The sequence below is a fragment of the Equus przewalskii genome, chromosome 30 (assembly GCF_037783145.1).
Source record: "Equus przewalskii isolate Varuska chromosome 30, EquPr2, whole genome shotgun sequence".
Lineage (NCBI taxonomy): Eukaryota > Metazoa > Chordata > Mammalia > Perissodactyla > Equidae > Equus > Equus przewalskii.
In genome coordinates, this window is record NC_091860.1 from 1,376,574 (window position 1) to 1,448,662 (window position 72,089).

General features: G+C 41.1%; 1 pseudogene; it reads right to left on the reverse strand.

Annotated features, from left to right (window-relative positions):
* Nucleotides 1-12,229: 12,229 nt before the first annotated feature.
* Nucleotides 12,230-36,780, reverse strand: LOC139080423 (olfactory receptor 2AG2-like; annotated as a pseudogene).
* Nucleotides 36,781-72,089: the final 35,309 nt, after the last annotated feature.

Genomic DNA, 72,089 nt, shown 5'->3' on the forward strand with positions numbered 1-72,089 from the left:
AACTTTCCCCAGTCTCATCATAGTAAAACTGCAAGACGTGAAGAATAAAAAGGAAATGTTTACTGATACCAGAGAGAACAGACAGATTATCTACAAAGGAACTGCAGTTAAAATGACAGTGGAACTTCTTATCTGCAACAGTAGATGACAGAAGACAATGGAATTATATCTTCAACTTAATGAGAAAAATCAGTAACTCTCAACTTCAAATTTCATACACAGAGAAACTATAAATCAAGACCCAACGGGTAAAATATATGTTCAGACATAGAAAAATTAAGAGGTAAGTACCCATATGGGGCTGACACAATAGTGGCATAGCAGTTAAGTTCATGCACTCTGCTTTGTCTTGCCCAGAGTTCATAAATTCGGATCATGAGCATGCACCTACACACTGCTCATCAAGCCATGCTGTGGCAGCACCCCACATAGAAGAACTAGAAGGACTCACAACTAGGATATATAACTATGTACTGGGACTTTGGGGAGCAAAAAACAAGAGGAAGATTGGCAACAGATGTTGTCTCAGGGCCAATCTTCCTCACACACACACAAAAGATGAGGCAAGTACCCACAGATCCTCACTTGAAAAAATATTAAAGGATTACCTCAGGAAAAAGTAAAAAAAGAACTCAGAGAATATATACAGGATTTCAAGTAGAAACAAAGATAAGATGGATAGAACATTCTGTGGATGGTTGATGTATTTAAGGTCCATGTCACCTTCAGAGGCAGGATAGATATACTGTGTTAGAAAAGTTTACAACTAAAGTTACTGGTTTAAAAGTGAAGAATGACTAAAGAATGGCAATGTCATGTGTAGCTTCCAAATCACTAAAGACGTAAAAGGTGGAATCTAGGAAACTTTATCAATTCAGTAAAGAGTAGAAAAGGGAAAAAGAGCTGATGAGGATGGTATAAAGAAAATTAAAAACAGTTTGGTAGAAATATATTAGTAATTATAATAAACATAAAAGGATTCACCCATCTATTAAAAGATTATCTGATTTGCTTTAAAAAAGTAATTCCTGCCACATTTTTTTAGATGCAAGAGATCACCTAAAAAAAGATGCTACAAGGTTAAAAATAAAAGAATAAGTAATATGGTATGCAAATATATTACCTAAAAACAAACTTATTACAGCAATTTTAATACCAGGGAAAAAAATGAACTAATAAAAAATGACTGAGGAGGAATAGAAGAGAGATAGAAAGGAATAGAACTATAAATACTACAAAACGACAGAAAATAATTAACAAAACGGCAAAAGTAAGTCATCACCTATCAATAATTACATAATAAGTGGATTAAATTCTCTAAAAGACATAGAATGCTGAATGGATTTAAAAAACAGGATCCAACAATACACTGCCGATAAGAGACTCGCTTTAGCTTTAAGGACACACAGACTCAGAGGGAAGGGATGGAAAAAGACATTCCTAGCAAATGATAACCAAAAACAACAGCAAGAGTAGCTATATTCATATCTGACAAAATAGACTATAAAAGTGGTAAAAAGAGACAAAGAAGGTCACTATAGAATGTTAAAGTGGTCAATATACCAAAAAGACAAAACAATTGTAACCAATTATGCACCCAACTTTGGAGCACCTAAATATATAACGCAGAAACTAATAGAGCAAAAGGAGAAATAAACAGCAATATGATAACAGTTAGGGATTGTAATATTCTGCTCTCAACAATGGTTAGATCATCCAGACAGGGAATGAATAAAGAAACAGCAGATTTAAACAGCACTATAGACCAAATGAACCTAACACACAGGTACAGAACATTCTGTCCAACAACAGCAGAATCACGTTTTTCTTAAGTCTATGGAAGATTTTCTAGGATAAGTCATATGTTAGGCCACAAAACAACTCTTAGCAAATTCAAGAAGATAGAAATCAAGTATCTTCTCTGACCACAATGGGATGAAATTAGAAATCAATAACAAGAGAAAAACTGGAAAATTTAAGAACACATGGAAATTAAACAACACTCTCCTGAACAACCAATGGATCAAAGAAGAAATTAAAGAGGAAATAGAAAATTTTCTTGAGACAAAACAAAAGCAGTTCTCAGAGGGAAGTTCAAAGCAATAAACGCCTACCTTAAGAAGCAAGAAAGATCCCAAATAAACAATCTAACTGAAAAAAGAATAATAAGCTGAGCCCAAAGTTAGCAGAAGAAAGTAAATAGTAAAGATTAGAGCAGAAATAAATGAATCAGAGAACATAAAGACAAACAAAATTGACAAACTCTTAGCTAGACTAACCAAGGAAAAAAGAGAAGGACCCAAATCAACAAAATTATAAATTAAAAAGGACACATTACAACTGATACCACAGACATTCAAAGGATCATTGAGGCTACTGTGAACAACTATACACCAACAAACTGGACAACCTAAAAGAGAAGAAAAGTTCTTAGAAACAAACAACTTACCAAGACTGAGTCAGAAAGGAATAGAAGGTCTGAATAGACCATTTACTAGTAAGGAGATTGAATCAGTAATCAAAAATTTCCCAAAAAAGAAAAGCCCAAGATCAGATGGCTTCACTGGTGAATTTTACCAAACATTTAAAGAATAATTAATACTAATTCTTCTCAAACTCTTCAAAAAAATTGAAGAGGAAGGAATACTCCCAAATTCATTTTATGAGGCCAGCATTATCTTGATACCAAAACTAGAAAAGAACAATACTAAAAAAGAAAACTACAGGCTGATCTTCTTGATGAATATGGATGCAAAATTCTCAGTAAAATATCAGCAAACCAAATTCAGGAGCACATTAAAAGGAATATACACCATGATCAAGCGGGATTTATCCTGTGATGCAAAGATGTTTTAACATATGCAAATCAGTCAATGGTATACACCACATTAATAGAATGAAAGGAAAGAATCATATGATCATCTAAAGAGACACACAAAAAGCATTTAACAAATTTCAACATCCATTCACGGTAAAAACTCTTAACGATTTAGGCATAGAAGGTACATGTCTCAACATAATAAAGGCCATATATGCTAAGCCCACAGCTAACATCATACTCAATGGTAAAAGATTGAAAGCTTTCTATATAAGATCAGGAGCAAGACAAGGGTGTCCACTCTCACCACTCCTATTCAACATAGTACTAGAAGTCCTAGCCAGAGCAATAAGGCAAGAAAAAGAAATAAAAGGCAGCAGAATTGGAAAGGAAGAAGTAAAATTGTTTCTATTTGCAGATAACTTGATTTTATACATAGAAAATTCTAGACTCAACCAAAAAACTGTTAGATCTAATAAATGAAATCAGTAAAGTTGCAGGATACAAAATTAACATATAAAAATCAGTAGCATTTCTATACACTAACAATAAGTTTTCTGAAAAAGAAATAAATCAAGCCCATTTACAACATCAAAAACAATAAAATACTTAGGAATAAATTTAAGTAAGGAGGTGAAAGATCTCTGAAAACTACAAGACATTAATGAAAGAAATACAAGAAGACACAAATAAATGGTCATGAAATGGAAGAATTAATATTGCTAAAACGTCAACATAGCCAAAAGCCATGTATAGATTCAATGCAATCCCTATCAAGATTCCAAAGGGATTTTTTACAGAACTAGAAAAAACACTCCTAAAATCTATAGAGAACCACAAAAGACTCCAAATATCCAAAGAAATCCTGAGAAAGAAAAACAAAGCAGGAGGCATTTTACTTCCGATTTTAAGCTATACTTTACAATATAAAAGGGTATAGTCATCAAAAGAGTATGATAGTGGCATAAAAACAGACAAATAGACCAATGGAGGGGAATTGAGAGCCCAGAAATAAACCCAAGCATATACAGTTAACTAATGTTTGATAAAGGAGCCAAGAATACTCAATGGAGAAAAGACAGTCTTTTTAATAAGTGGTGCTGGGGTAATTGGATATTCACATGTAAAAGAATGAAACTGGACCTACATCTTACACCACTCATGGAAATTAATTCAAAATGGGTTAAAGACTTAAATGTAAGATGTGAAATCATGAAACTCTCAGAAGAAAATATGAGAACAAATCTCCTTGACATGGGTCTTGGTAATCATTTTTTGGATATGACATCTAAAGCACAAGCAACAAAATAAAAAATTTTAAACATGAGACTACATCAAACTAAAAAGCTTCTGCACAGCAAAAGAAACTGTCAACAAAATGAAAAGACAATCTATGGAATGGGAAAACATATTTGCAAGCCATATATCTGATAAGGGGGTAATATTCAAAGCATATAAAAACTCATAAAACTCAATAACAAAAAAACAAATAATCCAACTGAAAAATGGGCAAAGGACCTGAATAGACATTTCCCCAAAGAAGATATCTGAAAGACCAAGAGGTGCATGAAGAGCTAACAAATACCAGTGAGGATGTGGAGAAAAGGAAACCCTTGTGCCACTGTGGAAAAGAGTATGGAAGTCCCACAAAAAATTAAAAATAGAACGACCATTCATCCAACAATTCCACTTCTAGGAATATATCCAAAGGAAATGAAAACACTAACTCTGCACCCGCATGTTCACAGGAGCATTATTTATAATAGCCAAGATGTGCAAATAACTTAAGTGTCCATCGATGGATGAATGGATAAAGAAGTTGTGGTGTATACACAATAGAACATTATTCAGCCACAGAAGAACACACAAGGAAATCTTACCATTTGCAACAACATGGATGAACCTGATGGTGTTATGCTAAGTGAAATAAGTCAGACAGAGAAAGACAAATACTGTGTGATCTCACCTATGCGTGGAATCCAAAACAAACAAACAAACTCGTAGAAAAAGAGATCAGACTTGTGGTTACCAGAGGCAGAGAGTGGGGGGAAGGGAAATTGGAGGAAGGTGGTCAAAAGGTATAAACTTCCAGTTATAAGATAACTAAGTGAGTACTAGAGCTGTAATATACAGCATGATGACTGTAGCTAACACTGCAAGATGATATATATGAAAGCTGTTAAGAGAGTAAATCGTATGAGTTCTCATTACAGGGAGAATTTTTTTCCTTTTTTTTCCTTTCTTTCCTTTTTATTGTATGTATGTAAGAAGATGGATGTTAGCTGAACTCATTGCAGGAATCATATCACAATATATGTAAATCAAATCATTATGCTGTACGCCTTAAATTTATAGTGAGGTATGTCAACTATTTCTCAATAAAGTTGGGGAAAAAAGAATTGTATATAATTCTGCACCCAAAGAACCAGCAGTATATATTCTTTTTACATCAACTATTTTCTAATGATGAACATTTTAGATCACTAAGGAAGTCTCAATGAAAATCAAAGATTTAGTAGCATATAAACCACATTTTCTGACCAAAATGCGATTAAATTTTGTATAAACATAAAAAGATAGCACCCAAAAAAAAGTGTGATTAGAAACTTTAAAGTGCACACAAAAACAACTCATAGGTAAAACAAGAATTCCCAATAAAACTCAGCAATGTTTAGTACTGAACAATAATAAATTAGCCACATAAAAAACTGAGATAAAGCTGTAAGAGTATTTAATTATAAAATTATAATGTTAAATGTATTAATTTTAAAAACAAGTAAGATAAATAGAGGAGTTAAGCATTCAATTTAGATGCTTGGTGGGGAAGAACGCATTCTACAAAAGAAAAAGGAGAGAAATATGTTTAAATATGTCTAATGAAATAGAAAACAAAGAAATAACAGATAAAGTAACCAAAAGGTGGCTTCTTTGAAAAAGATAATGAAATAGACAAATCACTTGTAAGACTGGTTAAGGAAAAAGAGAAAACACAAAATAATAATATTAAGAATAAATGGGTGCCTGGTCCGGTGGCCTAGTGGTTAAGTTCAGTGCACTCTGCCTCGGCGGCCCAAGTTTGGTTCCCTGATACTATGTCACTCATACCTACATCACTCGTCAGCAGCCATGCTGTGGTGGTGACCTACATACAAAATAGAGGAAAATTGGCACAGATGTTAGCTCAGGGTGAATCTTCCTCAAAATAAAAAAAAGGAAGACTGGCAACAGATGTTAGTACAGGACAAATCTTCCTCAGAAAAAAAAAGAAGAAGAAAAGGAAGCCAAGATTATAGGCATAGAAATATGTTTAATTGGGAGAATTCAATAAACAATTTTATCAAAATAAAATCGAAACCTTAGATAAAATAACTTTTAGAAAATAAAAATTACCAATATTGACTACAGAAGAAATAGATAACTGAACAAACTAATAATCCATTTAAAAATTAAATTAATAATCAAATTTCCATCTCCAAAAGTCTTCAGACCCAGAGTATTTTGGAGGAGAGTTTTAACAAACTTTCATGGCACAATTTCTCTTTTACTAACTGTTTCAGAGTTAGATGAGTAGAAAAAGGTACCCGTTTGGAGATATTGGTCAATATAAGTCCTGTCAAAAGAGACAGGATCTATGTCATAAATGTAAATTATAGTTAAGTATAGTTAAATATCATGTACGTAAAAATATCATACGTGCAAAAATCCTGAAAACTTAGTGTTTAAAAAGCAAGTCAAATTTAAATGTAGATGAAAATAATATACCATATAATAAGTATGAACAAGACCAGATAGACATACAAGGATTTAAAAGATATTTCAACATCAGAAAAATGTATTGATATAATAGAGAATAATCAGAAATTAAAAGGAAAAAGACAACATTGTTAACTCAATAAATTTTTATAGACTATTTGACAAAATTCAACACCTTTTCATTATTAAAATATATTTGAGAACTAGAAAGAATTAGGAGAACTATTAAACTAAATAACTTACCAAAAACTGCATAAAATATTACACTTAATGGTAAAAATTTCTAAAGCATTTATTCGTCATGAATTTTTTTTAAATTTCCAGTTATCACCAATTGCATTCAAGTGAATGTCAACAAGACAGGAAAAATAATTAGTAAGTATGAAAATTAGAAATGAGAAGACAAAATTTTCCTTTATTTGTAGATACTACGATTGTTCACAAAGGAAATTTAAGAGACCAGAGTTAGTATTGTAGCTCTTAATACATAACAGAAATTCCGCAGTGACATAGATACATTTCCTACCCTCCCTAGCTTTGATGCTGTGGTGTTCGTATGTATCTATATATATTTGTAAACAGCACAAGACAGTGTCATAATTTATGCCTTAAACAAGAATGTGTACTTTAAAGAAATTAAGAGGAAAATATAGTCTTTTAAATGTATTTATTTTTATCCATTTCTGGTATTCTTCACTCCTTCCTAAAGATTTAGCATCATTTTCTTTAAGCATGACAAACTTTCTTTAGCATTTCCTGTAACTGAAGAATTTCTTGTAATTTAACATTGCCAGTTTTGCTAACAATAAACTTCCTTAGCTTTCTTTCACCTGAAAATATTTTTTGTATATTATTATCATTACTGTTTCAGAATATTTTGTCTGGATGTATAATTCTGAGGTGACGGGATTTTTTTCCCTCTTCAGCTTAAATAAGTTATTTCATTGATTTCTGGATTCTATTGTTTGTTGAGAAGTAAACAGTCATTTCAATGATTACTTCCTAATATATAATGTATTGTTTTCGTCTGTCTGTTTTCAAGACTCTCCCTTCATCTTTGCTTTTCCACTTTGACTGTGGTGTCCTTAAGCATGTTTTTCTATTTATCCTGCTTGGGATTTACGAACGTCTTGAATCTGTAAATTTGTTTTTCACCAAATCTGGAAAATTTTCTGCCATTATTTCTTCAAGTAGTTTTTTCTGCCCATTATCTCTCTCCTATACTTCTGGGTCTCCAGTTATACATATGTTAGATCTCTGATATTATTGCACAGTTTTCTGAGGCTTTGTTCATATTTTCCAGTCTTTTTTCTCTCTGTTCTTCATATTGGATAAGTTATATTGTCAATTTTAAGCTAACTATAATTTCCTCTATCATCTGCATCCAATTGTTAAGCTTATTCAGTGAGTTATTTTATATATTTTATTTCTCAGTTCTAGAATTTCCATATTTCATGGTTCTTATTCTTCTGCGGAGATGTTTCTCTCTTTTTATTGCTATGAGTATATTTTTCTTTACATCATTAAGCATTGTTATAATTTCTGCTTTATAAATCTTGCCTGATAATTCTAACATCTGGGGATTGTTTTTTATTAATTTTCTTTCCCTAGAGAATGGGCCACATTTTCCTACGTCTTCAGAACTTGAGGAATATTGGTTGTATTGGACATTGTGAATATGATTTTATAAAGACTCTGGATTCTGTTACAGACCTCCAAAGAGTGTAGATTCTTTTTATATGTTTACAAGGCAATTAACAAGATTGGACCGAAGCTGAAAATTCCATTTTGGATGGCAGCTCAGATCTCAGTTCGCTTCTTCTATCTTTAGCTCAGCTCCTCAGAGTCAGCCTCATATACATTTGATTCAAGACTCAGCAAAGATTTGAACAGAATCTGTGCAGAGAATCTGAGGCACTCTCCTTTCTGAGATTTCTCCTTAACTTTCCAGAGACTGTAGTTGCCTGAATTTGTTATCTGGTCCTTCATTCCAGAAATACGATAGGTTTTCTTAGAATTTTGGCAGGCTCACATGGTAGAAAATCCCCTCAAGTTGCCTAAAAATGAGGTAGTCACGTAGGGTTATTGCCTTCTCCCAAGTGCCAGCTCTCTTCCAAAATATTCCTGCTTTGGTTCACCTTCCAGGGCCTTCAAGTGTTGTTTTTGTTTTCTTTTCTTCTCTTTACCTTTTTATTTGTTTGTCCAATGCATGTAGTCATTGCATGCAGAAAGCTCAGTCTGATAGGAGCTTACTAAGGCTATTACCAGAAGTGGAACCAATTTTTAAAAACTTACAAACTGTTTGAACTTATGCAAGAGTACAGCAAGTTGCTAAATACAAGGTCAACAAGTCTTTACTTAAAATATAGTAGGAAATAAAACTTTTTAAATCCCCACAAAAAATTCCTATCAAAATTATAAGTACTTGGTATCAATCTTAACAAAAACCATGTAAGAACTTTGTAAAATTGATTGTGAATGGATATATAAGGAGTTTGTTGAGAGAGCAACCATACTTATGTATGGAAAAACAGCAGAGTAAAAATATCCATTTTTCAAAAATTAAATCAAAGCAATTCTGATCAAATGTCCAAGAGGAAAAAAACCCAAAAAACAAAAAAACACTCATAGATGCAGAGAACAGATTAGTGGTTGCCAAGGGGAAGGGGGCGGAGATTCGAGAAATGGGTGAAGGAAGTCAAAAGGAAAAGACGACTTGAGATCAGAGTTGTTTTTTTTTTTATTAAGATTATGATAGTTTACAACCTTGTGAAATTTCCATTGTACATTATTGTTAGTCATGTTGTAGGTGCACCACTTCACCCTTTGTGCCCTCCCCCCACTCCCCCCCACCCTTTCCCCTGGTAACCACCGATCAGTTCTCCTTGTCTATATGTTAACTTCTACCTATGAGTGGAGTCATACAGAGTTCGTCTTTCTCTGTCTAGCTTATTTCACTTAACATAATACCCTCAAGGTCCATCCATGTTGTTGTGAATGGGACGACTTTGTCCTTTTTTATGGCTGAGTAGTATTCCATTGTGTATATATACCATATCTTCTTTATCCAATCATCAGTTGCTGGGCATTTAGGTTAGTTCCACGTCTTGGCTATTGTAAATAATGCTGCGATGAACATAGGGGTGCATGGGACTCTTGGAATTGCTGATTTCAGGTTCTTAGGATAGACACCCAGTAGTGGGATGGCTGGGTCATAAAGTATTTCTATTTTTAGCTTTTTGAGAAACTGAGATCAGAGTTTTTAATTAAGGAAGCTAGACACTGAAGCAACATAGAGGTTACAGCTGACTCAAACTCTCAGTGGAACATGGACCTAACAGCCATGGAGCTGACTCAGTGATGGAAGCCACAAAAATCAATCGACTTATATTTCATGAATTCAAAACGATATTCCCCAAACTAGAAGCAGTCCTTTAATTTTGCAGTCATGGATATCAATGAAAACATTTGAAATTTCCTTTTTCTTATTTCAAGATGGTCACATTATGCAATTCCACATGGTTCACCCTAAACATGTATAGCTTTACAGGATTTCACCTGCAGCCACTCAAGTAAACGAGAAGAAAAATATCCCCTTTTTTAAGCGTACTGATGTATGAAACTGTTATTCACAAAATAGACCACAAATAAATGCACAAATGAAAGGAAAAGGTGCAGGGCGAGATTTAGTTACTGTTACGTAACTTCTTTTTATTACAATGAAGAAAACACCAGCAGATTTACAAAATGGGAGAATGTCAGAGTTCATTCATAAATTATTTTTAGGTTAACGGGCCAAAGTTATCCATACAGAAAGTATTACTCGGTATAGATTAAACAACACAGCTAGAAAACAAAACTGAGCTTTAGTTACAAGCCTATCATGGACTCTATAGCAAATAATCATTTGCTTTTTGTTCTTTTGTTTTTTAAGTTCTTGCATCTATTTAAAAAACAAAGAAAAAATATACAGTGTATCTGTGATATTAAAATTTCAAGGGGAGGGCAATTAGGAAAAAAAATTATATCTTCTTTCAAATATACATGTAACATTTGCAAGTATTGTTACAAACATGATCTCAATAAATGTCAACAAATAGAATACAAACGGGATATGCGTACATGTAGGGAACCAACAGGGAGTGGAAATTAATAGGCTGGCAAGGACGGAAATACCAGCTGGACTTCTCTGACTGGACGCTCTTTCACTGTCTATCTTACAGATACATTACGCATTAAAAGAAGGTGACATTACCTAGCTCCTGTGTGGGCAATGGCATTAGGAATCCCAGTTAGTAATCTGCCATAGTAAATGGTCAGGGCAGAGATGATGGTAATTTGGACCATGCTGGAATATTTCAGTGTTGAAAACTGGCATAATCTGGGGTATATTCAGGAGAAAAAAATTTAAAAATAAAAAGAGAACTTCCTGCTAGATTAGATATTATGTGTGAGAGAAAGGAAGAGCTATGATGATTCCTAGGATTTTGGCCTGGTTCAGAATTTAATATTACTTTCCTTCAGGAGCATTAATTTAAATATCTGTTCTACCTTTTGGTTGTTTCTTGATTCTTATCCAAAGGAAATATTAGTTCATTTTTGTGTGTGTGGAAAGGTACCTTCTTATCTGTTTCCTTATGAGTCAGCTCCAAACATTGCAGAGCCCCTGAAGGTTTTCAAGGGACTCAAAGCAAAGAGGAGTCTCGATTCAAATGGGAATTCAGGGAACCTTGAGAGGACCCGAGGCAGGAAGGAGTCATCAAGAAAACCTGGGCCCTGGGCAAAGTGTACATGGTGAAGATGCAGATACAGGAGAGGCCCATGGGGAAGATTTGGGGAGGCCATTTCCATTTCAGATGTCAAATTTGACCGTCCGCCCGCACGCAGCAGTGTAAGTTGGGCTCAGGCTCAAAAGGAGCGTTCCCGGCAGAGAGCTCTCGCATTATGAGCCTCCCTACCAGGTGTCCTGGCTGCTTTCACACAATTTCTTTAAGGCATTAATATTTTGTATTAATATTTTTGTAATGAACCTTGTTTGTAAATAATGTGACACAGAAAGTGCTTGTGTGCTAATGCAATATGCGCAGCTTAAGGAGTTGATGCTAGAATCCAAAACACAAGTGTCTGATAGGAACTTTTTACAGAGTCTGGAACTCGGATACAAACCTGGGAAGCTGCCCATAGTAAAGCATCTAATATTATATGACTACAAATTCACACTAATGAGGAGGTAAGAGTTGAGAAATATTGTCGCTATCAACTAGTAAAGTCTAACATTTTTATCTTCATGCAATATCTTCCTTTTCTTCTTTATTTCCTGCTTTAAATAGAACTATCAAAAAATTCTGGCTAATTTCCTGTGTGATTTGGTATAGGATTGTTGTAGAGGAGGAAAAGAAAAACATGAAGTGAGAACAGAATAGAAGGGGAATTTCAGCCAGATCCTGGGATGTTTGTTGATCAGGGAAATGAATCATCCTTTGCTATTGAAACATAGACCTGATGGAGACAGAATTGTGTCTCTAAGGCAAATGAGGACTTCTCTCCAGTATGTCAGATTTTCAGAATTTTCAAAATGTGGAGGGAGATAGCTCAAGACCAAGAGCAGATCTGAAGTCCCAGCTGGAAACTATGAGGGCTTCCGTGTGACATTGGCATCTACCCTCTCTGGGCAGAAGTGAATCTCCCCAGTACTCTCTTGAGGGTCCCTATTACTTCCTTGTTTCTCAGACTATAGATAAGACGGTTCAGTATCAGAGTAATGATAGTATGAAATACAGACAGGATATTGTCCTGTTGGGGACAATGGTAGGGACCGGGCTGGATGTACGTAAACGTGGTAGCTCCATAGTACATTCCTACCACAGTCAGGTGAGAAGAGCATGTGACGAGGGCTTTCTGCCTTCTCTCACCTGAGGACGTGTGGGGGACAGAAACTAGGACAAGTGCATAGAAAGCAAGGATATCAGCAAGGGTGGACGTGACAAAGGTCACATCTGTCACATGCACCACTTGCGCATGTCTGGAATGAGTTGAAGTTCCAACAGGCAACTTCAGCCAGGCTGGGATGTGGCGGAGAAGGCACCTGGCTTCCCAGGGCGCTCAGAAAGGAAAGTGCATAGTACAGAGGTGAGCATCACCGAATTCAGGAGTGCCAGGATCCGAGATGTGGCCTTCATATGCCAGCAGATCCTTGGCCTCATGAGGACGACATAGTTCAGAGGATGACAAATAACCACATACCTGTCACGGGCCATGAACACCAGTGGAGGTCTCCTGCATCTCCCAAGTTGAGCACCACTAGCATCTGAAAGGCCCGGCCCCCAAAGGAGAAGGTGTTCCTGCCGTGCAGATAACCACAAGTGTTTTGGGAGTAACTATAGATGCAAACATAAAAAAATAAATAAATTTCTTTTAAAAGTCCAAGAGGGATTTCATGGACAAGCTGGTCCTTAAATTCATATAGAGAACAACTTTAAAGAACTAGAATTATGACATACCGTGTAAGATACCAAGACTTTTTATAACGTTATGTTATACGGTATATTGTACAGCAGTGGGTTCCACAAGTAGACCAATGGAACAGAAGAGAGAGTGCACAAGGGGGAACACAAGTACGAAAACTCGATGCATGGCAAAAGTGATGATGCAAATCCATGGAGAAAAGGATGAAAAGCTCAAATGGTGCTAGAACAATTGATTACTCACAGGGGAATAGAGTAAAATTGCATCCATACACAAAAATAAATTCCATCTGGATTAGGTGTAAATGTGAAGAATCAGACTTTTAAACATTTAGAAAATAATGCAGAAAAATAACTTACATCATCTTGAGGAATTATTTCCTAAACTAGACAATGAAAAGTACAAACCATAAATGAAAATATGGAACATTTTAACTAATTAAAATTACTGTGTATCAAAAACCATCATGAACAAGAATGAACAAGTCAAAGAACAAGATCCTACAAAAGATTAGAATCAATAGGGACGGAAAACTCAGTGAGAATAAGGCACACGCCACAGTAAGAAGCATGGCGACGGACAGGAAAGGGCAAATCATTGAGAAGCTGATCTTTCAATTCACATGGCAGACAAATTTAGAGAACTAGAAGAAGCACTTGCCATATAGGATACTAAGACATTATTAAACTGTAGTATACATTATAGCAATGAGATTGACAGACAATGGAAAGTAATTTTTTGAAAGTTGTGCATATCGTTCAATCCAACAATTCTACTTCTAGGAATATTTCCTAGAAGAACTCTTGCTTATTTACATCATGAGCCATGTAGAACAATGTTCTTAGCAGCATTGTCTGGATCGCAAAAAAAGTCAGGAAAATTCCTAAATGTCTATTAAGGGGAAGACGCATAAATAAATGGTAGTATATTGATGGTATAGTCACACACTAAAATATTATACAGCAGTTAAAAATAAATAACTTGATATGTCAATACATATAAATCTCAAAAACATAAAGTTCTATGGAAAAAAGCAATTTGCAAAATTATAGAGCATAATGTTAATTATATAAGGTTTTAAACCTTGCAAAACTATATTGCATATTATTTATAGCTACATGAAGTTTTAGTGGGAATATAAAGCCTGGATGTGAAGGGTGGATGCAGATGCTATAGAGTGATTATCTCTGGGGGGAGAGAGAGAGAGAGAGAAATCAGGAAGGTATGCACAAAGGCTTCACGTGTATCTGCAGGGTTATATTCCTCCAAAAAGAGGAAATTAGGGCAAAATGCCCAAATTTAATGAAGTTGAGTGGTCAACACAGAGATCTTTGTTTATTACCTTCTATAACTTTCCATATATTTGAAATACTATTTTCAACACCAACAATGTGAAGATCACTCAATTGCTGTTCACTCCTCTTAGAATAAAACTAAAAATCCCTAGCTTGACCTACGTCAGCCACTCTCTTCTTGGCTCGCTTCTTTCTAGGCTCTTTCAGTTTCCCGCTGCCCCCAACTCTCCTGCCTCACGGCCTTCATGTAGCATGTGCTGTGCCCTTTAAGAACTCTCCCCTCCCATCCCTCCCCTTTCTCTTAGCTAACTCCTCTTCCACCATCAAGCTCCAACGTCATGCTGCCAGACCTACTGCTCTTGCCCATCCACCATCCGGTTACAAGCTCTCACACACTGTGAACTTCTCTTTCCTTGCCCTTACAAACATAAAATTAATTATTTTATTTATATAACTTTTTAAATGTCTGCTCTGTAAGTTCTATGGGAGCAAAGAAAATGTCTGTTCTATTCACCACTTAATTCAAGTCTGGTACTCAGTGAATTTTCAATTGATGCGTTGGAAGAAAGTGAATGGAGAAAAGGGAAAGAGGGGAGGGAGGAACGAAGGAGGCGGGGAAGGAAAGAAGGAAGAAAGGAAGGAAAGGAGAAAGGAAGAAAGGAAGGAAGGAAGGAGGGGAGGAAGGAGGGAAGGGAGGAAGGAAGGCAGGCACCACAAACTAAGCACCATTTCTATATAAAGTTGTAAGCATTTGAAAAATGCCACAGGCCAGACACATTGTTTTTCAGGAACTGTAGAGGATATCGAGTGACCAAATTCTTGATTTTAATCTGAAGAAATTGAGATTCCCAAGAGTTGACAGTAAGTAAGCACCCTGCCCCTGGTCACGCAGTCCTAGGATGCAGGTCCCCAGCGCTGAGCCCCACACTGTTTGCATTCTACCAAGCTGCCAATTAGCACTTTAGCGTCCGAACAAGTTTGGACCCTGCGTTCGTTTTCAGTTTATTAGATGATGCATTCACACAGCAACGCTTCTGTATATACAGTAAGCAAACGTTTCTATTTTGACATGAGTGCTTAATATTGTGCTCCTTGACAAACCTCACATTTCATTTCTTTTAATTATCACAAAAAATATAGGGAAAGGAATCATATGATTATGACCCTGTAAAAAAAGAAAGACTGTGTGTGATTTTGTTGTAACTTGTCCTCCAGCAAACGCCCTCCCAAAGCACCTGACACTGGATGTTGCGTGTTAATTCCGACCAGAAAGGAGAAAGTAGTTCTTCGTTTACTGAGCAACCTGGCCGTTGTGAATTGCTGACTGGGGACAGCGAGGTCAAGAGAAGTGGAGAGACAAAGAGATAGCTGGATGATGCCTAAGGTAACTCCCATTTCTTAAAACCTATATTGAAAAGAGCTGGGGGGCTGGTTTCCATCATCCTGCGCTCCGTTTTCCGGTGTTCATTTATCCACAATTACTGATCTGTAATTATGCATCTCCAGCAGGGGCCCAGTGGCAGGAAGCCATGATTAAGGGTTCTTGCTAAATTGGCCCTTTGTGTATTAGCCATTATTTTAACATTCACTGTAACAACATATTCAATAGTATATCTGTATATTTAAAAGGGAGAAAAGGAATTACTCTATGTTAACAACGGGCATTAGTTCAGTAAATGAAACAATGACTTTAAGTGAAGTCTGATAAGACCAAATAGAGTTTTCAACACGTGGCTCTACTAACACACACAGACTCACACTCACAACACTCTCATGTACTAACACTCAGGCTCACACTCATACACTCACTGCTTAATTTGTTACTGATGCATTAAATATTTATTAGAAGATAAATTTAAAGAAAAAAACTATTCCTGAAGGATTTCAAAGCTCTTGTGTATTTTGAAATAAGCTGACAAAGGTGTTGATGATGATCACGATGATGATGTTGGTGGTGAACACTGACAGAAGCGTGACTAATATTTCATTTAATGACGTAAACATGCGTGTTTGCTGTGTACCAGAAATTAGACTAAGGACTTTACATACATTCATTATCTTACTTAATCCTTGTATGACCTCATGAAATAGGTAATTTTATTACTCATTTTACTGTTGACATGCGTTATCTTCATTTTCACAAGTATACAGTGGAAACTGGATGTAAAAACCTTCATTAAAATGTTTGAAAAGAAAAGCTTACCAAGTAAAAGCAGATCTACATACTGAATTCCCCAGGTTCTGGAGTCTCAGCTTCTTTGGCTATAAATAAGAGCATTACTCCCTACCTTGTAACACATGAAAGCACCTAGGGCAGCGGTGGATAGACACACAGTGCACTGCCACCAACAAAGAGGAGCTCGTGTGACTTGAATCATGTGACTTGAGCAGGGATTTTTAGATTACCACAAAGAACATCATCATGGAATCAATTTTAGAATCACAAAGAAACTTACAGATCATTCTAGTACAACCCCTTCATTTTAAGGAAGGGGAAACTGAGATTCTTACTATCCCCTAAAATCTTTTAATATTTCCTAGGAGCACAGACTCAAAATGATAACTAATAAATAAGCTGGATCTAAAAGATGGTTCTGACACACGGTAAAGTCCCCAATGGATGGGACAAAGAGAGGGCTCGCTAAACGTCTAGTGGAAGAATGACTTCATAGAAGCCTTTGCCAATACAAATCTTATAATTCCCAGTTTCTCAGGAGAACTCAAGGTCAGCCCATTGTTTTTAACTAAGGCGTCTGGCCACTTGGCTTCCACTTAACTGGCACTGAAATAGGGGTATTTTTTTCCAGTGGCTTGCTTCCAATCCTTACCGTCAGAGCCCCAGTTATTGCAACTATGTAAAAAAAATGACATTTATTCTCATTACTAAATCTTAGTCGTTTTAAATTGGTTCTATCCCTGAGAAGTTAAGGAGCAGAGCACAAAGAGGAACAATTGCCATACAATTTCCTTCATAGACGAGGCGTGCAGTTAACTACAGAATCATAGAATCTATCAGTTGGACTTTATTGCAACCTCCCAGTCGTTGAGGGAATCCCACCTAAAACGTGCATGACCTATTTTCTCGTCTCAGAATGCATCTGCATTCAGGCGTTCCCTGTCTGACAAAGACCGCTCTTCCACTTTTAGATGGCTCTATTTCGTAGAATGATTGCTTTTCTCCCTAAAGTCTGCCTCCATCAAACTTCCTCCCATGGTTTCTGGTACTTCCCCTGGAGCTGAAACTTGCACTCTCATGTATTAATCATAGTTTTGATTTTCCATATTTAATGATGTTTTGACATCTATGGGGACTAGCGGGCTGGGGAGAAATTGCCCCTCTCAGGGATAACAAATTCCTAAGATAATAAAAAAGCATGCCTGAGAACACACCTTTCATATAAAAACCAACCAACCTCAAGTCCATACCCTCACAATCTCCTTTATCTAACTCTCACACACCAAGCCAATGTTTCCTCTGCCCTATGTCACCCCAGGGCCAGGTACCAGATCACTAGGGACATCCCCTTGGCCCCAAGGCCTGCTGGAATCTTTCAGACCAGCAACTCCTAAGCTGTTCCTCTGCTTTGCCTTCCTTTCCCATGGGAAACACAACGAAGGCTGCGGTCTATGCTTTCCCCTGCTCTTTTCTGCCTCCTGATCCACACGGGTGCTTCCCCATGTAGCCCCGTGTAGCATGCCACGCCCTTCCTCTTGGGAACTGTAAGTAATGAACATCTTCTTTCACTGGCATTAGCCTCCCTGTGTTTCACTTGGTCACCTCAATAAATTACAATCCCATGGGTGCAATCATTGAGCTATCTGACAACCCATTTAAGGCTATGACCCTCTTCCTTCCAAATTTTCTCTGTATGTGCTCAACAAACATCACTCATCACATTGTTCAAGACGTCACAGTCCTTCGCATGCAGTCTGACTATTTTAGAGTGCTAAAGGACTTTTAATTTCTTTGACTTGGACAAAATGCTTTTATCAATTCAGTCATTCTCTTTTTCAGTACTAACTTACACTGCTGGCTAAAATAAAATTTTATTGCTAACGAAAACTTTCAACTCTGTTTCACTTGAATATCTGTTAAACCAAATATCCTCAATCCTTACTTGCATGATTGATTATTAACTAAGTGTTAAAATTCATTATTATCTCCATTAAATTCGCAGTTACCTACCAGGACAAGATACCTTTACCATAGCATTTATATATACTATAAATAATACATGTTATATAATTATAGTTAATTATATGATAATTTTATATGATTTCTATATTATGTTATTATATTATTCTTAATAATAAATAAATATCATGATAGTGATAATAGGGGCTGAAATGCATCGGGTGCCACTATGCTAAGTGTTTGGCATGCACTATGATCTTAAGTCCTTGCAAAAGCACAGTGGAGTAGATGCTATTACCCCATTTTATGGATAAGAAGGTCAAGACTTTTAGAAAGTGTCACCTGCCCAAGATTACACAAATTAGTATTAGATCAGGGATTCAATTCAGACTTAAGCACTGTATTATCCGATCTTATTTTAGTTGTTTATGTTTTTATCTCCCAGTTAAATTGTAAGAATCCCCAATATGCTTATCTTCACACACTCACACCCTAGGATGTGAATGCTCAGATATTTGTTTTGATTGGTTCTATGTTAAATCTTGATCATTTCATCAATCTTATTGTCCAGTCTTCCTGGATTTGCACAGACATCTTCTTTGCTTTCATGCATCCATTGAACAATATACGGAACCCCATGAGATTCCATAACTCCCCCGAGACCCTCTTCTTTTTTAGACGATGTTGGTGATCTCAGTGTATGGGTGCTCACAAGCTATGGAGCTCTCCAACAAGATTAGTCCTTCCAACATTTCTCCCTCATATGCCAAGTGCTTCCTGAGGGTCAGCTATCTTTATTGTGATTATTTCTACCTGAACACCTACATTCTAGAGTGAAAGAATTTCTCAATGATTTTTTAAATGATGATTACATCAAGCTTACAGTAATGCACTACTCTAACAGTAATCACTTTATGAAAAGAAAAGGAAATGAGTTTGCTTCCTTTTCTTTGTGTACCAACGCAGGCTCACCCATTTCTCTTCTGAGCACTCTTTACTACATTTAATAATGTATTCTAGCTTCATTGAAGCAGATTGTGATGAAATTCACCAGAATAACTTTTCCATCATTCTAATCCCTTATACTCCAAAGTGCTTTGCAATTTACCAAGCTGATATAAAAATTCCACGAAATGTGAGGATGTAGTGAACCTCCTGCTTGAAGAGGTCAACAACGGAAAGCACAGCAAATGGAATTGCTGATCTTAAACTAGGTCTCCTGTCTCTGTGCCCAGAGCCCCTTGCACTGTACCACGGCAGAGTGGGAACAGGACAATAGTCCAGGCTCTGTGGTTTCTCAGAAGCCTACAGAAGGCATCACCCAGAAATAGAGACAGGCCCATTTGAAGTCTGGGAGGTTCCTGCAACCTCACCCCTCTTGTGTTTCAATCCCCTCCTTGTGAGACTTATTCTCTACATCCAGGTGAAGAAGTCACCCACCGACCCTGTCACAAAGAACAATAAAATAGATATTTACACGCACAAATTTTACATTCTTTTCAATATTCTTCTACCTGCAACTTTTGACCAGAAAAATCTCTCCCAAAGAAGACTTCAAGCTGTCGCATTCAACCTGGAAAATGCTGCAGTCAGCCTTCAGAGAGCTATAAAGGTAGGATCCGTAACACTTGCTGGTGGGGAGGGCCGTGTGTGCTCTGAGCTAGAGCCGTGCATAGCTCTCTGGGCTTTTTCTCACGGGGCACAGTTTCAAAGCCCTTCCTTCCTCTGTGCCCCAAACCTGTTTACAACAGCCTGTCTCCTCCACGGTACTTGCCACAGGTAGTTAAGTGTGAATAATGACAACCAGAAAAGAAAGAAAACTAAATTCCCGTTACTAAAGAAAAACTCAAGTTAGCCCTCTGGGGGAGACGCTCACAAGGATTAATTATATTGTAGGGGTTGATATCTTTCTTCATTTCCCTTTCCAGAAGTTTTGCAAATACATTTTTCCACATTTTTAAAGAAATGTAAGAACTGCCAAGTTCCACAGCCAGAAAATCCTGACAGTCTCTGGCAGCTGAGCGATGGATGGAGCTCCACGGTCTGCTCAGCAGGGGGAGGACAAAGCGATCGAGGGCTCAAGATGAAGTGGAGCAGTCTGACATCGTCTTGTGCTGGACAATAGTGAGAAGAATCCCCTGGCTTCTTTTCTTTTTTTGTTCGTGTACAAAATGTAGATGGAAACAACAGTTCAGTATGAGGTTGATTATCATTTCAAGACTGTACCTAAGAGTTAATCCCCAATTCTAGTCTGTGTCAGTGGGATTACTTCCTTCACGAGGGCATGAGATCTGGAACTCAGACTGCTAAGTATTTCCGTCCCCACAATCTAGGATATCCTATTGCACTGTCACTCGAGAGACCTTCCTTAAGATATTGCATAATTTTCCCAGCTGGAAAATGCCTCCAATGTTACCACGTACCTGTTTATTGGAAAACTGAGTAAAACATTAAGTTCTAATTAGAAAAGCTTAAGGTTTTCTTTTCAATAAAGTTCAGAATTTCATTGCTGATTAATTCCCATTCCTGTAGTCCTTTGTAGGGCCAACCATCCCAAGTCAGTGGAGTTGAAGGCTGTCAGGGTGTTTGTCTTCTGAGAGAACACTCCCCATAAAATCCCCCACAATGCCTGTCACAAATACCTAAAATTCCACCATTAGAGATTCACTCTTTTGGTTCTGGAGGCATTTTAATCCCTGGGGGCTCTATTAAAATGCAAAAAACTCTGAGAAGAAGAACAGCATTGAAAGCTATTATTAACTGACAGCAAGGAGGCCCTTGGGAATCGGACACAGGCTAGAGCCTGAGGAATGACTGCAGGAATCAGGACACAGGGAGAGGGAAGGGAAGAGGGTAGCAAAAATAAACTTTACCTCTTCACAATTTTTCAGGGGCGAGGCAGCCCTGCCTGCATGCACTGCACTAGGGGAATTCCACCAAGGTGCGACGATGGGCACAGAACAAGCAATTTATCTTCAGCTGTGCTGAAGGAGAAAATCAGCAATGACACACAATAGTACATACGCGGAACTCTGACTTCAGTTGAGTGTGTTTAATCAGGATGTTGCCCCTGGACTTTCTCCTCCAGTGCCTTGAAGTGGTCACTCGGGCTTGTCAATAGGGATTGTATCTAAATCATATGATTATATGCTTGCGTTCTTCTATTCTCTCATTCTTCTGGGAAAACACAGGAATCAATACTACCATGGTGGAATTAGCAAGATGGATAGAATATTTCTTTGTCTTTGGAGACAGCAATATGAGAACTTTTCTTTTTCATTTGTTTTTAAAATTGTATATTTTACATACACGAGGAGTGTTTCTTCAGAAAACATGGAAATGACTTAAACCAATACCATCTCCAGAAGGGAGGGACTTGGAACTGACCTTCTGAATTTTGGGAACACCTGTCTCCATCCAACAAGCTGCTGATTGGCATCAGCAGGAAATGGTCCTGCAGCCCAGTCTTTGCACCCTTCAGAGATGCTTCCTTCCTTGCAAGAGTAATCTGCACCTTAAAAGTTTAAAAAATGCCAGAAAAGATAGAAATTTTATGTTATTAATGTGTACTGGAGTGTGTTTGTTTAAAGATATCAATGCACAGCAGAAAAATTGCACTGGGAGATGAAATTTTCCCCAGAAAGATAAGGTATTTGAAGGTGTTATGCCTGTAGGGGGAAGAGAATAGGTTAAAGTAATAAGTTTTTATACTTTTCTCATATTCCCAGAATAAAAGGTTATTATTGATGGTCATATTATTATTTTAACACGGGGTTATTCTTTTATAGAGAAAACCTAATCACGGTGCCTGTGCTGCTCCTGTCAGTTATCTGAGCCTGATGTCAGATTGTCCACTGACCTGCACTACGCCCGCCGTAACTGGCACCCGTCAAACAGGATGTGCTCCATTTCTGACACCCCAGAAGGAAAACAAAGTCAAACGCATCTGAAAAAAATCCAGGAAAATCCGAGGCCTAGTATAAAGGTTTGGAAGCCAACATACCACAACAAAACCGCAAAATTAACATCCCTCTGGCCATGGTTCAGTAGCCTTTATATATGTGAAAAGCAGCTCGTTGTACAGAACGCAGCTCGCTGTCCTCTGAGCAGCGTGCAGTGGCTTCCCCCACACCCTGCTCTTTCCAGTAGAAAGGAGAAGGAAGGCCCCCGAATCTCCTGAAGTCACCCACAATATTCTCTTCTGAAAGGAGTGCTAATGAACCAGCATCCGGGGAGTGTCCATATTTTCATCACAGACATGGAGGTATGTGAGTGTGCACACACATGCTGTGTTTTATGACTAAAAAAGGAGTTTCACCTGTTGCTGACAACCTTCACAACCATTCATTCAATGAACAAACATTGAGTACCTACTGGGTGCCAAGGTATGTGCTAAATGCTAGGAAGAAAAATACGGATAAGAGGGAATGTCTACCGTCTAATCTAGGTTAGGAAACTGCTCAATAATATAACTACAGTGCAAAGTATTCACTGTCTAATAGATGTTTGTATGAAGTGCTATGAGCTTTGAAAGCTGTCACTGTAAGAATGATGACTATATATTGTGATTTATTTTTTAACTAATATATGAATAATTACTGCGTAATGAGCAGTCACATACACATAATATCTCTTTTACTCTCTACAGCACCCCCTGAGATAAGTACTCTAATCCAGCTAAGGAAACTGAAGCTTGCAGGCTTAGCTGATTTTTCAGAATCACACAGCTATGGTAGAGCTGATATCTAAAACCCAGCTCAGGCCTGGCAGTGGTCATGATCCTAACCACTAAGCCATACTAGTTCCCAATTCTAAAATATGTCCTGTCCTCTTTATCTCGGTCGGCACTGCTGTCCATTGCTCCGAAGACTTCTGAACCTCGTCTTTGAAAATCACCCCAGTGTCTGTAGCAGAGTGTTGAACCTGTTTGTCCCGGGTACCGTTGATCCCCTAAGAGATGCCCCTGGTACCTAAGGAATGAAATGATCTCAGGCAACTAAAAAAAAGTCAACAAACTTCAACAACTTATCCCAGTGAGAGCCATGTGCAGAGAGCTATTTTAAGGTCATATAGGAGACAGTAATCTTTGTTTGGGGGCCAAAACACACTTCCCTAGTGAGGCTGCAGGATACACATAAATAATCCAGCCTGGAGAAAGGTCGCCTCCGGGGCTAGAGCCAGGGTTAGCAGCAACAGCTTGCAAACCAATTGCTCTAAAATTCTTCAGCAAGTCTGGCTACGTACCACAGGGAGAGTGCTGCTGAAAGCAGATAAGTCTTAACTCCTCTGCAGGAGCAGCCAACCTTGAACCCTATTGTTGCTCAGTAGACCTTATTAGGCATCACACTGCATTCCCTGCCGCGAGGGGAACCACGGAGCAGACAAGTGTGCTCCTCGAGGGGCAGGAGACACAGGCCACAGGCGTTCAGGGAGGTCACAGGACCACAGGGCAGCAGGCAGGGATCAATAGCACTGAGCAGAGTCCAGAGGGATCAATGACCCTAGACTGTGGCAGTTTAACAAACTTGATTAATAATGCACGTGGGGTTCACCCAGGGCTGTGCAAGCAGTCACAGATACCAATTTTTAGAGAATGAGAGGAATAAAACTGAACTGCGCCGTGAAACAGATCTGTCGACATATTTCCTAAGCAGGATATCTGGCAAAGGCAGACCATTTGGTCACTTGGGTATGATCTGAGGGGCCCAGGAAAATGTTCATCCCTGGTAAATCTGGTTCTGAAATTATCCATTCTCTGGGTTAAATTGTTTTCCCTTTCTCTGTTATGCTATTTTTAACTGTTTACTATGAGAAATTTCACACACATACAAAAGCAGAGAGACTGGTATAATAAACGCCCACATACACATCACCCATCTTCGACGTTTGCTAACTCATGGCCAAACTTGTTCTTCCCCATCCACCCCAGCCCCTCACCAACCACGCACACTCTCCTGGATTAGCGTGGAGCAAATTCTAGACGTAATAATATGATTTTATCTGTAAGTACTTCTGTTTGAAACTCTAAAAGAGCTTCTTTTGTAAACACACCACACTATTATCAAACCAAAAATAAATTGACCTCAGTATCACCAATGATCCAAATACTGCTCAAATTTCCTCGATTGTCTCAAATGATTTTTTTACAGTTTGCTTTTTTTAATTAGAACTTAAATAAGGACCATACATTACAAATGATTTATATACCTCAAGTCATTTTTAGATCCATATAGCTCCCTCTTCCCCTCACCATTTTTCTTTGCAATGTATTCATTGAAAAAGCCAGGTCTTATGACCTGTAACATTTTTCCAGGTTCAGATTTTGCTGCTTGTATCCACATGGTGTCATTTAATGTATTCCTCTGTTCCCTGCATTTCCTGGTAATTACGTCTAGATACTTAATGAAGTTCACAGTCCATTTTTTGGCAAAAACACGCCATAGGTGGTGTGTGTACTTCCATCAAGAAACACACGGCCTCAGGTTGTTGATGTTAGCTGCCATTGATTATCGTCCAGATCCATTACTTCGTTTGACGTTGCAAAATCCTACTCTAATTCTGTTATTTCTCTTTTATTCCATAGACAGAACGCCTTTGAGGAAGAAACTTGCTCTCATCAAGGATCTGGTCACCCAGGACACAGGATAAGTGTGCCTGTGAGGAAGCGAGTGTCGTTGATTCTTCTCCTTTATTTACCGGTTTCCATACCCATCAGTTGTTTCGCCAGCACCCTTAAAAGAATATTTTATTAGTCACACTAGGATCTCACTGATTTGTACGTGTTTGATACATTCCAATCCTCTGCCACTGCTATTCTTATCGACACTCAGGTTATCCGATCTTTTACTGGTGGAAGCCTCTTTAAGTTGCCTCAACTTAACTCAAGTTCGTTTTGATATGACTTTTGATAGCTTACTTCCTTATGTATTTCTTGCCTCAGCCCTGGAATCAGCCATTTATCTAAGAAATGCTAGTTCTCAGATGTGAGAAGTGATATGAGAGACCAAAATCTGCCGTCCTGAGGCACTAATTGACAAGGAATTGATCATTATTTCTAGGTCTAGGACTGAACCAGCCTATCTATCTCATTCCAGAGAGAAAATACTGCATGAGTTCATACCAAGGTTGCCAATTAAAACTTAGGATTCCAGGGTTTTTACTTAATCTCTATGATTTTATATTTGTACTCCGTTTTTTCCTACACTGAGATTAGTTCCTAACAAAAGTAACGAAATTACATAATTGCTTTGTCTGATAATATGTCTTCAACAGCTTTAGACTAGCAACACCAGTCTTATTCCTAACATTATGATTACAAAAAACAGTTCAAGATTTTTTACCAGTTTTTATTGTTGTTTCGCCTGTAGGGTACGTTTCTCTAGGGGCATATAGACAAATTGCTGTGTTTAAAGCCATTTGAAATAATTCTCTGTGGTTTATGCCACCAATTTGATACGTGGTTTGGGTCACACGTTCATTTTGGGTTTCTTTTTCTTTTTCAGAGTGGCTTATTAAATTTATTTTTGCATTTTAATTTGGTAAAACATTGACATGGCTGTTAAATTTCAGCTATCAAAAAACGTATATTCAGAGATGTCTACCTTCTCTCTCTATCTTCTCCATTCTGTTCCTTCTTTCTCCCTTGATGGATTTTTGTTAGGTTTTGCTTTTTTATATCTAAATGTGTATATTTGCTATATACATATATACTCTCACACACATACATATACATATGTATTCCTCCTTTTTAGATTATAAGGTAGTATACCATATAAAGGGTTTTGTTAACCTTACTTTTTCACTAAATAAAATATCTTAGGGATTAGTTCATAACAGAATATAAAACTCTTTCTCATTCTTTTTAATAGCTATATAGTATTCTATTATGTGGACGTGTCACAGTTTTCAACTTGTTCTGCCTATATTGATGGATATTTGAGTTGTTTTCAATCTTTTGCTGTTGCAAATAGTGCTCTGATAAATAATCTTATGGATACATCTTTTTCTTTCTTTTGTGTCTTTCTTTCCTTATTATTGTTGCTATGCTACTTCTGGGATACAAATAGTTCTCAGAGAGATATACTGGTTATTGGTTCTCACTGCTGGGTGAATTGGTTTATCAGATCACCTGGTCAGAATACGCAGTCAACTCTTTGTTAAAATCATCAGAGTCACCCATGTTCTGCCCAGAAGGATTTAGGCAGAATGAAAGCCCTTGGCACAGAAGAGGAGGCTCGACGTTGAGATCTGGGGAGCAGGGCTCACAGAGGAGCTGCGAGGGGTATACGACTGGCCTGTTTTACAATTTTGCCTTGTCAGGGGATTCACCGAGACCAAAACGCTTACATAAATCTTTAGGTACTTTTCAGATAGAATATAATTCACTTGAGGTTCCTTTTCTTTTATATCAGCAGAAATCAAGCTTATGTTCTTTTGGCAACCATTTAGTGTAGTATGAGTTGCTTTATTACAATCACGTAGACATATTGGTGAGTACTAGAGGTAAGACTTAGGACCTGCATTTACCCCTCGACAGCTACCAGCGAAAACCTCAGCAGCCTTCACACACTGCATCTTTCCCTTTACTGAAGAATCGTGGTCACCTACAGTTGCCTGGCAAGCGTGACGAATAATTGGAATTTAGGTGTGTTGTCGTTCACTCCTCTAACAGCCCTCCCCCAAGTTCCTGAAAAGAGTCACTAAGTCAAAAGAGTTTTGAGAGCAAGCTGTTTATTTTTATGAATGAATGATGGAGAAGGAGAGAGAGATTTGCAAAGTATTTGGAAAGTGATAACTGTAGTCAGAGTTATTATTCTTTTATTTCTAAATTTCAGGTTTGAGACTTAATTACGTCTCTACTAAAAGAAGACCAGACAGCGAGGTGGCATGAAGGCCCAGGCACCACCCCTGATCTCCACATAAGGTTGCAGGGGCTTTGGAAATTTACCAGGACTGAAGTCCCTCCCAGGAAAAATTGTAGGGTGACAGATTAATAAGGAAAGAGAGGGAGAGTGTACAAGGGCAAGGCAGTACAGAAATAAGAAACCAGTAAAAGTTAAGTGAAGAACATCACAGAGCAACTTCCGCTTTTGAAAGGGAAGAAACAAGGAAACCCAATTCCTGACCACTGTCCACCAGGTGCTGAGTCCTAGCCTGGCTTCTGATCCTTCATTTGGATTCTGTCTGATGAGAACTCCTGTTTACCTTCCAAGACTGACCTGAGCATGAGTTCGTCCCTAATTTCCACTAATTTATGGACATTCTCTAAACATTAGCTTTTTCTAGCATGGCTGGATTTAAATTCTGTTGGGTATTTCTGCTATGCTGTTGTCATGGCAACCTTCACATTGTAAACCTGGACACTAAGGGGAGGGGCTGATTACATCTGGAAGGAGGAGCATATTTAAGCAGATGAGTGAGGCATGAGCCCAGCCTTCCAGACTGAGGGGTGATGAGGTGGAGGGAAGAACAGGTGCTCTGGGCATCCTCTTCTGCAGAGATGGACGTGTATAGGTGTCCCGTCGGCAGCAAATCTATTTGTAAGCACAGCCAAGGCTCTCCACTGCCTGGTCCATGAAACCCCAACGCCTCTGCTCCCCCTTGGGTGCCCACTACCGATACCCCTTTTCTTCTTCACTATGGCAATTTCTCTTTAGTCCTTCAGAAGACCCCTCACTTCAGCCAAACCTATCTCTTCATTGACCCCGAACTTCGCTTGCCTGTTGCTATGGCCAAACTTGGGTCTCATTCACCCAAGGTACGTCCTCAGCCTCTCTCCACCTCCAACTTCAAAACCCAGAGAATAATTCAGCCCCTTTGGGAAGCCTGACTCACCTACCCATCTCTCACAATCCTCCACTCAGTAGGGGTGATGATCGCACTGGTGCACAACAGTGTGTGTGTGCAGACGTCCCACACTCCTCCTTCACCTTCCCAGGCTGGAACAGAAACTGTGAACCTCATCTGAGCTTCTGAGAGATGAGTGTGGCTGTCCCGTATGAGAGAATGCCTCTGTCTTCTGGATGTGTGTCTTTAACAATATATTCAATGACAAATATTTATCGCTTCTGAATTAGCCACCATTTTAGGATGCTCCTTGCAGGGTTTTTCTTCATTGGCACAGATAATCGAAATGCCTGACCGACTACTCCTCGGCTGCCGTGCTCTTCCCTGTTCCTTGCGTGGCGGGCTCCTCATCATTCAGGATAAGGTGCGAGCATCACCTCCTCACAGAAGCCTCCTCTCACCTTCCAGCCTAAAGCAGCCTCCCAGTCTTTCTCACTGGCATTGCTTCGTTTTGTTCTCATCACAACACTGTGTACTATTGCACTGTTTCTTTATTATGTTTCCTCACTAGAGTGTAAGACCCAGGTGAGAAAGGAGCTTGTCTGTCCTGCTTGAAACTTGCCCCTGGACTAGTGCTAGGTATATATTGCACTATCATTAAGCATTTGTGGGTAAATCAGTAAATTGCCAGTCTAAGAAAGCAATCATGACTTTTCTTTAATTATTCCATCCATTCACTTACAAATAAAGGATCTATCTGATAGCACGGGAAGTTTTCTAATTCTCTTTGTTAGGATTCTGCTCTTTTGTTGTTGCTGTAATGATGGAGACCAAGGCAGCCACACGCCCAGCTCTTGCACCCAGGCTTTCTCCCCTCCAGCCTTCTAGACCATCCCCTTGGATAAACAGTGCTTGATTAATGAACTTGTCAGATGCAAAATGCAGCCAATCTCAAAACTTTTAGTAGCTTCGTGGGTTTTTTTGGAGGGGTGGAGTGATCTTTACAAGCTTGCAACGACGCATGTTTTTTTCGATCCCTCCAGTGACCCTACGCAGCAGGAACAGTATACTCCCACATGGCAGAAAATAGAACAGGAGCTCAGAGCATTTAAACGCTCAGGTCACAGGGGTGGTAAGTAACCAGACCTGCATTCAAACCTGGGTCTTTTTCACATCAACCATTTGTTCCTTGGATCCTCTAGCACCAGATTCCAAGAGGCAGTGCATGTTGGGAAAGGAACCCTTGACCAGGACTCAGAAAATCTCTCCTCATTCAAAGCTTGGCTTGTCATTTGCTAGCCACATGAGCTTCGGCGACTTCTCCATGTGTGAAGTTGGTGTCTTAGTCAGCTCAGGACGCTGCAACAAAATGGTATAAACTGGATGACTTCCAAACAACGGAAATGTATTTCTCACAGTTCTAGAGACTGGAAGTCTGAGAGCAGGGTGCAGCATGGCTGGGTTCTGGTGAGAACCCTCTTCTGGGTTGCAGACTGGTGATTTCTCATTGTATCCTCACATGGTAGAGAGCAGAGAGGGGAGGCAAGCTCTCTTAGGATGAGGGCACTAATCCCATTTGTGAGGGCTCCATCCTTTTGTCCTCATCTAATCCTAATTACCTCTCCTAATGCTATCACATTTGAGGGTAGGCTTTCATCGTATGAATTTGGAGGAGACCCAAACATTCAGCCCACAACAGTTGGGATGGCAAAAAATATACCTTTCCTGCCAACCTCCTAAGGTGGCTCCGATCAGCACACGGGATGATGTTTGTCAAAACACAGCACTCTAAGCAAAGAATGGATTCCAGTGGGTTCACGTCCTGACTGCCTGCCACTCTACCCTCTTTGCTTCAACTCTATTCCCAAATCTGCCAAAGCAAGAGAGGAGTCACGGGTGAGAAACTCAATGAAGTCACAGGTTTGACAAGGCCAGATGGGGCGGGGTGGCAAGTATCTAAAGAAACCTCTCCTGGAAGAATAAAAACGTAATTAGCAACTAGCACTCAGACAATGCTGCCCATTGAAGCGAGTATCAGCTTGAGTTCTCTTGGCAAACCCTAGAGATACATTTCACAGTGAGAACAGGAGTTCAAGATGGCGTGTTCCAGCTAGCACATTTCAGTAGGTTTAACACAACAAACCCAAAGGAAACAAACCAGCCCCAAAGGGGACTGAGCTCACAGCTCTCCATCCCGGTGACTGACAGTTAATACCCAAGATGGCAAACTGCTGGAGGATACTCAGCGACTCCATCCCCCCTCCAGCTGAGGATTCAGATCTGACAGGTCAAATGAAACAAAATCATCCTTTTCTCCTCCCTGATCAAGTTATCCAGAGAAACTGGTGAGAGAACAAAAACAAATCCCTAGAATAATCTTTTTCACAGAATCCTTTTCAAGCCTGTAACTAAACTAAAACAAAAGCCAATAAAAAACAAAGCTAAAAGTTTTTCACATTTTAGTTGAATCAGAAGGATTCATGTTATGACCCAGATAAGAGGTTCTTATATTTTTTTCTTTTTCTTTAAGACGCTATTAAACCAAGACTCTTAATATCCTATCATAAAAAGACTTGAACGAATCTATAATTTATGTTGTGATTTTTGAGAGATTTCACCTGAAGGCAGTGCCAAGCCCATCAGAGCTCTGTGGAACTCTCCTTGAAAATGCTTTCCAGTACTAATAGACAGAACCTTTTTTTCTTATTATTTATACAGGACTTCTTTGATTTTCTGCGTGTGACACTTTGAGATGAAAAACTGGTGACTGCATTAATTAAAAGCAAACATGAGATGTCTTATTTTTTCTCTCCAGAGAAATCCTAGTCAAAGTCCCTGCAAGCAGACCTCAGTGTGAGCCTGCAGCCTGCCAAGCAGGGCCAAGTGCTCAGGTTTTTTGTCATTTGATCTGATACACGCTTAAGTCACTGATTAGATCCATTAATTGGAGAGTAAGACGAAGCTGTTAAGCGCTAACGGCTGAGACAGGCTGAGGTGGCAGTTTGATCAATCATATCAAAATCTAAAGAGAAAAGATGACTCCACCTCCTGCTCCCTCCACTTTTCTCCTCTTCCCCACCCCTACCCGATCGCCTGATCAGACTGGAGAAAGAAGGAAGAGCAAAAGGGAGGGACTGTTGCCTCAAACTGCCCTGGGCAGAGCCTGTCCTCCACTGAGGGCTACTTGGAGGAATGGGTCCCAGGTGCCTGGGAGGCAGCATCATCTGGATGCAAATCCTGGATCAAGAAGTCCCATCTTCTCCTCCCTAAGAAAACCAGTAAATGACAATACCCATGTATAAGAGAGAAAAACATGCTTTCAGCTGTGTTATCCCATTTGAAACACACAACATCCTTGTAAGGTCAGTATGAGACTTTTGCAGTTTCAAGGATGAGGAATGGTGCATTTGCCCAAGATTCCCTTATTGGAAAAAGAAAAGACAATACCAGAACTGGAAAAACAGATGGGTTTTCCACCTCAGAGTTGGTATACTTTCTTACCTCTCTGCCTCTTTTAAATAACTATCATAAGGCAAAGGAAAAAAAATTAAGAAATGCTAGACTTGATCACTATCCTCAAAGGGTTTCCCATTCCGTTTAGGAATAGAGAATGTCATGTGACTGGGAGTTACTGGCTGTAATATCTCAAGATAACCACGGTAATGCCCTGCGAGAGGCAGTGAGTTCATGCTTTCCTTCTAGGAATGGTCAGCTCCCACGTGCTCTCTGGAATGCCCAGTCCAGAGAGTTTCGGCAGCACTCTGCCACAAAGGGCTGCATACTGAGTCCTTCTGTTACCATTATTGCCACCAAAAACTGACATTTTGCAAAATGGTATGGAAATTACTCAAAAAAAAAAAAATAGAATCACCATATGATCCGGCAATCCCATTTCTGAGTATGTCCCCAAAAGAACTGACAGCAGGGAGTCAGAGAGGTATTTGCACTTCCATGTTCACAGCAGCATCATTCACAACAGCTGAGAGGGGGAAGCAGCCCAACTGTCCATCAAAGGATGAAGAGATAAACAAAATGTGGCATATACATACAACGGAATGTTATTGAGGCTTAAAAAGGAAGAAAATTCTGACCCCTGCTTCAACATGAATGAACCTAGAGGACGTTATACTAAGTGAAATAAACCAGTCACAAAAGGATGATATTGTATGATTCACTTACATAAGATACTTAGAGAAGTCAGATTCATAAAGACAGGAAGCAGAATGGTGGGTGCCGGGGCAAGGGGTGGGAGAGAAGGGGAGTCAGTGTTTCATGGGTACTGAGTTTTAGTTCTGCAGGATGAAACGAGTTCTGGAGACGGACGGTGGTGACGGCTGCACAACAATGTGAATGCACTTAAGGCCACTGAACGGTACGCTTAAAAATATTTACGATGGTAAATTTTATATCATGTGTATTTTATCACGATTGAAACAATAATAATAAACAATTTTAGAATACTTTTTAGAACTAACATTCTGTGAATAAACGTACTGGGTATCAAAAATGGATTTTCAAACTAGTGTCTTTGAAGAAGCATGACAAATATTAGAAATTGTCTTTCATTGGTGAAATAAAAGGTATTCAAAGTATATGGTTTCCCTAAAATGGTTTAGAAACACTTGCACAAAGTGGGCAGAGACGAGCATGCGGCTTGGACTGGGCACCCCTAAGGGGGACACGGGCAGTCTGACCCCAGTCAGTGCATGGTGAAGTCCAGTGCTTGATGCCGAGTAGGAGGCACAGGATCCCGCCCCAAGGGTGCTGTTGGGCTCACCTTCACAGACCCTCTGTGCTTGGAACCTCTAAAAGGCCAGGAGCTGGGGCTTTGTTGAGTTATGGAACAGGTTTATGAACTGTTTTGTGCCTGCTCATGATGAATATTTGGCTAACAAACGTCTGCAGAGAAATGTCACTTCATTATAACCGTGTAGCAAGGGTGTGAGGGCATTGCTCTCCCTCACCACCTCCAAAATCTCTGTGGTTCTTTACCAAAATTAGGTTCAAAACTGCGCCAGGGGTGGGGACAGATTCGCTGTGAAGCTGACGACGCTTCAGTTTCAAGGCCCCTCACTTCTGGGGGCCTTTCCCAGGCTCTGTATCGAATGTGCTCGTCAGATCTGTGTAGTCTTTATCTTAAAAAAGGGCCCCCAAATTGAATGCATTTCAGGCCCGTCAATTCTCGGCTAGACCTCTGAGTAGAGAACGACTAGGTTAGCTTAGTTTGTTCCACTGACGGTTATCTGGAAGTGGCAATTGATTGCTCTCCCCTTCTCCTCTCTTCCTTCTTTGGATTCCAAGGGCCATTTTCCCTTTCCCAAACCATGAGGAGATTAGGGGAAAATGTGGGCTAAGTTCCAGGCAACATCCTCTGCATTGTGTTTGTGGGACTAGGTGTCCCCTCCAGGACTAGATAAGATGCGGCAGGGGCAGTGGAGGAAGGACCCGAAAGAGGAACCCCAGAGCCCCCAGGGGAGAGAGATGAAAGCCTTCTGGCACCAGCACAGGGCACACGGTAGAGGGACGCAAAGGAGAAAACTGTCTTGACCCACGGAAACCCCAGCCACCTGGGGACACCTGACCTATGTCAGTCACCTGAATGGGTAGAGAACTTGGATGCCCCATGAGGCGATGGCAGTTTAGGGAGAACCCTGACTGGTGGTGACAAGAAGTCTAACCAATGGAGAGTTCCCCTGTGAGCTGGACGTGGTGACGCCACTTTCACACAGAGGTTGAAACGATGAAGAATGCTGCAGGCAGGTCGCTGGCGCCATGAAGAAATCAGAGAACGGCAGAAATGCAGGCTTTGGAGTCGGGTCCGAGCTCAGTCCGTGCCCCGTTGCTCACTAGCTGTCTTGTCTTCGGCAGATCAGTCAACATTTTAGAGTTTCAGTACCCTCCTCTGAAAGTAGGGGAAAGAGTAAGCACTTTCTAGGACTGTTTATGTCTTAAGTGGAAATGAAGGCTGGGAGGTGCCCACAGAGCAGCTGTCAGATAAGCACCAGTTGTGACCACTAGGATCGCCTGGAGAGCTCTGCTTTTCAGAAGCCACACCAGCAGACACCGGTCAGGGTAGGACCCTGACGGCAGAAAAGTCTGCTTTGCTCTCCACAGTTGAGTTACTCAACCCTTCCTTTAGGCGTTATTTCACTGTTTCACAAACCCAGAACTTTTTTATGGGGCTGGAAAAACTACACTAAGTATTTTTAGATGAAAACTAGACATGTATGTTTCTCTTGTAAAATTGCTGTACTTGGAGTTTGGAACCAAACGTGCATTTTTTTCCACCATCCAGCATCTCCTTCCAGCTTTTACTTACCAGAACCTGCCTGAGCCCCCGGCTACCCCCACTGCAACCCTGTCTCGGGGTGAGCATAGATTTCAGCAGAACTTCCACATGCACCACCCCTCTCCTGTTCCCCGGGCGTACCTGGCCACCTGACATTCCACAAACAGTTCCCTGGAGCCAGGGTATGACCACCCGAGACCAGAAAGCAGCCATCCAGAGACAGAAGAGGAAAGGCTTCCTCTAACCTCCACTCCTGCCCAGAGAAGGCGGAGAGAAGTCCTGGCAAGAGTCCCCCAGCCCTGAGAACAGACCACCTCTTTCTACCCCACGTCCTCCCAGAAACAGGGAAAGGGGAGCCCGGATTGTGGCGTTATGCTGGTCTGGGTTCAAACCCCAACTGCTCCACTTAAAGCTGTGTGATTTTGGTCAAACCACTTAAGCTCTCTGAGCCCCATTTGTAAAACCTTATTTATAAAATGAAGAAAATAATACACATGCCATTGGATTAAATAAGCTGTAATACGCCTAATAAACACCAGGTATCTAGAGAGCACAGTATCCATGCCACAGTATCCAACTCAGACACGTGGGAACTGCAGTGACAACAGGGGACAGATTGGGGACAACCAGGAAACCATGCACATAAGCATGACTTGGGGGACCAGAGAACCATCATGGTGGGAGGAGCCCAGGCAGGACGATGAGAGAAACAGATGGTGCCTAGGTCACCCTTTTGTCTGGGACTGACTACAGCCACTGCACCACACCGCTCATCAAATCCTCCTGGAGCAGCATGGATCCGAATGCCAACTTTTTCCACTGTGGCTTGACAAGTAATAGTCGCACAACTAGCAAAGCTCACTTCGTAACACGGCCCATGGAAGAAAAACTATGTTCTGTTTTCCTCCTTGTGTCGTGTGCTCTTTACCAGCTCCGGGCAGTGCGACCGGTGTCCCAGACCTCTGGCAGCCGGCGTCAGGGCCACCTTCCCTGGAGCATCATGATGTGCTTTCTCTCCTTCTGGTGCCCAAACCTCCGCTCCAAATTCAAGGAAAAAGCCAAACAGCCGGTATTCGGTCCCAGGTAGCAGCGACAAGGGAGCTCCGCCCAGCTCACTTTCACATCTCCTCCTTTCTAGGCTGTATTCTTTCCTCTCTGGCTGCTTCTCTGAAATAACCTGACAACCCCTTCCTCTGCCTTTGCCGTTCCCGGGGCAGACCTTTCCAGCGTCTGTGGAGAGCCTGTATGGAGGAGGAAGGGGATGTGGCCGGCTGTCCCTCTCTTGCCTTTGTGATTTCCGTTTGGGCCACAGAGGGCTTTCGGAACAGCAGAGGTGTTCTTTTGTCTTCATGCCATCCATTGAATAGTCATCAGGTGATGGATTCTACCTCAAGGACCAGCAAGGGAGTCAAAGTAGTTTGCTGTTGCAGATGGAGCTCCAAACCACGGTGAGGTGGAGCTTTTCCTCCCGGGCGAGGCCACCAAGAGGCCTGTGGTTCCCCAGAGGAGCCCGGCGCTGGGAGCAGAGCCTGTCAACCAGCCCGTCAGCGGGGAGAGAGACCTCACTTCCTCTCCCTGAAGGAACTGTCCTCATTACTCTCATCACTGAGCCGAGCAAACCTTGGGCGCGTAATAGAATTTTCTCTAAAATATTCATCATCTGACAGCCGGTGTTTCAGCCATATTTCCTTGAAAACTACATGGGGAGAGGAAAGCTGAGCGGGAGCGCTCAGTTGACTCAGCATTTTGCTCACCTTCTGAAAGTGCTTTTCCAGTCCCGGTCATCAAATTCCTGGGACCGTGGAACGTGGGGCTCTCTGGGAGCTCCGGGAGCAGGACGGAGGCGGCCGTCGTACAAGAGCAGCCCTCCTGCACAGGCAGACGCGGCTGGCCAGAGAGAAATGGGGGCTCCCCGAACCCTCCCCCGGCCCCTGCTTCCCCAAGGGCATCACTTTGTGCAAGAGGAGTCCACACCCTTTTCCAAGTCCTTTATGGGTCTTCCAACTGGGCAGACCAGCTTTTTCATGGTTTCCAGAGGAAGAGGAAGCCATGGGGACACAGGAATACCTTTGAAACACGGCAACTGGGAAAAGCTGGAGACAGACGCACACAGATTTACATGCCAGTTTTGCCACCTACTTCTCTGAGCTTCAGTTTCCTCGCCTGTAAAATACACACAGTTACAGCGCAAGGATTGGGAATAGCGTAGAGAGCATGCGCTGAACAGCTCGGAGCGCATCACCCATGTAAATAAAAGGCCTTCTCCATCCGGGGGAGCACTCAGCCACCTCTAGACGGTGCTCACTGCCCTGTCCCTGCGCTGGCTGCCTGCTAGCTGCCTCCCTACTAAAGGTCAGCTCCCTGAGGCCAGGGCCAGTGTCTTGTTCACCTCCATCCTCAAGTACAACACGATCTGGTACAGAAAAGGGACTCAAGGAGACTCTTACGAGGTAATTATAATTATTAATTAATTCATATAATAATTACATATAATTGTTATAAGGAGATAATTATTCTTTTTCTTTTTTGGGGGAAAGATTGGCCCTGAGCTAATCTATTGCCAATCTTCCTCTTTGTTTTTTCATTTTTCTCCCCAAAACCCCAGCACATAGCTGTATATTCTAGCTGTAGGTCTTTCTGTTGTGCTGTATGGGACGCCACCTCAGCAGGGCCTGGTGAGCAGTGCCATGTCCACACCCGGGATCCTAACCCACAGACTCTGGGCCAACAAAGCAGAACGTGCGAACTTAAACACTCAGCCACCAGCTTCTAATTATTCATGATTAATCCATGAATTATGATCACTTTTGAATATATAAGAACTATCATAAAGTGAGCACAGACTAGTCATTACCAATGGAATAATTTTTAAGCAAAATTCTGACAGGAAACTGACCAAAATAAGTTCTCCTTCTAATTGCAATTGCTGCCAAGTCCCAGGCAAGCAGGAATTTCACTTCAGGAGAGAGCAACTGGAAACAAAACCTGGCCCTTTGCATATGATCTAAGAGCAAGCTTGATAATTGCATCCCGGTTGCTAATGGACATTTGCCCACAGCCCCTCGACCATCTCATAATTTGAAAATTTTCAGTTTGTTTGTCATTCCTCAGTTTGCTGAGGTTCGGTTTTGTCTCAGCATCCAAACATTCAGAATCCTATTCAACCTGGTCCAAACCACTCTGGTCTAGAAATAGGCCTTGAAATCGAGCCAGTCTGGGTTTTTATGCAATATTTCCAGTACTTCTGCTTTCAAAACAAGTTGGTGGAAAGAAAACACTAGACAAGCCCTACTGTGGTGTTCCAGAACTTTCCCAGCTCAGCTTGGAAATGTTGGTCTTCTTCAGAGAATTGTGAGATACAACCAAGAAAAATAAAAGTAATACCACTTTACATTTGTCTGACATTTGATGGTCTGTGTGTAGCTAGTGTTTATTCAGCACATTGCGCTTCACACATAATCTCTGTTGAGTCCTCCAAACAGCCCCGCGAGAAAGGAATTTTCCCCTTTTCACACAGGATCCTTTTTACAGGGAATTAAGTGCCAAGCCCAGGTTCTTGGTTTTCTCGGAGCTTCCACATCGTTATCTTACTCAGTCATCTGGCAACTGGGGACCTCAGGTAATGTGAGCTCTGCCACGCAGAAGCAGGGTCAGGCAGGCGACTTTCCCAGGGCACAGAGTCAGAAAAAGTCAGAGCGGCAGCCAGAACTCGGGGTTCTGCCTCCTGGGTCTGTGCTGCTGCCACGTGTCGCGCCTTCTGTGCCTGCTATAAATGCTAGCATGCTATAAACACCATCGGAGTAGTTACTGTTCTAAAAAAATTAATCATAGGAATGTAGGTGTATCATCTACCACTAAAAGAAGTAGCCAAGGTTTAAGTCAACTTCTAGTATGTTCCAAAGCAATTACAGTAGCATTGTATCCACACTGCGCAGTGAAACGAGTTCAGCAATGTCGATACCAGGTCTACACCCTCAAACTGGATAATTAATAACAATTTATATTGACTACAAATTAAACAAATTAATGAGGATTGAACGAGTTGGTATATTCCAGGCCTCAGTAAGTCTAACCTGTTATTTGGGAGGCACAATAGGCTAATGGTAAGTCACAGCCTATAGATCCAGACTGTGGGGTCAATCCTTTCATCTACTCACTGGTTCAGGTGCTGGACAGGCTACTGAAACTCTCCATGTCTCTGTTTTCTCATCTGTCAAGTGGGGTACTAATGGTATCTACCTCACATAGATGTTGTATTAATTAAATTCATATATACAAAGGCCTGGAATAGTCCTTAGCACATAGTAAGCGCAATATAAGCTTTTGTTATTTTATTGACTACATTGACCCTCTAAATGAGTAATTACTGTCTTCTCATTTTAGGCAGAGACACAATGAACTCTGTCACTCATGAGTACATATTTTTTGTCCCCAGTGCAAATATACGTTCCCCAAGGGCAAAAGTGGCTTGTTATTAATTTCCTCCCCCAAAATGCTGAGTGGTAGACACATAGTAGGTGATTAGTAAACATTCATGGAAGTGATAAGCCAATACTAAAATCTTTACTGTCATGTAGTGACTTGAAAATCTCCAAGGACTCCCATTGCCCAGGGATCAAAGCCAGGCAGCCAGGTCTGTCTTATAAGGCCTGATGCTTCTGCCCCCCATTTTGCCCCAGCTGATTCGCTTGCCACATCCCAAGCATGGTGGCACTTCCCACCCTGCTGCCCGGGCTTGTCTTCTTCCTCTGCCTGGAGCACCCTTCCTCCTGGGCTGTGCCTTTGCTCATCAAACACCCTCTTCCTTCAAAGCCCACTCAAACCCCCCACCCCGAGGAGTCACTCTCCACCTCCCCAAGAAGTTACCTTCATCGTCTCTTGACTCCCATAGTTTATAGCTATGATGCATTTGAAATCTCCCGTATTCAGTCTTAATCGTTGGTCAAAATATTATGTATGGCCCCATCATATTTTTTCTATTCATTTGTTTGCTTTTGTTTTATTGTGGTAAAATACACATAACATAAAATTTACCACCTCAGCCATTTTTAAGGGCATAGTTCGCTAGTATTAAGCACATTCTCATTGTTGTGTGACCATCACGGCCATCCGTCCCTGTTACTCTTTTCATCTCGTAGAATTGAAACTCTAGCCCCATTAAACAGTAACTCCCCATTCTCTCTTCCCCTCCAGCCCTGTCAACACCTTAAAGCTTCATGTCTTTGTGATTTTGACTACTCTAAGTAGCTCACATAAGTGGAATCATACAGAATTTGTCTTCTTGTGACTGGCTTATTTCACTTACATAATGTCCCCAAGGTTCATCCATATTGTTACATAGGTCAGAATTTTCTTTCTTTCTTTTTTTTTTTTTCCTAAGGAAGACTGGCCCTGAGCTCACATCCGTGCCCATCTTCCTCTACGTTTTATATGTGGGACGCCTACCACAGCATGGCGTGCCAAGCAGTGCCATGTCCACACCTGGGATCCGAACTGGCGAACCCCGGGCCGCCAAAGCAGAATGTGCGCACTTAACCGCTGCACCGCTAGGCCAGCCCCAGAATTTTCTTTCTTTTTAAGCTGAGTGATATTCCAGTGTATGTATATGCCACGTTTTGTTTATCTCTTCATCCTTTGATGGACACGGGTTGCTTCCCCCGTTGGCTGTTGTGAAAACTCTGCTATGAACATGGGTGTGCAAATCCCTCTTCAAGATCTTGCTTTCAATTCTTAGGGTATATGCCCAGAAGTGGGATTGCTGAATTATATGGTGATTCTATGTTTAATTTTTTTGAGGAAACCATAGTGTTTTCCACAGCAGCTGCTCCATTTTACATTCCCACCAACAATCACAAGGATTACACAAGGATTGCACAAGGATTACAATTTCTCTGCATCCTCTCCAACATTTCTTGCCTTTTGTTTTTTTGAAAGTAGCCATCCCAGTGGGTGTGCAATACTATCTTGTTGTAGTTCTTTTGTTGTTTTTTTCTGGGTTTTGTGGGGTTTTCAGTGAGGAGGATTGGGCCTGAGCTAACATCTGTTGCCCATCTTCCTCTTTTTACTTGAGGAAGATTGTTGCTGAGCTAATGTCTGTGCCAGTCTTTCTCTGCTTTGTATGTGTGACACCACCACAGCATGGCTTGATGAGCAGTGTGTAGGTTTGCGCCCAGGATCCGAACCCGCGAACCCTGGGCCTGCCAAAGCAGAGCATGTGAACTTAACCACTACGCCACTGAGCCAGCCTCATCTTATTGTAGTTTTGATTTGCAATTCTCTAATGATTACTGACATGGAGCATCTTTTCATGTGCTTATTGCCCATTCATATATCATCTTTGGTGAAGTATTTATTGAAGTCCTTTGCCCATTTTGGAATCTGCTTATTTGTTTTTTGTTATTGAGCTTTAAGTGTTCTCTATATGTTCTGGATATTAATCCCTTATCAGATGTATTATTTGCAAATATTCGCTCTCATTCTATGGGCTGCCTCTTTACTCTGTGGATAATGTCTTTTGATGTACAAAATTTTTTAATTTTCGTGAAGTCCAGTTGGGCTATTTTTTCTTTTGCCACCTGTACATTTTGTTTCATATCAAAGAAATCATTGTCAAATCCAATGTTGTGAAGATTTTGTCTTGTGTTTTCTTCTAAGAATTTTATTGTTAGAGGTCTTTTTGTTTAAGGTCTTACATTTAGGTCCTTAACCCATTTTGAGTTAATTTTTGCATATGGTGTTAGATAAGGGTCCAACTTCATTCTTTAGCATGTGGAAATCCAGTTTTCCCAGCACCATTTGTTGAAAAGACTGTCCTTTCTCCACTGAATGGTGTTGGCAGCCTTGTCAAAAATCATTTGACCATATACGTGAGAGTTTATTTCTGGGCTCTCTGTTGTGTTCCATTGGTCTCTAAGTCTTTATGCCAGTACCACCCTGTTTTCATTACTGTAGCTTTGCAGTAAGTTTTGAAGTCAGGAAGTATGAGTCTCCCCATTTTGTTCTTTATTTTTAAAATCGTCTTGGCTATTCATGGTTCCTTGAGATTCCATATGAATTTTAGGATGAGTTTTTCTATTTCTCCAAAGAACATGACTGGGATTTTGATAGTGATTGCAGTGAATCTGTGGATCACTTTGGGTAGTATCAGCATTTTAACAACATTAAGTCTTTCAATCCATGAACATGGGATGTGTTTCCATTTATTTATGTCTTATTCCATTTCTTTCAGCAAAGTTTTGTAGTTTTCATTGTACAAGTCTTTCACCTCCTTCGTTAAGTTATTTCCTAAGAATTTTCTCTTTTTTTGAAGATATTGTAAATGGAATTGTTTTTGTAATTTCTTTGTCATATTGTCTTTGTTCACGTATACAAGTGCAACTGATTTTTTCAAGTCGACTTTGGACCCTGCTACTTTCTTAAATTCATTTATTAGTTTTAACACTTTTTTGTAGAATCTTTAGGGTTTTTGACATATAAGATCATATAATGTGCAAACAGAGATCATTTTACTTTCCAATTTGAAATTTTTTATTTCTTTTGCTTGCCCTGGCCAGAACTTCCAGTGTTGTGTTGAATAGAAATTGGGAATCCTTGCTGTGCTCCTGGTCTTAGAGGAAATGTTTCCTTCCACCACTGAGTATCATATTTGCTATGCATTTTTCATATATGGCTTTTATTATGTAAGGTAGTTTCCTTCTATTTCTAGTTTTTTGAGTGTTTTTTTATCATGAAATGATACTGAATTTTGTCAAATGCTTTTTCTGTATCAACCGAGAAGACTACATGGGGGTTTTTTGCCTTCATTCTGTTGATGTGGCGTACTACATTGATCATTCTTAGTATGTTGAACCATCCTTGCATTTCAGGAATAAATCCCACTTGGTCATGTTATATAATCCTTTTAATATGCTGCTGAATTCTGTTTACTAGTATTTTGTTGAGAATTTTTGCATCAGTGTTCATAAGGGACACCACAGTGTGTAGTTTGATTTTTGTAGTGTCTTTGTCTGGCTTTGGTTTCAGGGTACTGCTGGCCTCATAGAATGAGTTAGGAGGTGTTCCCTCTTCTCCAAATTTTAGAAAAGTTTGAGAAGGATTTGTATTAGCTCTTCTTTAAATGTTTAGTAGAATTCACCCATGAAGCCATTAAGTCCAGAGCTTTCTTGAGAGATATTTTTATTACTGATTCAATTTCCTTAACATTTACAAATCTATTCAGCTTTTCCATTTCTTTGTGATTTAGTCTTGGTAGGTTTTGTGTTTCTAAGAATTTGTTCATTTCATCTAGGTTATGCAGTTTGTTAACATACAGTTGTTCATAATACTCTCTTATAATCACTTTTATGTCTATAGAATCAGTAGTAATATCCCCACTTTAATTTTTGATTTTAGTAATTTGAGTCTTTTTTTCAGTCCAACTAGCTAAAGGTTTTTCACTTTTGTTGACCTTTCAAAGAACCAACTTTTGGTTTCATTGATTTTCTCTGTTGTTTTCTCTTTTTTATTTTGTTTTGTTTTTTAAGGAAAATTGGCCCTGAGCTAACATCTGTTGCAAATCTTCCTCTTTTTTCTTTTTTTTCTCCCCAAAGCCCCAGCACATAGTTATGTATTCTAGTTGTAAGTCCTTCTAGCTCTTCTATGTGGGATGCCACCACAGCATGGCTTGATGAGTGGTGTGTAGGTCTGCACCCAGGATCTGAACTGGTGAACCCCAGGCCACCAAAGCAGAGTGCACAAACTTAACTAGTCAGCCACAGGGCCGGCCTCTCTCTATTGTTTTCTATTCTCTATTTTATTTATCTTTGCTCTAATCTTTATTATTTCCTTCCTTCTGCTAATTTTGAGTTTAGTTTGTTCTTCTTCTTCTAGTTCCATTAGTCATAAAGTTAGGTTGTCTATTTGAGATCTTTCTTGTTTTGTGGGGGTTTTGTTTGTTTTTGCTTGAGGAAGATTAGCCCTGAGCTAACATCTATGCCACTCTTCCTCTACTTTACACTTAGGACGCTGCCACAGCATGGCTGACAAATGGTATAGGTCCACATCTGAGATCCAAACCTGCAGACCCTGGCCACTGAAGCAGAGCATGCTGAACTTAACCAGAGGGCTGGCTCCCTTCCTTGTTTTTTAATATAAGCACTTATAGCTATAAATTTGCCCCTTAACACTGTTTTCATTGTGTCTCATAAGTGTTCATTTGTTGTGTTTTTGTTCTCACTCATCTCTAAGTATTTTCTAATATCCCTTGTAATTTCTTATGTGACCCATTGGTTGTTTAAAAGAGTGTTGTTTAATTTCTACAACTTGTGAATTTTCCAGTTTTCCTTTTGTTATTGATTTTCAACTTCATCCTATTGTACTCAGAGAAGATACTTTTTATGATAACCATCTTTTAAAATTGATTGAGACTTAATTTATGGCCTAACACATGACCTATCCTGGAAAATGTCCCATGTGCCCCTGAGAAGAATGTGTATTCTGCTGCTGTTTGGTAGAGTGTTCTGTATATGTCTATCATGTCTAGCTAGTTTAGTGTTCTTTTTAGGTCCTCTATTTCCTTCCTTCCTTAGCATTGTCTGATCGTCCTAACCATTATTAACCAATAATCCTTCCCCTTAGTAAGTGGGAAGTTGAAATCTCCTATGATTATTGTAGAATTGTCTATTTCTCCCTTCAGTGCTGTGAGATTTTGCTTCACATATTTTGATGGTCTGCCCTCAGGTGCATTAATGTTTATAATTGTTATGTCTTCTTACTGTATTGAATATTTTATTAATATATAATGCTCTTCTTTGTCTCCTATAATTTTTTTTATTTAAAACCGATTATATCTAATATTGGGACAGCCACCTCTTCTCTCTTTTGGTTACTATTTGCATAAAATATCTTTTCCACACTTTCATATGCAACTTCTTGGGATCTCAAGTGAGTCTGTTGTAGACAACATATATTGGATCATCTGTTTTTATGCATTCTGCAAATCTTTGTCTTTTGATTTGAGAGTTTAATACATTTATATTTAAGTAATTACTGATAAGGAGAGACTTATTTCCGTCATTGTGCTGTTTTCTGTATGCCTTATAGCTTTTGTGTCCCTCATCTCCTGCATTACTGTGCTCTTTTGTGTTTAGTTGATTTTTTGTAGTGAAATGTTTAAATTCCTTCTTAATTTCCCTTTGTGTATATTCTATAGCTATTTTCCTTGTGGTTACCATGGGGATTACACTTAACATTCTAAGGTTATAACACTCTAATTTGAATTTGTGCAAGCTTAAATTTCAATAACATACAAAAACTCTGCTCCTTTACAGCTCTACCCCACCCTTTCGATTGTTGATATCCAAAAATTACATCTTTATACATTGTGTATCCCAAAAACATAAACTAATAACTCTTTCAAATACATTGGTCTCTTAAATTATTTAGTAAACAAGGTTGGGAGTTACAAACCCAAGTTGCAGTAATACTAGCTGTTACACTAATAGTTGTTTTTCTTTAGATGTATTAGTCTCTTAAGTCATGTAGAAAACAAAAAATGGTTACAAATGATTGTTGCAATAACACTAGCTTTTATCATTGTTGATGTATTCACCTTTATTGAGGTTTTTATTTCTCCATATGTCTTCACGTCACTTTCTAGCATCCTTTTATTTCACCTTGCAGGACTCCCTTGAGTATTTTTTGTGGTCCAGGTGTTGTGGTCACAAACCCTGTCAATTTTTGTTTATCTGAGAACGTCTTAGTTTCTCCTTCACTTTTGAAAGACAGTTTCGCCAAATATAGGATTCTTGATTGACAAGTTTTTTCCTTTTAACACTTTGACCATATCATCCTATTGTCTTCTGGCTTCCAAAGTTTCTGATAAGAAATCTGCTGATGATCTTACTGAGAATCTCTTATATGTAATGATCTGCTTTTCTCTTGCTGCTTTTGAGATTCTTTCTGTTTTGCTTTGGAAAGTTTGATTATAATGTGTCTCTCTGTGGGTCTCTTTAGGTTCATTTTACCTGGAGTGCGTTGAGCTTCTTGGATATTTATATTCTTGTCTTTCATCAAATTTGGGGAGTTTCCAGCCATTATTTCTCCAAATATTCTCTCTCCCCCTTTCTCTCTCTCTTCTCCTTCTGGGACTCCCACAATGCTTATGTTAGTTCACTTGATGGTGTCCCACAGGTCCCTTAGGCTCTGTTCACTTTTCTTCAATCTTTTTTCTTTCTGTTCCTCAGACTCGATAATTTCCATTGTGCTATCCTCAAGTTCACTAATTCTTTCTTCTGCCTGTTCAAATCTGCCTTTGAATGCCTCTAGTGAATTTTTTATTTCACATATAGCACTTTTCAGCTCCAGAATTTCTTTTTGGTTCCTTTTTAGGTTGTCTATCTCTTTATTGATATTTCCATTTTGTTCACACATCATTTTTTTTACTTTCTCCATATCTTCTTTTATCATTTTTAAAACATTTATTTAAAGTGTTTGTCTCATATATCTGCCATTTAGTCATTCAGGGAGTTTCTGTTGATTTATTTTTTCCTTTGAATGGGCCATATATTCTTGTTTCTTTGTATGGCTTGTGATTATTTTTGTCAAACACTGGACATGTGAACCTAATAATGTGGTAACTCTGGAAATCAGATTCTCCCCCTTCCCCAGGGTTTGGTGCTTTTGTTTATTGTTTTCATTGTGTTTATTATTACTATTATTAATAAAAGTGCAAATTTAAGATCTTCTCAGGTCTTCTCTGAGTTTTTCCCTGGGCATGTATGGTCACTTTCTAATTTTTCTCTTATATGAAGTTGTTTTTAACATCCTAGTCTTTAATGTCTGGCCTCTGGAAGGGGAAAAAGTGAAAAATGAAGGGAGTGAGGGGGAGGGCATCAGCCTTCTAAAGCCCCCAGCACTCACTTTAGCCAGAGGAAGAGAGACTTGCAACAATGAGGGAAGTGCGAGAACAATGGCTACCAATCTCTTTGTCTACTTCTGTGATCAGAAGCAGCAATTAGCAATCAGAACATAGATTCTTGATATTTGGAAGACAAGGTCTTCCCTGCCCTCCCTGGCTCCCACAAGTTGCATGCAAAGTGCTCCAGGAACACAAGCATGGCTGCCTGCTGTGTGGTGAAGGGTGAGGGATGAGTAGGTGCTGCTGTGCTAAGAGCTGAAATTGATTGAAATTACCCTCAATTGACCAACCAAGTCTTCCTCTGAAGTTGCAAGCCTTCAACATATTCCAGAGTTCCAAAATGGTTACGTCAGACACATTCTGCCAGTGCCTTGTTGTCTAGGTGGGGAGACAGATTCCTGGTGCTTCCTATTCCACTATCTTCCCAGAACCCTCTCCCATTTATTCTTTAATTGGTTGTCTCTTTGATAACTTATAAGCTCTTGGGGTGGGTCACATACATTGTCCATCTTGATTACCATTTTGACCCCCAGAATAGCACCTAGCACATAGTAGATGCTCAGTGTATTAGATATCTATCATTGGGTAACAAATCACCCCCAAAATTTGCTTCCTAAAAACAAAAATAATCCCTAATTGCCTCTCACAGTTTCTGTGGGTCAGGAATTCAGGAGCAGCTTATCTGGTGGTTCTGGCTCAGGGTCTTCCCTGAGGTTGCAGCAGGTATTGACCAGGATCATGAGGATCTGAAGACTCGTCTAGAGGTGGAGGATCCACTTCTGACATGGCTCACTCACCTGGCTGGCAAGTTAGTGCTGGCTGTTGGCAACAGGCCTCAGTGCTTCCCACATGGGCCACCCCAGAGGGCTGATAGAGTGCCCTCTCAGCAGAAGGCGGGCTCCCCCCAGAGTGAGCAATCCAAGATACCAAGGAAGAATCTGCAGTGTCTTTTATGACCCAGCTTTGGAAGTCACACAGTATCTAGGAGGTTGGCTATTACAGTCAACAGATAACTGTGTTTGGTCGAGTGTCCTCTCCTTAACTAGTTTATATGCTCTTTGAAGGAAGAAATTGTCATATTTTCCTTGTAGGATCTGGAACAGTGCTTTGTTTCTAGTAAGCACTCAGATCTTTAATGTATTCACAGTTAACAGAAAGATATTTGCCAGCAAATATTATCAATATTTTCATAAATTTTTATTTGTTCATTGGACAATTATTTTATTCAGATGAATAATGTTTGAGGAAATAGTATCCCCATCTTCAAAATTTTTTAAACAAGCTGGGAATTTTGACAGACACCATCAGGAACAAGTTGCATATAATCTCCTTTAGCTACTGAGCATAACGTTTTATGATTTTCTTATTTAAGTGTTATGTCTACATGTTTGAGGTTTTCATTTGCTTTTGTTGGCATAAACTCACTGTTTCTAGACCACCAGTACTCCTAAAGACCAAAATTAATTGCAAGTTTTATAGTTTTATATGTCTAAATGATAAGGATGCCAGATTGTTTCTAAATGAAAACACGTCCAGATTTAGTGAAGTTCAAAGGAAGAAATGTTTATTTATGGACTAACGTATAAAATGATCTGTTGCTTACAGTTACTGAAATAGTGGCAGCTCTTTTTATCAGGGGAGGGAGGGTGAGTAGGGAAGAGCAAGGGAGAAAGTCCTTCTGTGATGCTGAGAGTGAATCAACAATCCAGACAGAAAAATTAAAAGCTCCTGGGTCTTTTGACACCAGCTGAGAACACAGGTGATCCACAAGTGAAGTCTGAAGAAGGGTGGGGGAGCCTCTGGTAAGAGGGCAGAGGTTTTGTTCCGTCAGCTCATCACGCATTTGCACAGGGATGTCTCGACATGTCTTCAGGAACAGAGCGCACTTTGTCCCTTTGGGGCACAGCTTTGCTGATGTTGAAGTTCAATGATGTCATTAAGATTCCCAGAGTCGTTGGAATGGAGGGCACAGGGAATCTAAACTCTAAAGCTACTGAAGAGACTGATTTCCATGTCTTTTATGGCCACTACACCTCTATGCACACATTGCTTAAGATCACATCATTTGCCAACATGTTTGCTGGAGCAGAAAGAACTGGACAGCTGCTGCAATTGAGCAGACGTCCTGAACTGTTCTTTAAAGTTGTCCATTGTTTCCAAGGACTTAAGAGCATCTTATCAAATACTTTCTCCCATGACAGAATAAATCAATATCTAATTATACTTACTTTACGCAGTACAATGCTTAAACTACTTCACTTCCTCATTTTGTTCCATCTGAACTTGGGCTAATTTTAGCATTTGTGAATATTGCACAATGTTTCAAAATTTGGCATTCAGGTACATAATTTCTACTAATTTATTTTTAAATTCATCCAAACTCTATATCAGCTTTCTTTGAAATGAATACAGTTTAGATATAGTAGAAAGAACATTAGCTTTGGAGTCAGAAAACCCAAGTCGAAATCCCAGGTTTGCTACATATTTCCCATGTGGTCATGGATACGTCACTTAACTTCTCAGAGTTCCATCTCAGCTTCATCATGTGTAAAGCCAGGATAATCCTCCTGCCCTCCGTACTCCACAAGATTACTGTGAAAATCAAAAGCATTGACGTATATGAAAACCCCTAGGAGCAGAAGCATTTTACAAGAGTGAGATATGTTAATATTTTTATCTCACACGTAAGATACATCAGCACAATGCTCCCACTAACATCCTGAGCATCCTCTGCTTCACTTTCCACCACCACCACCTGGCCCCAAAAAAGCTAAGTCTCCATGCTAACTGATCTATTATAAGCTTCTGATTTAGTATGTAGAAATTGTCCAAATTTCCAGGTCAAACTGTGTGATCCTGGTGTAGATTGTCAGCTGTTGGTGCCCCTTCATCATATGTTACTAACAATTTGGGAAGGCAGGAATAATTTTCCCACAGGTTCAATTTCATCCTAAATGGAATGAGATGAGACTGTCCTCTAGCCCTCTTCTTTCTCCATGTCCAAATAATTTGGTGCAGCTTTTAGACAGATTAGAGACATGTTTTTACTACTGTGAACAGGAAATGGTCTCAAGAAAAAAATTGGACCTGACGTCTAGTTACCATCAAAAAGAACAGCTCAACAAAAATAATGCTGAAATCAAAAATCATGATTTGCGGCCTATCACCTTCATTGTTCAAATTAAAGATATTAAATAACTCCACTCAGGGGTTAGTTTAGTTCCCTTGTGGTATGTTGTCTAGCTTATTCCCTGTGTGGGAGGCAGGAGTACTCAAGATCTACTGTTCACAGGAATCACGGCAGGGCCTTCCATGGTCAGGCTGGCCAGCTGGCAACACCTGCCCCCTTGACATTCTCCAGGCCCCAGTCATCTCTTCCACGATCTGGGGCCTGGAACAGCGGGGTTTTCAACCAAGGAGTCAGATCCAAAGCTGCTGCATCAGAAAACGGTGGCTCCAGCCCAGTTCCACGATGGAGTGAGAACGGCTTTCCCAGCAAGGAAGCGTTCAGCTGGGCCTCCTTAGCCTCCACAAAGACACGTCAGCTTTGCCACCTGCGTGTCTGCTGTCTGATGCATTAGGATGTCCCTTCAATCACGAGCAAAGCCTCAGCCCTCCAGGCACTTGCCAAAGAATACAGGCTGGAAACTTCCACGTTGCTAAAAGCCCATGGAAACAAAGGATATTTCAGAAAGGACTTGCTCAAAGTCCCTTGAATAGAGATCCGCACAATACGTTGCTTTTGGAATTTAGTACCAAGAAAAAGTCTGTTTCACCTGATCACTTGCCATGTTTTGTTGTATCGGGCAAACAGAAGTGAGAAGCTCCTCTGTGCCCTGGCATTTTTAGGTGTTGCGTTAGGTGTTGAGGTGGACTTCGGGCTGAATTTTAAAAACTTGGCCTACATTTTTAATTCCATTCCCCTCTCTCATTCTACGGTGTATAGTTTTCATTCAAATATTCCTAGTGTGTGTAAATGGACATATACACGCATACACATCATCATCATCATCATTCACGTGCAGTAATTTTTGGAAGTAGGTTAAATATAAATTATATAACAAATGGATCTTACAGTTCTAACCCTTTACCATACAGGGTATAGCAAGACCTGAAAACATTAAAACAATGCATGTATTATTTGGGTTAAAAATATCCTCAGTATCTCTTAAAAGCAAACCCCTCATCTTAACTTGAGTAATTCCTACTCAAGAGTCATCTCTGGATCACCATCTCCAAGAACCTCTGGAGCCCCTGCTGGAGCCAGTGGAGTCCTCATGACCCTGATGGCTCTCTGCCATAAACTGAGCTTCCTGAGCTCAGAAACTGGCTTCTCACTGAAGCCCCGGCACCTGGCATGGGGGCTGGCATACAGTAATGACATGGAAAATGTTTACAGAATAAATACGAAAATACAGCACTTCTCTTAACAGTAAGAAGTAACTTTGCAAAGAAGATAATAGATAGAGACCAAAAGCTCTGGTTATAAAACTTAAATTATTAAATTATAAACTGAAATAAATGAGCGCTTTTATATGTTGTTCAAACATCATCATCAATCTTATTTATTTGAAAAAGGAGAATTGGCATGATTATTAAGTAGTACACTCAAAATATTTTTAAACTAACGCCATCACTATACACACCTGCATTAGCGAAAGGTATAAGGTAAGAACTCTCTAACTAGAAAAAAAAATTCATTTTTAAATATGATGTCCCTTTGGGGGCCGGCCCCGTGGCCAAGTGGTTAAGTTCGCATGCTCTGCTGCAGGCGGCCCAGTGTTTCGTTGGTTCGAATCCTGGGCGCGGACATGGTACTGCTCATCAAACCACGCTGAGGTGGCGTCCCACATACCACAACTAGAAGGATCCACAACGAAGAATATACAGCTATGTACCAGGGGGCTTTGGGGAGAAAAAGGAAAAAATAAAATCTTGTAAAAAAAGAAAAAACATGATGTCCCTTTAATTTAGAAAATATTATAAAAATTCAGCCTTCAGCAGAAACCAAATGAAAATGATCACACTGGATTCATTAAGACAGATTAAACTTCACCTCACTGAGAGTTTTAAAATGTATAATCTTGGCCAAATGTAGTCTAGACGCCACTGCAGAATTACCCAAGTGATCCTAATATTAACCAGAAAATCAGAAGGATTTTTGATCATTAAGAAAAGACACATGCAGAGCAAATGGGCCATGGGAGAAGAGAGAGATGGTTAATAAAATAAGAAGATGAGATGCTAAGATTCTATTTATTTTCCCAAGCTTTTGATACTGGATAATCACAATAACCAAGACACAGAAGCAACCTAAATGTCCACTAATGTACTAATGGATAAAAAGAAAGTGTAGGATATACACAAAATGGAATATCATTCGGTCTTAATAAAGAAGAAAATCCTGCCATTTGCAACAAAATACATGAACCTAAAGCACATTATGCTAAATGAAACAAGCCAAACACAGAAGGATAAATACTACATGATGCCACTTTTTGTGGAATCTGAAATAGTCAAACTCACAGAAGCAGAGAGTAGAATGGTGTGTACCAGGGGCTGACACGGGGGAGATGGGGAGGTATTAGTCAAAGGGTACAAACTTTCAGTTATGCAACGTGAGTAAGCCCTAGAGATCTACTGTACAGCGTATGCCTATAGTTAACAATACGGCACTGTGTACTTCAAAAGTAGCTAAGGGGATAGATCTTGCGTATTTTTGCTGTTGTTGCTAAGGTTCAGGTGCACCGCTTTATGATTCACCATCTGCATACACTACAAAGTGAGCACCACCAAGTCTAGTTTCCACCCATCACCATGCAGACAACCCCCTTCACCTGTTTCACCTACCCCGACTCCTCTACCCGTCTGGCAACCTAAACTGTTCTCTGCATCTAGGAGTTTGTTTGTGTTTTATTTTGTTCATTCATTTGTTTTGTGTTTCTAGATTTCCCATATGAGTGAAATCATATGGTATTTGACTTTCTCCATCTGACTTATTTCACCTAGCATTATACCCTCAAGGACCATCCGTGTTGTCACAAATGGCAAGATTTCATTCTTTTTTGTGGCTGAGTAGTATTCCATTATATATACGTAGAACACGTCTTGTTGATCCATTAATCCATCAGTGGACGCTTGGGTTGTTTCCATGTCTTGGCTATTGTAAATAATGCTGCAATGAACATAGGGCTGCATATATCTATTTGAACTACTGTTTTCACGTTCTTTGGCTGTATACCCAGAAGTGGAATTGCTGGGTCATATGGTGATTCTATTTTTAATTTTTTGAGGAACCTTCATACTGTTTTCCATAGTGGCTGCATCTGTTTACGTTTCCACCAACAGTATACAAAAGTTCTCTTTTCTCCACATCCTCACCAAAACTTGTTATTTCTTGTCTTTTTGATAACAGTCATTCTGACAGGTGTGAGATGATGCCTCATTGAGGTGTTGATTTGCATTTCCCTGGTAATTAGTTTTATTGAGCATCTTTTCATGTGTCTGTTGGCCATCTGTAGGTCTTCTTTGGAAAAATATCTTTCAGGTCTTCTGCCCATTTTTCACTTGGACATGTTTTTTTTTATCTTGAGTTGTATGAGTTCTTTATACATTTTGGATATCAGATATATCATTTTCAAATACCCTCTCCAATCAGTATCCTATCAGTAGGTTGCCTTTTTGCTTTGCTGATGATTTCCTTTGCTGTGCAAAAGCTTTTTAGTTTGATATAGTCCTATTTGTTTATTTTTGCTTCTGTTGCCTTTGTCTGAAGAGACAGATCCAAAAAGATATTCCTAAGACACAAGTCAAAGAGTTTACTGCCTACATTTTCTTCTACGAGTTTTATGGTTTCAGGTCTTACATTCAAATCCTGAATCCATTTTGAGTATATTTTTGTAGGTGGTGTAAAAAAGTGGTTCCGTTTCATTCTTTTGCATGCAGATGTCCAGTTTTCCAAACACCACTTGTTGAAGAGACTGTCTTTTCCCCGTTGTAAGCTCTTGCTTCTTTTGTCATAGATTAATTGACCATATAAGCATAGGTTTATTTCTGGGCTCTCTATTCTGTTCCGTTGATCTATGTATCTGTTTTAGTGCCGGTACCGTACTGTTTTGATTACCATAACTTTGTAGTATAGTTTGAAATCAAGTAGTGTGATTCCTCAAGTTTTTTCTCCTTTCTTAAGATTGTTTTGGCAATTCTGGGTCTTTTGTGGTTACATAGAAACTTTAGGATTACTTATTCTAGTTCAATGAAAAGTACTATTGACATTTTGATAGGGATTGTATTGAATCTGTAGATTGCTTTTGGTAATTATATTCCATATTCTTATCACAATAATAATAATAAATGAAGAGGTTGGGAAGAAACTTCAGATATATTTACAGCATAGATTGTGGTGATGGTTTCATGGGTGTATGTTTATCTCCAAACTCTTCCAGTTGTTGAAAAAAAAAAAGATCTTCAACAGACACAGACACATAAATACACATACACAAAAGCATGTCCTCTGTTTCCCCCACTTATGAAAGTCCATGTCACCCTTTTTTGAGATCTAGTTTCTAGCCTCACAACTGCAGTGTTCCTGAAGTTCAAGTCCACATCACAAGATAAAGAGAAGAAATGAAGATTTTTCTGCCATCTTAGTTACTACCTTGTTATTGATGTGTCTGTCAAATGTGCTCACCCCCATCAAGGGATTAGAGGGGACTGGAATCTGACCTATCTGACACCTGCTAAGGGATGGGAGTCATAGCTCAGAGGCAGAGAACTGTCATTTATCAAGAGAAAGGAGGTAGTGAGAGGAGCTAGAAGAGCATAAAGCCCATAGGCAGCATATCAGAATGTCCCCCAGAGAGGCAAGCCCCGTGGCCTAATGGTTAAGTTCAGCGTGCTCCATTTCGGGGGCATGGGTGCAGAACTACACCACTTATAAAGCCATCCCACGTACAAAATAGAGGAACATTGGCACAAGTGTTAGCTCAGGGCAAATCTTCTTCAGCAAAAAAAAAACAAAAAACCCCAGAGCAGCTCACTGTAGACGGCTAAGAGGTCGAACTTCATATTTATTTACATAGGTTGTATAAACATATACAACATTTCACACATGTCACATGTAGATATGTTTACTTACATGTGTGAGGAGAAAGCCTGTAATGTGACAGTTTTAGCTGGGCCAAATTTATGTAAAAGAAGACCTAGAAGCTGGAGAGACGTGTGTGTATGCATGAATACATGCATGTGTGCACGCGTTGGCTGGGGCACAATCACAAGAGAGAGAGACTGCCTACGTACGCAAGGATCTACTGACGGAAACAGATCAGCTCCTTCAATAACCCATCCACCCTCCACTCACAGCAAAAACAAAGTCAAATACAACTGGGGTGGAGGAACGCCTTTTTATCTAACGGGATGAGGGAGACAAAAAGTAAGCAAGCTAAAAAAAACAGCTACCTCGATTTTTTTTTACCAAATCCAAAATGTACTGCCTATAACATTGGCAGTTTACAATGGCAATTAACATCAATCCTAAGGTTCAATTAACCTCAATCAACAAGTCTAAGTAGGTTAATTAAATAGGATTTGGCTAAGCATGAAGCACAAAAATGCAGCTGTCTCATTTAAATATGATTTACTAAGAAAAGTCTTCATTTACCAAAGTTTTTCAATTTCTCTTTGGGCAGCAAAGCACACTGGAGTGGGGGCGTGGAGGTGTCGCTGAGAGAACCCCCAGGGTCTGCCTCTTGCCAGGTGTCTCTGGTACTAGCCAGTCACAGGTAACTCACGTATTACTCCAGGTCGTCTGCATTCATCTCAACCCAATCTTCTCTTGGAAATGTGGACTCATCCCTTTGTTGTTTATTTTGCTTCTATCCCACCCACCCCGCTCCCTCATCTTATAAATTCCTCCAGGGCACAGAGCCTATTTGATTCATCCCTGTCTCCTTAAAATCATCAAGCACAGTGCTTTGTGAGTAGTAAGTGCCCAATTAATTGTTCTTTCAATTGGATTTTCATCAAAATGCACTTTTTTATCTCACCACGCCCCCAATCATAATTCGGATCCCAGGGCTTTAGGATGAAAGTCCAGACTCTGTGTGGGAGGGTGGCAGCCGAAGCCGGAGATGCCTCTGTGGTCCTTCACTCAGCACTTGTTTACAGCCCGCAATGATGCTGCCTCTGCCATTCACCACGGATCCACTGTGGCATCAAGGGTGCTGAATGTTCTCCTTTCAGGAGGACTTATCAGTGTCCACATTAGGAGCTCCATGAGAGGAGGCCACTGCTACGGCTTCATGAGGTCAAACATTACGATTATTCTGCATCAATTCTGCCATTATTGAATGTCTACTGGATAACGTGCCTAGACAAATAGGCAATTTTTATTCTCTGCATTAGAAGCATTCAAGTTGCCTAGGCATAGCTGCCTTCTCCATCTCAGATCCAAATAAGGCCTATCTGGTAGCCGACACTCTGAAAGGGAGCCTGAGCTCCTTCCTGGGGCTGAGCCCTGAGACCACAGACTCTAATCAGAAGGGATCTCATTTGCAGGTGTGGAGTAACCCAGTGGGCTAGGCCACACCCCTGGGGAGACTGGCCCAGCTCTCTGCCCTTGCTGCTTCTCTGGTTGGCAGGTGCCACGGTCACTCTGTAGGGAATGAGAGCACCATGTCACACGGGCTTGCTGCAGCTCCACTGGAGACACGTAACTGCGGAGCCCAGCTGAACTACTGGGGATCCCTCGGGGATCTGGTGTGGCCTGCACCCACGCTAAAGCAAGAGCGCGCTCCCAGGTCCGCCTGCCCACTCAGAGACCATGCCAGGCATTTCCTACCACATTTAATCTTAGTACCTACTCAACAAATACTATTTAACCTTTATTTTTAGGTTGGAAAACTTAGACTCAATTATTTTTTGAAAGCCTAATCTCCAAATCCTACATGGTTAACACAAGTTGAGCTAGGAAGTCGGGCAAGTTAGTCAAAAGAGGACGCGGGCAATCCTGTCTCACACCTGGGCTCACCCCAAGGAGCCTGTCACCCTAACCCTCCCTGCTCCCTCGCTCTCCCATCTCCTGCCCACTGTCTGTCAAATATTTATATTTGCTTTCTTGTTTCTTTTGAACCCTGTCTAAAACTGTCCTCACTGTGTGGCCCTCACCCCGGTTCTTTCTCTTGACCCCCAGGCGTCTGTTTAAGGCGGTTTCTTCCTCCGGTCACTAGGGCTAGAAGCTCTGCGTCACCGCTGGCTGCTGCTCTGCCATGTGACTATGTCTATCCTGTCTTCTACATTCCTACAGCCACTCCCCTGGTTAAGATCCCTCCCTAGGTCAAGCATCTCCTCCCCCAAATCCAGTGTAGCCATTGAGACCAGGTCATTCATCTTAAAGGCAGCTTTCAACCTAAATATTACATTCTAGGATTATGCAGTCCAACAGAACTTTCTGTGCTGATGGCAGTATTCTCTATCTGCTCCTTCCAATATGGTAGCCACTTGCCAAATGTGGCTATTGAGCACTTGAAATGTGGCTAACGTGAGTGAGGAGATGAAATATTTGATATTTTTTCTTATTTTATTTTAATGGATTTAAGTTTAAATAAACACACGTGGATAGTTGCTACTATATTGGATAGCGTAGTTCCAGGCAAAGTGATCTATTGTCCCTGAACTATGACCTTCTAGTCTCCTGTCTTCGCATATCCATAAAAGCAGGAACATGGTTGTCTGGCCCACCGATGCAGTCCCAGCCCCTAGCGAAAGGCTGGCATAGCATGGGCTCCCAAGAAATAGCTTTTAACGAGCAAGTCTGTCTCTTCCACCTGACCATCTCTTTTCCATTGTTCAAGCTTTGCTAATATTTACATTTTTCAAAAAATCAATAGCTTGTCGTACTGTGTTACTCATCTGGCATACGAAATAAAGTACAATTTGTATTTTTAAGTGTATTCTCATGTGATCTGCTTCAGATTTTTCAAGTTTTTTGAGGGCAGAGTCCAGGTCATATGGCCTTTGGATCCCACAGCACCAAACACGGACTCCACCCCCAGCTGGCGATGGGTCACTACTGGTTCAATGCACACAGTGTTTCCTAACTCAGTCCTCCCACCGTGAGCTCAGGGCACCAGCACATCACTTTGTTCTCAGCTCAGCCTCTGGCTCATCCTGATCCCCTGCTCCTGAGGAAACTGGAGCAATTCTGCCAATAAATCTCATTTCTCAGACCACAAAATTGAATCTCAGCTGGTCTCAATCCGGCAGTGGCTTCTCACTCACAGCAGCCAGAGATGCTCCTGGCCACACTTTGTCCTGACACCCAAGAAAACAACAGAACGCTGTAGGGAGGAGACTCGTGCAGCGGGAACCACAAGAACCATGTTCCCTGTCTTAGTAATTATGTGACCCTAACCGGGTTTCCTCAGCTATAGAATGAAAATAACCAGAGTTGCCACACCTAATCCCCCGGGGCTGTTGTTAGCTAGGAGATGTGAAAGTATTTTATAAAGCAAAAAACCTCATACAAATGCAAAATATTTAAGTCAGCACATGGTTGAGTCCCTGAGATTTTAGGCAAATTATTGGTGTAAAATATTTAGGTCATTCATTCAACTAATATTTACTAAGCAGAAGCACTGTGCTAGACACTAAGGAAACAACAGTGAATACTGGCACATGGTTCTGTACTCAAAGAGTGCCATTTTAGGACTAGAGACAATTTTAAAGAATAAACATAATAAATTACATACTATTGTGACACGAAGGGAAATGCAAGGTGCTACATGCGCGTATGAGCGTAGGAGTAATTAAGCTGGTGAAGCTGCCCAGGGAAGAGCATTTCAAGCAGATGGAAAATGCAGCAAATGCAAAGACCTTGAGGAGAGAAGGAGCGTGTCCACTGGAGGCAACGAAAGACCAGAGCGGCTGGAAAGCACAAGTCAGGCACGGTGGGGGCAGGAGTGTCGGCAGCAGCTGGAGGAGGCGAGAGACGAGGCTGGAGGTCAGGGCTGCGGCCAGATCATTTGGGCCAGTAGGAAGCTGGTTTGATCCAAGCGATGGGCAATCCTTGGAGAGTTTTAAGAGGGTGGGTGATATGAGCAAATTTGCATTTCTGGAGGATGCCTCTGGGAGCTCTGTGGAAAATGGATCAGAAGAGAGTGAGAGCAAACACAGAGAGAACAGCTGGGAGGTCCTCAGAGCAAAAGAAAAGAAGGGTTCTTCAGTAAATAGGGCAAGTGGTGGTGTTGATCCAACCTACGGTGTTAGCAGAGAAAAGAGAAGTAAACTACCAATTCAAGAGCTATTCAGGGAGTAAAACCCTAAGACTCCTGATTGACTGGCTATGAGTGAAAGTCAAAGAAATAATAATAATAACCATAAGAAAGCACAGTGTAATGTAACACCCACCATGTGCGAAGCAGAGTTCTAAGTGCTTTATACAGCATATTCTTTTATTAGTACCTCTATCTTACAGATAAGGGCTCTGAGGTACAAAAGATTAATTAACTTGCCCAAGTCCCAGATCTACTCAATGACAGAGCTGAGATTTGAACCCATGCAGCCTGGCTCCAGAGTCTGTGAGGATGAACTTCAACACTATGCAGCCCCTCTTAACAAGGACAGTCTACTTCCCAGGGCTGTTTACTAAGACACCGTGCTAAGAAACACAGTACGGAGATCAGATTTGAGTGGGCCTGGATATAAGAGAGCCATGAGTGTATCTTTGGAGACGTTAAAGATGCAGTCCCTCCGAGATGCTCAATAAGCCATTGGACATACCAGCCTGGAGCACAGAAGGAAATTCAGGACTGGAGATATAATTGGGAATTAAAGCCATGGGTTTAGATCAGGAGTCAGCAAACCATGGCCCATAGTTCTTGTAAATAAAGTTTTATTAGAACACAGCCAAGATCATTCGTTTACCTATCATCTATACCTGTTTTCTTGCTACAGTGGCAGAGTTGAGTAGCAGCAACAGAGACAGTATGGCCTGCACAGCCTAAAACATTTACTGTCTGGCCATTTACAGAAAAAGTTGGCCAACCCTGGTTTAGATGAAGTCACCTAGAGAAAGAGAGTATAGCATGAAAAGAGAATTTGACCACCATGGTTAAAGGCAGGATAAAGAAGAAAGAACTAGAAAGGGAGAATGAGAAAGGCAGCCAGAGAAGTGTAGAAAAGAGAAAAAGGGGTGAAGGAAGGAGGCAGGAAGGGAGAAATGACCCCAAGGGAAGCGAGTGACAGGAGGAAGGGTCTGCTGTGCTCAATGTTGACCAGGATATTTGGAAAGGATCCGGGGACTTCGTACCATGGAGGTTATTGGTAAATTTGGTGACAGTTCAGGGCATTGCTTGGGCTGGATGCGAGACTGGAGGGAGCAGAGGGGAAAAGGAGGTGAGAAGGCAGCAGCGCCAGCAGAAGCAACTCCGTCTAGAAGTGCATTCGAAAGCAAGGAAACATTCAAGGCAGCAGCTAAAGAGATGAGGGCAAGACTGATAGTCGCTGGAATCAGAAGAGCTTTGTTCTTAAGTTTAAAACTGACCTGATTAGTTATATAACAATTAAAACAAACTTGTCCATTTTTATATGGTTATTAACTCAACACCAGATTGAGAAAACATCTCACTTTTTAATCGATGTGGGACACTCAGCTTCAGTTGAGTACAAATAGAGAATTCCACTTGGTGAATCTGAAATCGTGATTATGAGTGTATAATTATTCTTAGTGACAATACAGTTCTAGCTTTTGTGCTCACTCTGTGCTTGCACTGTTCTAAGGGCTTACACTCATCTGAGTCTCGCAATAACCTCATGACTTCACGTGCTGTCACCTTTCATATTGTAGAGTAAAGGAATGCAACGCACCCAGAGGTCAAGTGACTTACCCGAGGTTAAGCAGTATTTATTAAAAGAGCGAGAGGTCAAGCTCTGTCCCTTTAGACCATACTTCCTCTCTGGTAAACAAATGGAACGAATTTTACATATGCAATTCAATTTAAATTATACCTGCATTTGCATAACATTTTACAGTTCTCAGAGCACTTGCATATTTAACCTTCATACAATTTTATGAAGGTAGACTAGAACAATTTTCTTATTCTCTTACTACCATGAAGCACAAATGGGGAAACTGAGGCTCAGAGAGGTCAATTACCCAAACTAAGTTCAAGGGTCTGTCCGTGGCTCAGCCCAGACCCGAAGCTGAGTCTTCCGACCAGCTGTCCGGCTTACTTGCCATCAGCCCCTGTCCTCAGGGGTGCTGACCTCGCTCCACAGCCTCAAACTCACACAATGTCTCTGCACTTTCCATGGTCTGATTTCAGGAGCCAAGTACACGGCTTAACTGTCCCAAGATTTTCCAGGAAAAAATAGTCTGGTTTTTCAGATCAATTGACATCAGCAGAGTTAAATGGTAGGAAAAGAAATTTTAAAAATGGCTAACTGGTAGCTAGTTTAAGTACCTTAACTGTATTTGTTATCCTTACACAATATTTTTACCTCTCAGTATATAAGACGTTTACTCAAGGGCAGACGTTTCCTTCGAATAGGACACTAACAAGATATTTTCAAGTTACAACTTCCAAATAAGCTAGGTCTCATAAAGCTACAGTGACATTTCATTTTGTTAGCAACTTGTTTTGCTCTGTTTCGCCTGTGTAGGCAAGAGCTAAGTGCCATATATCCCCAAAGGCGATTCACCAGCTGTCTCTTTTTATGTCCGCCAAACACGGCCACAGTGAGAGGATGTCTTCTCAGAGTGAGTCTGAGGCTCTGAAAGAGCCTGCGGGCCAAAGCCCTCCAGACAGCCCTGGATGCCCCCAGCAGGATGCTCAGCGTGGCCTCGGCGTCATCCGTCCATTCCCCATGTCAGGAGGAAACACACGTTCTTCATAGCGATCCAAATCAGACGAGTGTTCCTAAACATTCTGATTTGAAGTTTAACACATACAGGCGGGCTTTCTGTCAGGCAAAGATGGTACCTAGACTACAGGAGCTTATTCTTCACCTTCTGCAAATTCTACTAAAATGAAAATAAAAGGATGAAAAGGGTAACACTGAAGATAAAGCAGGAGAGGGGACATCAGTGGATGAGAACTGTCGACGAATTTTACACAACATCGTGGACGGAGGAGGGAAACCGGCCTTTGGCAAGCAGCAGAAGCCGCCACCTGAAGGTCGCAACGTCTGCCGCGGCTTAGAAGTGCATCATCTGGTTCAGCCCAGACAGACCCAGGTACTGATGGCATCAAACACGCGCGAGCACACTCTGGCCCGGGGTTCACAGGTTCAGATCCCAGGCACAGACCTAGCACCACTAGTCAAGCCACACTCTAGTGGCATCCCACATAAAATAGAAGAAGATTGCTAGAGATGTTAGCTCAGTGACAATCTTCCTCAAGCAAAAAGAAGAAGGTTAGGGGCTGGCCCAGTGGCGCAGCAGTTAAGTTCACACACTCTGTCTCAGCAGCCCAAGGCTCACTGGCTCGGATCCCAGGTGTGGACCTACACACGGCTTATGAAGCCCTGCTGTGGTAGGCGTCCCACAAATAAAGTAGAGGAAGGCAGGCACAGATGTTAGCTCAAGGCCAATCTTCCTCACACACACACAAAAAACAGGGGAGAGTACTGTTGAAGCCCCCCCCCCCACCTTCTCCCCAGGGCGTGAACATCCAAGTCCCTCCTCAGCTCACTCCACCACACCCGGGCAGGAAAATGGAGGGGTTTTCTCCTCTGCAGAAAGCAGAGGTGTATCAAGAAAGTGTGGACAGGGGTGTTCATTCAAAACATGCACACGGCACGGTCAGACCCGGGCCCCTGACAAAGAGCACTGGGGGCGCTCAGCAAACTCTGCAGGGACAGAGCAGCTACAGAGAAAACAGCTCCACATTCTACTCTGTGGAACTGCCCCCAGCGAAACACCCAGTTCCCCACTAGCCACCCCAACGTGCCGTCCTCCTGCTGGTAATCCTCACGCAAGTCTAGAGAAGATACCAAGAAAAAGATCAACACGAGGAAGAAGCCAAAGTAAGCAAGGCAAAATGAAGCCCAATGAAATAGACGTAATGCTGGAGCTAAAACAAAGCTTCAAAACACACGTATCCTCAGAAAAGTACAGAGCATTGTAATGCATCAATAAAACAAGGACAAGATGTTACAGTAAACGAAATATCAGAAAATAAGGAAGAATTCTTGAAAATTAAAAATATAGGAGACATTTTAAAAGTCCAACAGATGGGTAGAAAACAAAGTTGAAGAAGTCTACTAGATACAGAGCAGAAAGAAAATATCCAATAAATATTTATCAAGCAGTGCCTCCCACTACTGTTCCAGGTAGCGGAAACACAAAGTGAACAAAACTGATGGGAGTCTCTGCCCTCAGAGAGCTTACACTCTACACAAGGAAATAAAATATATAAGCAAAAAAAAAAACAAGGTTTGAATGTAAGTGAGACTGAACTCCTGAGAAATATGAGTTCCAGAAAGAGAAAACAGAAAAAAAAAAAGAAAGATGGAGATGGAATGAAATTATCAAAGAAATAATACAAGAAAATTTCCAGAACCAAAGGATACAATTATCCAGATTAAAAGGGCTAAATAAATATCTAACACAACAAAAGAAAAAAGGTGCATAATAAAATGACAGATGGGAAACCAAGGATGGAGATTCCTGAAAGCTTCTAGATATAAGCAATAGGTTACATTCAAAGAAAAAGACTTTGAATTCTCAATAGAACGTTGGATTAGTGCCTAAAATATTATGGAGAAAGTCAATTTTAACCTAGATGCCTGTGACCAAATTATCAAGTCCATTGTGAGAACAGAATATATATTCAGATATTCAAGGACTCAAAAAATTTAACTTACACAATCTCTTCCATACATTGCTACTGGAGATAACAAAGACAAGGAATCCAAAAATAGGAGCTTCAAGAGAAAGTTCAAGGTGGTTGGTAGTACGAAGGGCTGTTAATAACAACCAGTCTAAAGTGAAGCATGGGGGTGAAGGGCCCCAGGAACATAATTGTGAATATTATAATGTAGACCTTAAATGTGAATGAAGCTCCAGAGAGCGCAGCCACAAACCGCCAGCAATAATTCACATAGCACCTCAAAAACCCGGATCAGCTCTGAAGAAGACATTCCCACCGAAAGTGATCTCTATTATATAACAACCTTGAAAATGCTGGGCTGAGACGTTATCTGCTAGACCAGTTATGTTCCATCCATAACACAGAACTCTTCAGCGTTACAAACAAAAAGGGAGATCCCTAGGTATTGATGTGGAACAATCTCCAGATATACTGGTAAGTGAGAAAAAGCAAGGTGTAGGACTCTCTTTCAGAATGCCAACATTTATGTCACAAAAGTGAAAAGGCACATTTAGAAAATATGCTTGTATCCAAAGAGAAGATCTCTGAAGAACAGGCAAGAAACAGATAGTGTAGTTTTCTCTGAGGAAGGGGACCAGGGTCTCGGAAACAGGAGCAGAAAAAAGGCTTGGTTTCATTGAATTTTTCACCATGCACATGCATTATCTAATCAAAAATCGATTAATTAAATTTTTAAAGAACTTCAGTACTTGTTTTATTTAAACAAAGTGCAAGAGGCTGAGAAGGATACAGTCTTAGAGATTCCTATCATAAGTCCTCAGAGGTTTTTAAATTATAACTCAGAATTATCTAGAAAATTCTATTTTATCCAAATCATTTTCCATTTAATCACTAGAAATTTGGTTTGCAAAAATATTTATACATGTAGAGAACTTAAAATTGCAGCTTTTAACCTTATCACTCACATATTATATTTGCTCAATCTTCTTTAATATTACCTTAATTTAGAGATACACCTTTGTACTCATATTTGATTGCCAAATTTTATTCCTTCTTTATTTTTCAAAACACTTACATGAGTTAGTTTATTACTATCCATAAGAGAGAAGAGAAAATAAGATATTGAACAACAAATCAATTCCCTATTAAAATGAAGTCAGGACAATGAAATACACAACTGACATCTAAAGATTTAGTTTTCGGTCCGTACCGTTAAAATGCACAACAGTGAAAATGAGCCAAACTTTCTAAATATCAGGCTCCCAGCAAACGCTCGTTAAGCATCTACTGCACAGCACACACTATGGAGAGCACAGGAGGAAAACATTTGCAGCGTGGGTCCTCCCTCCCTAAGAGAAATGTCCACTGGGAGATATGAGCTGTGTGCACCCATGGAAGCAATTATGTGGAATACAGCTCCATGTGATCAGTTTCAAGTGAATAATATGGTCAAAGCATATAAAGAGAACTGAAAAATATTCTGGCTGGGGTGCTTAGAAAAGATTTTGTTGAGGAGCTAAGATTTAAGCCAATATTAAAGAGCTGATAAAATTTTTTATAAAAACAGATGACCCAAGTATCCTATATAATTCAAACAGGAAACAGTTTACACAAGTTTATCTTGGCCATGTTTTTTCACCCATCTTAAAGGTTAGATTAGATCAATTACCATCATTCACCAAATTATATCAATCACCATCAATCATCATTTCTAGCAAGGGATCGGTAAGGCGGCGCTTCCCTTCCCCTCACTTGCCGTCTGGGCCCTAACTCCCCTTCCTAGCCTCTCTATCCTCTCACCCCACTCGCCAAATAAATGAATCAACTGCAAAGTTTTTTTTAAAAAAAAAAAAAAGGAAAAGCAGCAAAAATATTCAAGGACGCTATCCTTGCACATTTTATTACAAGTTTTTGCATGGATATGGATATAGTTAAAAGTACAACTGCCGGGGGGCCGGCCCGGTGGCGCAGCGACTGAGTGCACACGGTCCGCTTCAGCAGCTCAGGGTTCACCGGTTCGGATCCCGGGTGCGGACATGGCACCGCTTGGCACGCCATGCTGTGGTAGGCATCCCACATATAAAGTAGAGGAAGATGGGCATGGATGTTAGCTCAGGGCCAGTCTTCCTCAGCAAAAAGAGGAGGATTGGCAGCAGTTAGCTCAGGGTTAATCTTCCTCAAAACTAAAAAGGTTTTAAAAAAAAAAAAAAAGTACAACTGCCTGTTCTATGGGGCTTCCACATTTCATCATGGCAAAAGGTTTTTTTACATTGCATTTTACACAATGACGTCAGCTTGAGTTCTTCCGAGCTCACCACGGAGAAGAGGACCTGGGGAAAGGGCCTTTCTTTCACTTGCCTATAAACGTTGTTTTAAGGACTCCCTGCTTGATTTAGGGACTTGCTTTAACACATTCCATATCAGGCTCCCGTGCCCCCAGAGTAGGTCCAATGCACATGCATGTAGATGTCATTTATCAAACTCACCGTGGCTTCCAGTCCGAGGGCCTCACTGAGAGAAAGCCTTAGTGGTGTCAGGGCTGCTAGGGTGCCAGACAGGACATCACAAATCCCTCAACCCTTTCAAAAATGTTTTTGTTCCTTCCTTGTCCTTGTACTCCTGCGTCCTGCTTTCCCAGGGCGAATGTTCTTTAGTTAAACAGATTCATTCTAAATTCAGTTGCTGCCTGTCTCAAGGACCATTCCCCAAAACATGGACAGCTGTGCTGCATCAGGCCTCATGGCATTTCTGCCCCCAACCCGATCACATCAATTCCCCATCAGACACCCATTACTCATGTGCTGACAGAACCTTCTAGAGAGGCACATGGCCCCTTGTTGAAGGGAAGTTTTTACTCCAGTAACTTCCTGGTGGTCTTTCATCCTGTCTTTGCTTATGTATGCTAACGTGACTTTGGCTAACGCTGAAGATGTTTTTTCCAGAATTGCATCTGCTACTTGTGATGATTCGCAAACTAACGGTCTTTTGGTTGTTTCAACCTTACAGCCACTTTCTTTTGACATTTGGCAGGGTGGTGGTGGGGAAATGCTGGGATGCGGCCCTGCCAATCACCCTTTCTATGGTAAAATTCCCAAAGAAGCACTCTCACAAGGAACTCTAGCCAATACAGGAGACAGCACTGCACCCTCATGACCATCTGGACCTCTCTGCTGACCCAGACTAGACCCCTCAGCCGAGGCTCAGAATCCCAGCAGCGCCTTTCCTTTCTCCTCCAAATCCCAGTCTCACAATCAGAAAGTAACTGGCCACAGCTCCAGACAGCATTCCCAAACACCCAGGCCTCCACTGCAGACGAGAGCAAGCTGGCTGTGCAAGGAGGGGCCGAGTGACCTCCAGCAAAGAGAAGGGGGCACACGGGTCCTTGCCCTTTTAAACACGGTGACCTTGTCTACTTGTAGAGTAGCCAACCAGGGTCTTGGAATATGACAATTAATTAGTGACCCCTCCAGCTGGGAAAGGGGACCTACAGGGAGGCAGAGACGCAGAACTTTCCTCTCCCTTGTATGATTTATAACTACCTTACACTACTTGGTATGATGCATGAGTAATTTCTCCCCCAAGAAATCACAAGCTTCTCAAGAGCAGGAGCCAACGAATGTTCCTTCCTTGAATTTCTTTGAATCTTGTCTCCTGGAGCATCAGCAGAGGCCTGGCCATGAAATCAAACATTTACGAATCAGATGTTTCTTGTGTGAGGAAGATTAGCCCAGTGCTAGCATCTGTGCCAATCTTCCTCTACTTTGTATGTGGGATGCTGCCCGCATACGACGAGTGGAGTAGGTCTGCTCCGGGATCTGAACCTGCAAACCCAAGCCACCAGAGCAGAGTGTGCAGAACTACTCACCCACCCCTGACGATTTTTTGACCAGCCTGTGGTCTGGTTGATGCCACCCTGATGACACCCAAGGCCTTCCTGACCTCCTCTTCCCCTTCTTTATGTCCAGGGTCCTCTTAGTACACCCTGCTGCAGTTGCAGGACCCTGTGGCAGTTTTTCTAGGTCAGTCTAGGGCTGAAGGAGACGTCCTGAACGCAAGTTGGTACATGACCACTGTCTTCTCCAGGCTCCTGCTGATGCGCGCAGCCTGATGGGTCTGCAAAGCCATGACCCCTCCAGTGCCCAAGTGACCCAGCCCTGGGCATCTCCTGGTGCCTTCAAGGAACAAAAGCACACAAGGATGATTTAATGGGCCACCAATTTTAGATACTCTTGAGTTAAAAATTACAATAGAAACACATTGAGACACTAAAGGTCAATTTGTCCAAAGTGACCACAGCCTGAATCTATTTCACAGCTGTGGAGAGACTGCTCATGTGTGGGGAGATCTGTGTTCTAGTCCTGACAGCCACTAACTAGCTGTTCACCTCAGGCAACTGGGTCCACTCGGGCCTTTACTTCCTCATCTGTAAATGAGGAGATACAAAGTCGAAGGTCACTTTCAACTTCATAAATTGACTTATTTTGGAAACATTCAGGACTTTTAGCTACAAGTACAATAAAATAACTTGCTTTGTGCAATTCAGTATTTTTAAATGTGAACTAATCTTGAAGGTGAATAGTCTTAGCTACCAGGAGTAAATAGTCTCTTCCATCATTTCACTCACATAGAGCTGAAAACACTGGAAGTCTACATAGGGCAATTTTATATGAATAATTTTAATTTAGTTTCTTTTCTTTCTTTTCCTTTTTAGAAATAAGAAAAACAAGTGATGGGAAATACTGGTAATGTGATACTAAGATCAACGCCAACAACAACATTATAATTCTTATTGTAACCTTAGGTCATCCGCAAACCATGCAAGCTGCTCATTAGAGAACATAAGAAGCATTATACGTCTCACGCAATGATGGAAATTCACAAAAATTTTGCACATATTAACTTCTGCATTTCTACCATTGGTGAGCTCATTTAAGATATTTAATCTACCATACTAATTCGGAGGAAGCTGCACTTGACAATATACTTGTGCAATGTGTATTTGGGGAGGTTAGTTTGGGTAAGAAGGGAAAACAGACATTTTAAGTGTTACACCAACACAGAAATAATTATTACATTTTCTCCTAAGGAATTCTAAATTAATAGGTTTAATCCACAATGAAAGTGTTTGACTTCTTTCTAAAATAGATTTATGGGCCAGCCCGGTGGCCAAGTAGTTAAGTTTGCGCACACTGCTTCGGTGGCCCAGGTTTTCACCAGTTCAGATCCCAGGTATGGACATAGCGCCACTCATCAGCCATGCCCTTGTGGCGTCCCACATAGCAGAGCCAGAAGCACCTACAACTAGAATATGCAACTATGTACTGGGAAGCTTGGGGGAGAAGGAAAAAAAAGGAAGATTGGCAACAGATATTAGCTCAGGGCCAATCTCGAAAAAAATAAAGATAAAAATAAATAAATAAAATAGATTGAAAGGAAAACTATTCAGTCTGCCCTAAACAATCTCCTGGCACAGCTGGCAGCGAGGTCCAGCAGGGGATTACCACCTTCGCTTGGAGCACTTGCCTGGCTGCCTTCTTCTGCCAGAGCCAGTGCCTTTGACATCTCAGACACATTTCCATCACTGCTACAGGGGGAAAGCGTGACACGCTGTCTGGAGAGCCTGGGGCGGTGCAGAGTGAGAGCAGGGGGCGCACACGCTGGAACCAGGCCCAGAGAGGCAGCCAGCCCGGCAGGAGTGGAGCAGATCTAGCCACTTCGCTTTTCAACGGCGTGCATGCCACAGCCCAGAGGTGCTGACTTTCTTAGGGATTAAACTGTTCTCTCTGCTGCTCCGCTCCTTCAGGTCAGGCCACAGCAATGCGGGACGGTTATTTTGGAAATTTACTTCTGCAGCAAACTCTGGGGAAATAAGCAGGAGAGAGCAGCAGGGTCGGAAGTCTGCACGACGGGCATGGAGAGAGGACCCCGAGACGGGGCCTGCGGGAGGAAATGCGCAGTTAAACAGCATGGAAGTAGCCTCGGAACTTCCATCTCTGATTCGATTTCAGGACAAATGACCAGAGAGTAGGAGGGAAGTTACAGACTTTGGTGAGGTGGGCCATAGGAAAAGACTGGGAACGCTTCTCAAATAAGACCTACAGGACAGTCACCATGTGACCCAAACGCCTCTTGAGATCTTCAACTCCAAGGAAACAAAGGTATTTACATACACATAGAACTCAAATCTTTAATCTACGTACAGCATAGTATAATGGGGAAAACAAGAGCTTTTGGCATTAAGACAGGCCAGCGTTCAGATCTCTCCTCCGAACTTCCACGAACCCAGACAAGTCTCCTCAACTCCCTGGGCCTCAGTTTCCTTTTCTGCCAAACGATGGCCATGATTCCTGCCTTTGCCGTCTGATGAGCGTTGGAGGGTAACGATGGCCATGATTCCTGCCTTTGCCATCTGATGAGCGTTGGAGGGTAACGATGGCCATGATTCCTGCCTTTGCCATCTGATGAGCGTTGGAGGGTACTGCACGCACGTTCAGGGCTTCGAGTCAGCTCTCAGGGAGGAGCCGCGGCTACCGTTTCATGGCTACGACCCCCAGAGGACTGCAGGGCTTAGCGAGGGCGGGGGTCTGGCCTCGGCCGCAGCTCTGTGGTCACACGAGCAAGTCTTCCGGATTCAAGGGATGTCACGCGGAGCCTGGCAGGCGTCGAAACCATTCGCAAAGCCGACGGGTCTGGCAACCTCTCTCCCCTCTCGCCCATTCAAAACGTTATTTTGCCCTCGTCCTGACAACCCACAAGGCTGTATCAGTTTCCCGGAAGGTGAGTCATGGTAACCTGAGCGCACGGAGAAGAGAGCACACGACAGGAAGTGTGCAAACTGCACTTCGTCTGCCGCGCTGGCGAGGGGTCACGGCGCCGGGGCGTCGTCCCGCTGCTCCCGGCCACGTGCGCCGTGCCCCCCCCGGAGCCCAGGCGGAGGCAGAGGCGGAGGTTGCGGCCGTCCCGCGCGCTCCCTTCCGGGCCTCCTCCCCGCCCTGCGTGCCCCCTGCTCCCGCTCCAGTGGCGCCTGTCTGCTCTCAGCTCGACGCCCGCGGCCCGCCCAGCCCCTGCAAGGGAGGGACTTCCCATGGCCGTCTCCTGCTCCAGGAGCAGCTCTCCACTTTCAGGGGCTTCACTCCACCTTCCACGACACCCCCATTCCCAGACTGAGGGTCTCCCTCCAGGAGCCCCTCCTGATCTCTTCTCCCTCCAGGCGTCTCTCATCCCGCCCCTTCGACAGCGTGATCCTGATGCCAAGGTCTGAACTATGTTTTTCTCTGAAGCTTTGCACCTGGCAAAGTTCCTGAATTAAAATTTAAAATTCATTACACATCTAATATGTAGTTGACATCTTATGCATTTAAACCATTTAATTCTCACACGATCATTTAAGTATTATCCTCACCATTTCCCGACTTGGGGACCCAGACCAATTAAGTAATCTGTGTAGGAGCTGCCAGGATCCTGTGACTGATTCCACGCAGGGTGTTCCAGTTAACATCTAGAATTACACATAGTAGGCACTCAATAAATGGCTGATGAATTAATAAATAGGTACATATATCTGTTTAAATGTTATCTGCCTACCACACTGCATTTCATTTAATAAAAATTTTCTTAATTTAGAGAAAAATACAAAGAGAATGGAATAGCTTAGATATGGTTACATAATGACTTTTTAGTAATGTCAAACATGAGTGTTTTCCTTAAGACGATGCTGATGAATAGCTCCCTCTCTCATAGGGAAATAAAAAAGTGGGAACACTTGTCCATTGAAGCGGGAAAACATTTCTCTGCTATCAGAGTGCTCAACCACTAAAAAGACAAATTTTGGAATCTCCATTTCAAGAGATTTTCACAGAAGAGACTGGAGAAACCAGCTGTCCTGTGTGGATCAGCCACCAAGCAGGCATTGGCGCCCGGGCTTCAGCACCCTTCTGATAGAAGCTCCCTTCAAGAGTTGTTGGCCGTGAGGCTTGAGGGTGCAGGCCTCTCATTTGAAGACAGTGGAGCTTCTTAAAGAAGCAGGATCTGGGGGCTGGAGTTTCACCCTCAATCACAGACAATGATGCCTAGTTGCGTTATACAGGTTGGTTCTGGGCAAAATTAAGACAGAGTATTTTGAATTTGTTTTAAAATGTCAGCCTTCTCTTTCGTCACAAGCCTGTTGCTGTGCCCTGCTCTTCTCACTCACCCCTTTCTTCATTCTTTCCTTCCATCGAATTCTTCCCCATAAGCACTTTTTACTGTTTACCTACTTAGAGTGTACACAATTTGCCACCTTTTGAATACCTCCCCTCCAGAGCCCCTTTGGCCTCATGGTCACCTACGACATCTTTTAGCACAACCAGCCTTCTCGTGACTTAGGATTCCTACCGTGAGCACATCTTCCCATCGTTTTACAGCCGGCCTCCATGTGGGGACAGCGGCACAAGCACGCTCCCCTCAGCTCTGCCCCTCACACAGGCCGCACCTAAGTCCCCATCACACTTGAGAAAACGAAAACGCACACTCCCCCTCTCTCTGGTAACAATTTCACTTTCAAGCAATTGTCGTTCATTTAATCTTTACTTTTATGAATAGTGCCTTACGTGAATTCTCGTGTGGAATCGGTAATCAAATTTATAAGAGAATATACAAAGACTTCATCAGAAGCTTTTATCCTGAGCTGAGATCATAATTAAGCGCTGTCACAGAAGTGAATATTTTGAGACTGATCTGGTAAGAAGTGTGCTCCCATGTTGAAGTGAGTTTATCTAGTGTGAATGGCTACGTTTTTAAAGGAGGAAAGATAAGAGACACTTCCACTGCTGCAGGCAGGAGCCG